Raw genomic sequence first — 72,089 nt, 5'->3', positions numbered from 1 at the left:
GGGAAGTTTATAGCAATACAATCCTACCTTAAGAAACAGGAAACATCTCGAATAAACAACCTAACCTTGCACCTAAAGCAAGTAGAGAAGGAAGAACAAAAAAACCCCAAAGTTAGCAGAAGGAAAGAAATCATAAAAATCTGATCAGAAATTAATGAAAAAATTGAAGGAGACGATAGCAAAGATCAATAAAACTAAAAGCTGGTTCTTTGAGAAGATAAACAAAATTGATAAACCATTAGCCAGACTCATCAAGAAAAAAAGGGAGAAGACTTAAATCAATAGAATTAGAAATGAAAAAAGAGAAGTAACAACTGACACTGCAGAAATACAAATGATCATGAGAGATTACTACAAGCAACTCTATGCCAATAAAATGGACAACCTGGAAGAAATGGACAACTTCTTAGAAATGCAAAACCTGCTAAGACTGAATCAGGAAGAAATAGAAAATATGAACAGACCAATCACAAGCACTGAAATTGAAACTGTGATTAAAAATCTTCCAACAAACAAAAGCCCAGGACCAGATGGCTTCACAGGCGAATTCTATCAAACATTTAGAGAAGAGCTAACACCTGTCCTTCTCAAACTCTTCCAAAATATAGCAGAGGGAGGAACACTCCCAAACTCATTCTATGAGACCACCATCACCTTGATACCAAAACCAGACAAGGATGTCACAAAGAAAGAAAACTACAGGCCAATATGACTGATGAACATAGATGCAAAAATCCTCAACAAAATACTAGCAAGGAGAATCCAACAGCACATAAAATGTATCATACATTCTGATCAAGTGGGGTTTATTCCAGGAATGCAAGGATTCTTCAGTATACTCAAATCAATCAACGTGATACACCATATTAACAAATTGAAGGAGAAAAACCATATGATCATCTCAACAGACGCAGAGAAATGTGCATTTTAATACACTTCCTCTGGGCTTCCGAAACAGCAGGGCCTCAGACTGCACTTTCAGCATGGCAGAGATTAAGGGTAGGTTTTCTGGGACTCCAACAGCTCTGTCACTTTTTGCTAGACCTTTTCATGGCCCCCACCTCTCTCGTGCTCTGGCCCCTCTCACTCCTGATGGCCCTTCAGGCTTTCCTTTTATATGATGTGAGCTGTACTCATGGCTCCCACTCCTCTCTTTTATCCTTGCCCCTCTCACACGAACCGATATTTTCCTGTTAGATGATCCCGTTTGAAATGCATATGCTAAATCAGGTAATCGCCTTTTCTCTCATTCACATGGTTTTTAGACCTCACTTTAAAAAATATTCTTTAAAACTATGCAGAGGAAGATTCTATGAAGCTCATAGGAGCTTCATGTCACAACAAGTCAGATCAATCAGCCAGTAAAAAAAGATGTTGCTTGGCTGGGGAAGAAGGTGTTTCTTCATGTGAGGTAAATAAGGCTGACCCAAAGAAAGCCTTGACCAGAATCGTTTCTAAGCAAGAGGCCTGCCATAAGTCTCAGTCAGTCCTCCACCATCCTCAGGGATGAGAGAGCAGTAGGATCAATAATTAGGATCTTTTCACTTCATATGTAAAATGCTACTTGTCAAGACAGAAGCAATAGCACCTCAAGTTGTCTAGAGCTTAAATAGGAAACAAAAACGAAACATCACTGCTTCTGGCATTGAAATAGATCCTGGAGATGAACATCACTCGTACGTACATCAGACTTTGGGTCTACATGTAGAACCCAAAGTTCCGCATGACTATAAAATGCAACCTAATAAACTACTGAAAATTATCTAGAGTTTTCCATTCAAGATATATTTATTGAGCAAATATAGTACCCTAGGCACATTAGTTTCTGGGTCATTGGTGCACATAATTAAATTCACCAGTGAAGATGTCAAAAATATAATACAGATATTCTGACCTTGGTCCTGAAGCTCTGATTCAGTAGGTTTGAGGTGAGACTGTAGGCATTGCTGAGGAGGGACCATGTTGAAAATCATGACTGTAGAGAAAGGGCTCCTAAACATTTTTCTCAATGTCAAAACCACAGTGCAGGGACTTCCCTGGTGGCGCAGTGGTTAAGAATCCGTCTGCCAATGCTGGGGACACGGGTTCGAGCCCTGGTCCAGGAATATCCCACATGCCACGGAGGAACTAGGCCCGTGCACCACAACTACTGAGCCTGTGCTCTAGAGCCCATGAGCCACAACTACTGAAGCCCACGTGCCTAGAGCCCGTGCTCCACAACAAAAGAAGCCACTGCAATGAGAAGCCCGTGCACAGCAACGAAGAGTGGCCCCTGCTTGCCGCAACTAGAGAAAGCCCGTGCACAGCAATGAAGACCCAACGCAGCCATAAATAAATAAATAGTCCTTTTTAAAAAAAAAAAAAAGAAACCACAGTGCAGAAATGCTGGTTGCTATTCACAGTTAATACTAAGCTCACCCTTGCTTAATAACCTAGGATGTCATTTTTTACTCCTTTTTCTCCAAGCCCCCTGTTACGGCATGACCACTAATCTTACTGCCTGGAAGTAGTTGTTTTATGATTGGAATTCAGTATTCTGACAAATATGAGGCCTCAGAGACCCCCTGTAGGTTATGTTGTTTTGGGCTGGTTGTTTTTGGTTATGTTGTTTTGGCTACTCTCAATGCAAAACTGAGAGTACCTGTGTGTTTCAAAAAGGTGATGCAGATGCCTTGTATGGTGGACACAATTCTGAGATGGCTCCTGTTATGGGCTAAATTGTGTTCCCCAAATTCATATGTTGAAGTTCCAATGTCTACTACCTCAGAATGTAACAGTATTTGGGGATAAGTTCTTTACAGTGGTAATTAAGTTAAAATCAGGACATTAGGTTGGGGCCCTAATCCAATATGACTGGGTGTCCTTCTAAAAAGAGGAAGAGACACCAGGGATGGGTGCACACAGATTAAATTCTATATGAAGAGCAACCAAGAGGTCAGCCATCTGCAAGCCTGAGACAGGTCTCAGAGGAAACCAAACCTATTAACACCTTCATCTTGGACTTACAGCCTCCAGAACTGTGAGAAAATAAATTTATGTTGTTTAAGACACCCAATCTATGGTATTTTGTTATGGCAGCCCTAGCAAACTAATATAGCTCTCAAGATTTTTATCCTCTGGTATAAAACACTTCCCAATTATTCATCAAACACAAACCTAGGTGCTGCTGTGATTTTGCTGATGCAATTAAAATCCCAAATCAGTTATCTTTAAGAAAGAGAGATTATTCTCAGTGAGCCTGACCTAATCAGGTGACCCCTTAAAAGGGACTGGGCTCTTCCTAGCAAAAGTGATTTCAAGTGTAAGAGGAATTCAACTTGATGGAGATTCTCTACCGCTGGAGCAAGTTATGTGGCCAGGAATGTGGGTGGCCTGTAGTAGTTAAGAACAGACTCCAGCTGACAGCCAGCAAAGAAATGGGGACCTCAGTCCTACAACCATAAGGAACCAAGTTCTGGTACAATCACACAAACTTGGAAGAGGAATCTGAGCTCCACATGAGAAAGCAGCCTAGCTAACACCTTGATTTTGGCCTTGGGATACCTTGAGCAGAGAACCCAATCACATTGTGCCTGGACTTCTGATCTACAGAAGTGTGAGCTAATAAATGGATATTATTTTAAGCTGTTCAGTTTGTAGTAATTTGTTATACAGCAATAGAAAATGAATTCACATTTTTCTGGACAAATCTTCTTAGGTAGTGTTTCTCAAACTCAAGTATTCATGAGAATCCACCTGGAAGGTGATGTTCTTGGGCTCCACCCCAAAGAGTTTGATACAGTATGTCTGGGATGAATCTCATGAATCAGTCTATTTAACAAATTATTCAGGTAATATTGATACTGTTGGGTTGTGAACTATGATGTGAGAAACAGACTGATCCTTTGGTATCCTCATACTACTAAGATGTCTCATGGACTCCTTAGAAGTAGGAGAGATTGGGGGGGGGTGAATAGAATACTAGAGCAGAGTTACTGGGTTCACATTCTAAGTTCAATCAGAAAATTCCTTTCCCTTACTTTATTTTTTAGAAATTAGTATCTACCTTTTTTCCCTGCCCCCTTCCATTTATTTGATATATTAGGCTTTCATGCAAGATTTTCTTTGAAGAAAAGGTTTCACTATTTAGGAAAAAATTGGGAAAAATTTCTAAGTAAATTATTTCATTTATTTGCCAAGAGCTCTCTTTGTGTGAGGCACTGTGTTGGGTGTAAACTGTTGAGGAGACACACAGATATGGAAGATGCCTCTTATCTTTCTTGCTTACCATTATATCCCCAGTACCTAGCACAGAGTTTGGCTCAATAAATGTTTGTTGAACAAATGAGTGAACAAATGAATGAATAACACTAATTATACTGTATTGTAATTATTTATTTACCTGTTTGATTTCCCCATTAGACTGTGCTTATCTACAGCAGGAACCATGTTTTATTCATTGCTGCATCAGTGGCACCTCCCACATGACCTGATGTATTGTAGGCACTTAATATTTGTTGAATGAATGAATACATAGCAGGTGTAAATCCTTGGCCATGGCAACAGAAGTTAGTGGATCCTGAAACAGAACTGACAATTACTGTTTTCTGATCTCATACATACTGTACCAAGTCATAAGGTCCTTGTAAGAAGAATAAGACATTTTGGGACTGGCCAGAGTGGTGAGTGGCAGAAACCACCTTCAGACAATACTACTGTGATCTCATCTTTACCTGTCTTGCCTCTTTGGCAAGTTTGATTGCCAGGGCTGCAGAAGAATGTGCTAGGCTGCTGTTTCCTACCCAGCAAGCACTCAGATGAGCTGGCTTATAGCTGGAATCTGAAAGGGATACTGGAAGGCCCTATGCCTTCTCTCCAGATGCAAGTATCACTGGAAGGGTGAAGTCTCAAATCGCCATTTCTCCACTCATAGTGAGTAACCTAACTTAGATAGTCAGGTATCTTTCAGCTGCTACATGGTTTTAACTTCCTCTCATTGGAGATCTGAGCTTGAGTAAGAGGACATTGTGAATTGCCACTTGCTGCAGAGGTAGTTGGGCAAACAGGGGACAATGGGCAACATGAGCAGAGAGGGGGTCCAGAGGCAGTGGCTTTAGGAGGGGTTAGTATGAAAGGTGCCAGTTCTGAATCCAAGCTTCTCTTAGTTCACATTTTACCAAGAGTCTACTTGGACTCAACATGCCACCATGCCAACTTTGTCATCCAAGCTTTGACTGCCGATGTTTGGAGCTACCATGATATAAGGCATGACTCTACTAATCCTACACTTTCTCATCATTTTAACCTACAGAAGATTCTCGCACTTTTCCCAGGTTTGTATGAACCTTTGTATAGCTCAGGAATCAAAGGGCTAAGGATTGTACATAGCTGGTCCTGCTAACTTTATGCTGATTATTTGACACTAGACATTAGACATTAGAGTTGAACACTTGTCTTAAGTATAATGGGGACAGGAAAGCAGTACAATTAGGAAAAAGCACAAGATTGGAAAACAGAAATCTCAGCTCTGCCATTTATTAGCCTCAGGAAAAATAACCCCTTTTGGCTTCAGTTTTGTCATCTGTTTAAAGGGCATAAACACCCATTGTACCCACCTTATAAAATTGTTTTAAATGTTAATAGAGATAATGGATGACAAAGTGTACTGAAAATTGTTATGAGCTATAAAAATGCAAGGTATTTCTCTTTAAGGTAATGGACTTGATAGAATGACCATAGAATTTACTCTGTAAATCAAATAAATTTGGAAGTGAAATAATTAACTGTTATTAGTCTACAACAGGCATGAAATGGGACTCTCCTAGGCATGTCCAGAATATGGTCACCCTTACATTGACTTTTATTTCATTCTGTCCATCTTTCCCACCTCTTCACTTGGCTCCTCTCCCACCTCTTCATTCTAAAATGCTGGTTTATCTTCTAGTGTAGGCATCCTGTTCAGGGAGAGCAAGAAAATGTATATGTATGATTGTGTGTGTGTTCTTTGAAATATCTGACCTAGAAAAAAGTTGGGCCATGAATAAACATGTTGCTATTACAACCTAAAGATTCCCATATAATTAGCTGCAGTGCTTAGCTTCAGCTGATGATTGCTTACTCAAATGGGTTCCAGTTTTCCCCTGGAATCTTTTTGTTTCCTCCTCTCTAATACTACAGACGTTTTGCCTCTAACATGTTGCTAAGTATAGTGCAAAGCAGAACTACCAGGATTGGTATGGACAGACTCCCCAGCTGAGCAGCCAGAGACAGTGGCCTGGGGCACATCTTGGCTGGGTACTCAGTGGAGAAGCTAAGTGGCCCACTTTGGTTCTTGCAACAGAATAAGCAGGTGGCCAGCTTTACTCAGGCTCTTGGCTTATGGGGTGGCCTTGTCCTTTCCTGATGGGGTTTACCTCAAAATTTCTATCCAGGACAAAGGAAGGTGCTCACCTCCCTTTCAGGGATTGGAAAAAGCTACTCTCAAACAGAAATGGGTGAGAAATGATAAAGTCAAAGGCCAAGTGGCTGGCCGAGTTTCTCCACTTTCCCTTTTTCATCATAATGAGCACCATATCCAGAAGGCTGAGTTGAGCATACATGAACAATATTCATTGGTTAAAGTGAAATAAAATTTATAGCATAATTAATCTGATACATATTTAATGGTAAATGGTTATTATGCTGCTGACACCATTCACAGAAATGAACATAATTGGAATTGCTTTTAGACAGTAATACAAGTATTTCTGAGGTCAGCTATGTACATCTGTCCCTTATTTTCCTTTTTTTTTTTTTAACTCAGAACTTTTTGATTTGGTCCCATACTGTGGCAGCCTAGACTAGTATAACAACCACTTAGCTGGTCTCTTTGCCTCAATTGTCCCCATCTTCTATGGTACCTAAATCATAATGTTCTTTTACTCAAAGACTGTGAATGGCTTCACTGTGCCTTCTAAAATCTGACCCCACCTGATACTTCCTTCCTGATCTCTTACTGACACCCTTTCCTCTAGCTACATAAACAGATTATTATTTTATGAGCATATTTAAATTTTATGCCAAATTTTGCATAGTGTATCTGTGCCTCCAAGTGCAGATCCAAAATCCTAGCTAAAAAGTGGAAAGAGTTCTGGGCCAGGAGATAGTAGGTCTGGATATTGGTTGTGGCTCTGCCATTAACTTGCCATGTGACTGTAAGCCAATTCACTTCTCTGAACCTCACTTTCTAGGTCTCTAAGGTTCTTTCCAATTTGAAGCGTAAAAAAAAAATCACTGGGTAACAAATATAATCATGCCTGTTTTCAAGGTCTAGTTCAAATATTATCCCAACCCAAAGCTCATGACTTACAATTGGTTCTCCCTATTCAGGGCTTCCGTGATTACAAGATGGCTGTTTAGCTCTAGTCTCACCTGCCCTGGGAAAGGAAGAAAAGGGTAATCTTCATCTCAGCATTCCCAGTAAGTCCTGAGATTTGCTCTGATTTGCCAACCACTGAATCAATAACTGTGGTCAGGGGAATATGAGGCACTGCTTGGCTTCAGCCCGCATCGCATGTTCCACCCTCTAAGGCTAAGTGTGAGCTGAAGTTGAGAAGGGGAATATTAAGACTATTGCCAGAAGAAGGGCAAATGGATCCTGTAGAGGCAAATGTCCACAACTCTGTCCCATTATATTTGTTCCATACTGCAATGTATACAGTGGTTACTTGTATGTGTGCCTTATCATCTCATTCATTAATTCAACACATATTTTTGAGCAACTATTTTATGCCAGGCATAGCACTGTTAGGGATTCTATGGTGAACAAGACTCAGTGCCTACCCTCATGGTATTTGCATTATAGTGGATAAAACAAACAATTGTCAGTTGTAATAAGTTTTCTGAAGAAAACAAACATGATGCTGAGAAAAAGAATAAGGGGAGGATTACTTTAGGTAGGAGGCTCAGGGAGGGTCTTTCTGAACTGATGATCATGAAAAGGAGCCATCTAGGGAAAGATTGGAGCTAACGGCATTCCAGGCAAAGGGAAGAGAAAATGCAAAGGCACTAAGGAAAGAACAAGCTTGGTGTGTTGAATAAATAGAAAGAAGATGGGAGTGCATGGTGCACAGTGACAAGACTGGTCCAAAATGAGTTGGGAGAGGCAGTCCAGGTAATGTAAAGCCTTAGGGACCATGGGAAGTCTACTTGTCTGCCAACTTCTTGAGGGCAAGATAATGTCTTATTTATTTCTGTAACTCACAGCCCCCTTTTCAGTGCTTGGTATGTACCAGTGTTTCTTAAATTCTTATTGCAAAATGGAGTGAATGTTGTCTGGGACTTTCTTCTGTGTATGTTTTGAAGTAGGGGTATTTATTTCTTATTGTAACATCCTCAAGCAAGAAACACTTTCAGTTATTTATCTTGGCCATTGCCTGGAAGGAACTTACTTTTCAGTCTACTTCTCTATCATGGCCTCCATGCTCTTGGCTTTTCCAACGAAATCTCCAGTCAAGATACTCTGTCTCTTGGGGATTCTGTTTTGCTCTTGGGCTGAAGGTAAGGTTTTAATTATAAAAGTCTTTGATAAAGACAAAGTATCATTGGCCTTTTGGTGTTAAGAAGTAGCCAATGATACAATCAGATAAGAAATAATGTGATAATTTAAAAAATATCAAGGGAAACATTTAAGGCAAAACATAAACTAGTGAATAGGTTAGGGGGGCTTGGGAAAACAGGCTTGAGCAAATTCCCATTAGCTTGAGTAACGAGGGTGGCATAAGTTCCTTCGCGCCAGTCCCTCAGAAAAGTGCAGTAAGTGCAGGTAAGGTTCCACAAATTATTCATAAAAGGTACAGTTGCTCTCAGGGAAGTTCAACTCTGGTTAGGACACCTGGAAACAGCATGGTAGCATGGTTTTAATTGGTGCCTACATGGAATTAGGAAATTGAATTCCACAATTCAATTTCAATTCAAGTTTCTCAGGCACAGCCTAACCTATATTGGCTTCTGTATTATTGCAGCTTTAACTCTCTTTTGCTTCTCTGGCTAGGGGTGTTTTCTAATCCCTGTTTGGTGGAAAACACTGGATTTTCCCTTAACCTGGAAATCAGATGCTGACCCATTTCTCCACGTTGTCATTTGCACATAGGTAGTTCTAAAAAGAAGCTCTTGTTTTAAAATTCAGGAGTTCCTCCAACTTACAAAGGCCTTCCCTTGAATTGCAATCTGTTAGCTGTGCTCCCAAATTAGGAATTCAAAAATGTGGTATTTGTGGTTTGTGATTTTGGGGGTATGTGGGTGTATGGGGAAGGAAGAAAGAAAGGTGGTAAGAAGGAGTTCATAGAAGAAGCAGATCCATTTGCTAGCCCCTTCTATCACCTACACGTTCCTGAGAAGAAACTATACAACAAATGAGGAGGTGGTGGTAGAGGCTCCTTCTGAACATTTCATCAAATCATCAAAATGTTCGTTGAGTGCCTACTATGTGGTCTTCATCTGAAAAGACAGAGGGGATTTTTATCAGTAGAGAAAAACATTTACCTACTGAGAGAAAAATGTTGATGTCAAGCTGTTAATTTAGCTAAATAAAAAAATGACACCCAATTTGATTCTACTTGGAAGGTTCCTGTTTGTGACGTATGCTTGACAAAGCATATTCTCAGCAGGTCAGTCTGGAGCTACTGTTAGCCATATCCCCACATTTATCATTCATCCAGCCAGCTAGATGTGGGGAATATACTGTAATATTTCAGAAAGATTGCCAGTATAAATTAGGCCTCCATACCAAGCTCAACTCTAAGGTATTCCACCAGCTGTGCATGTAATAATCATGGATTGATAGTTACTAAAGGCCCAGATGAAGTCAAAGGAATAAGACTCTACCCAAAGCTCTGGAGATAGAGCTCTCCCAAGGTTTGCAGTGTATCTGTGGAGATAGGAGTGGTGACTGCAGAAGAAATGGGCATGGCCCTACACAGCCGCAGGAAGGTTGCAGCTGAACTACCTTGTTTCATTCATTCTTTCCACATTCATTGATCACCTGTTATATGCCAATCACTGGGCTAGGTGCTAGGGATGCAGAGATGAACAAGGCATGCTACCCTTGCAGAACTTGCAGATGCACTTCAGATAAATGCTCACTTAAACACAGTATTGCAATGTGATATATCAAAAGTTCAAAGTACAGTGACAATAGGAGTAGGAGAAAAGGCACGAAGATGAGACACGAGGATAATTGACCAAATACAGTGGTGATTTGGCTCTGTGAGGAAAGAATAGAGTCCAGTTCTGTTTTATTCACCATTGAACCTCTACAATTTTTCAGGAATGATGATGGATTCCTCTGTAATTCATTCATCCAACCATCTGGCCTATTCTGTGCCAAACACTACACAAGGTACCAGTGATTTAAAGATAAATATAGTATCTCCCTTTGAAGAGTTCACAATATAATGAGAAAGAAAAACTAGTGAACAAATATTTAGACAGATCATTGAGATAGTACTGTGGATAATGGACTGTAGGAATACCTCTGGAGATGATTGCAATAGATGAAGGATGCTAATATCCTAAACTGAGGCAGTAATATTAAGAATGAGTATAAGGCAAAGATAAAGATACTTATAACATATAAGTGATGTGATGTAATAAATGATTGGAGTGGTTTTAGGGGATGGTGAGAAGGAAAAATGAAAATTGAGGTTGAATGAATTCTAGGTTTCTAGCTTGGGTGATTGGGTACTGTCATTAATATATTAGAGAGATAATTCAAAAGGGAAAACGGATCTGGGGCAAGAGTTAGGAGAGGATATTAAGAGTTCAATGACAGAGCTGTTGAGTTTTATGTTTTTGTGGGATATAAAGGTGCAGATGCCCACTAAGCTTTTTAGATATTTGAGTGGGTTTTTTTTTGTATTTTATTTATTTAGGCTGTATGGGTCTTTGTTGCTGCATGCAGGCCTTCTCTAGTTGTGGTGAGTGGGGGCCACTCTTCATTGCGGTGCATGGGCTTCTCATTGCGGTGGCTTCTCTTGTTGCGGAGCACAGGCTCTAGGCACGTGGGCTTCAGCGGTTGCAGCACACGGGCTTAGTAGTTGTGAATTGTAGGCTCTAGAGCGCAGGCTCAGTAGTTGTGGCACACGGGCTCAGTTGCTCCACGGCATGTGGGATCTTCCTGGACCAGGGCTCAAACCTGTGTCTCCTGCATTGGCAGGCGGACTATCAACCACTGCGCCACCAGGGAAGCCCTAGATATTTGAGTCTTATGCTGAGGAAATACATCTGAGTTAGGGATAAAGATGTAGAAGTCTTTAGCCTACTTGTAATAGTTAAAGCTGTTGGAGTGAGTAAGGTCACCCAAGAAGATTATGTAGCATGGGAAGAAAATCTGAGGAGATAGCAGTACATAAAATGTTGAGGAAAAGGGAGAAGCAGTGGAGGACACTAAGAAAATCTCCATATTCAATATTCTCTATAAAATTCTCTTTCACTCTGGAAAAAGAGATAGGGTAGTAGCTAGTAGGAGCCAGTGATTCTCTGCATAACTTGGGATTCAGTGCTGCTGTTAATGTTCAGTTCATCGCTCAGTGTATACCCCAGTGCTTCAGTCCTCTCTCATAGGTCTGCCATGATTGACTCTGATTCCTAGCATGTGTGAATATTGTGGGGAAACAGGTTGAACCCAGAGGCCAACCCTGAGAATTTTTCTGATTGAAGGGTTTTGTTTTTTTTTTTTTTGCTACAAATGTTTTCCCCTGGAAAATAAATCTCAAAAGTGAGATTGGGGCTTCCCTGGTGGTGCAGTGGTTGAGAGTCCGCCTGCCGATGCAGGGGATACGGGTTCGTGCCCCAGTCCGGGAAGATCCCACATGCCGTGGAGCGGCTGGGCCTGTGAGCCATGGCCGCTGAGCCTGCATGTCTGGAGCCTGTGCTCCGCAATGGGAGAGGCCACAACAGTGAGAGGCCCGCGTACCGCAAAAAAAAAAAAAAAAAAAACAAAAGTGAGATGATAGGAGGAAGAAACTATGACTCCAGTGGAAGAGGGATGGGGATGGGTGAAAGGTGGGAGCCATCTGGATGTCTGAAGAAAAAGAACACTTCAATCATTCAAAGGCTGGATTACACAGGTTTTAGTTGCAAAACCTCTATTGAACATGTAAACAATCAGATATGATATGATTCATGCATTACTATCTTCTCTCTGAATAATTGATATCTCTTTAGCAAACTTGGGCCTTCCTCAAGTGAAATTTTTCCATTGGAATTTCAGTAGAACATGATTATGTTCACACCGTGTTCTTCACCTGAAGGTACTATTGGTTAAGACAAATCATTTGAATGTAATTATTTTAACTTATGGAGGTATAAAGTGTACACAATAAAATTCACGATCCTTAGGTGTCAGTTCAATGAGTTTTGACAGTTGTGTATACCCAGCTCAGATCAAGTTTATCACCCGCTCCCTTTTCCCCTAGGTATATTTGCACAGGGCTCCCAGGACCATTCTCCACTGATTAAGGGCTTCTCACTGGCTCGAGTCTTTGACTCAGCTCTCCAAACTGCAGAGGTCAGGGTGTGCCTGATAACTTGACCCATTCTCTTCTAGTGTGCATGCCTGGATTACTTAATCTTGATGGGCTCAGTGGTCAGTCTTGCCTCACTACAGCCTTTTCATTCTGCCTACAGCAACCAAAATGCTTTTTAAAAAATTATATATGTGGCTTGCACACTATTTCTGTCATCATGCTACTATATAAAATAGGTAGACCCTCCTTTTTCTCTTTCATAGCACCCTGGCTCTTTTCTTCATAGCATTTAACACCACCTATAATGATACTGTTCATCTTTGTATCTCTAACACCTAGCACAGTGGCTATCACACAGGAGTCTTTAAATAATTATTTGTTGACTGAACACATTAATTCAATAATTATTAAGAAGTTGGTCTGTCTATATTGACTCTTGCCCTCCTCCTATCCAGTTTCAACTCTGCAGACTGATCTTTGAAAAATGTATAGTTTATCCTGTTACTCATCCTGTCAAAAACCCTTCAATAGTTTTATGTTTGAACAAACTTCAAATATGTTAACGTTACTGCTTTACTCAGGATAGACTTTTGCACTATGGTAACAAATTAATCCCAAACTCTCAACAGTGACCTATTTATTAATCACTATATGTTTCTGATGTAGGTGTGGGAAAGGAGAAGGGGGCCTACATCACACCACACAGTCATTCAGGGAGCTAGGAAGCTGCAAGCATCATCTTGTAGCTGAACCATCTAGAGTATAAATATATTTCAGATACTTCGTCTGTTCTTCACAAATTGTTTCTCTACTACTAGGCTTTAGTAACCCTGAGAGAACTAAGCCCTAATGCTGCAAAGCAACGGTTGAGTGTATAATCCATAAACTTCTATGCATCTGTATTCGTTATGTACCATCTTTGGGAGAATTGAAAAAATAGTCATGCAAATCTGTGGTTCAGATGAGGAACACTGGCTAAGAAAGGCTGCAAGTTTAAGACTGTTCTTGGCACATAGTAGGTTGTGGATCTATATCTCTGCCTTTTTAAAATAAGGGTACCTGTAAATTTTGATCTAGCAGAGATCTTGTAGATCATATAATCTAGTGGTTCTTAACCCTGGCTATGCATCAGAATCGCTTGAAGAACTTCTTAAAATTTTTTTAAATTTTTATTTATTTTTGACTTCATTGCTGCGTGCAGGCTTTCTCTAGTTGTGGCGAGCGGGGGCTACTCTTCATTGCAGTGCACAGGCCTCTCATCGTGGTGGCTTCTCTTTGCTGTGAAGCACAGGCTCTTGGCACACAGGCTTCAGTAGTTGTAGCACGCGGGCTCAGTATTTGTGGCCCACGGGCTCTAGAGCACAGGCTCAGCAGCTGTAGTGCACGGGCTTAGTTGCTCCATGGCATGTGGGATCTTTCCCAACCAGGGCTCGAACCCATGTCCCCTGATTGGCAGGCGGACCCTCAACCACTGAGCCACCAGGGAAGCCCCAAATTTTAGATTCTTAAACTCCATTTCTAGAGATTCTGATTCAAGACATCTGACGAGGAGTGGGGGGTGGGGAAAATATGTAGTTTTAAACAACACGCTCCGGTGATTTTGATACAGCCATTTACTTACTGCTTTGGCTGATGGGCAGGCATTTGAGTGTTACATTTCATTTTCACATGGAGTAGGCTTTGTCCCTTAAATGCAGAAAATAATTCAGAGGAAGAAGTTAGTGGTTTGTTTCGTTTTTTTCCTTGAAGTGCAAACACTCTTACCCCTTTGTTTTAAAAACAATTCCTGAGGACCTTCAAGATGGTGGAGGAGTAAGATGTGGAGATCACCTCCCTCCCCACAAATACATCAAAAACACATCTACATGTGGAACAACTCCTAAGAACACCTACTGAACACTGGCAGAAGACCTCAGACTTCCCAAAAGGCAAGAAACTCCCCATGTACCTGGCCGTGTGGTTGACAGGGTCTTGGTGCTCCGGCCAGGTGTCGGGCCTGAGCCTCTGAGTGGGAAGTCCAAGTTCAGGACATTGGACCACGAGAGACCTCCTGGTCTCATGTAATATCAATCAGTGAGAGCTCTCGTAGAGATCTCCGTCTCAACGCTAAGGTCCAGCTCCACTCAACAATCAGCAAGCTCCAGTGCTGGACACCCCATGCCAAACAACTAGCAATACAGGGAACACAACCCCACCCACTAACAGAGAGGCTGCCTAAAATCATATTAAGTTCACAGACACCCCAAAACACACCACCAGACATGGTCCTACCCACCAGAAAGACAAGATCCAGCCTCATCCACCAGAACATGGGAACCAGTCTCCTCCACCAGGAAGCCTACACAACCCACTGAAACAAACTTAACCACTGGGGGCAGACACCAAAAACAATGGGAACTACAAACCTGCAGCCTGCAAAAAGGAGACCCAAACCACAGTAGTTTAAACAAAATGAGAAGACAGAGAAAGACACAGCAGATGAAGGAGCAAGGTAAAAACCCACCAGAACAAACAAATGAAGAGGACATAAGCAGTCTACCTGAAAAAGAATTCAGAGTAATGATAGTAAAGATGATCCAAAATCTTGGAAATAGAATGGAGAAAATACAAGAAATGTTTAACAAGGATCTAGAAGAACTAAAGAGCAAACAAACAATGATGAACAGCACAATAAATGAAATTTAAAATTCTCTAGAAGAAAATCAATAGGAGAATAACTGAGGCAGAAGAACAGATAAGTGACCTGGAAGATAAAATGGTGGAAATAACTACCGCAGAGCAGAATAAAGAAAAAAGAATGAAAAGAATTGAGGACCATCTAGAGACTTCTGGGACAACATTAAATGCACCGACATTCAGATTATAGGGGTCCCAGGGGAAGAAGAGAAAAAGAAAGGGACTGAGAAAATATTTGGAGATTACAGTTGAAAACGTCCCTAATATGGGAAAGGAAATAGTCAATCAAGTCCAGGAAGCACAGAGAGTCCTATACAGGATAAATCCAAGGAGAAACATGCCAAGACACATATTAATCAAACTATCAAAAATTAAATACAAAGGAAAAATATTAAGAGCAGCAAGGGAAAAGCAACAACTAACATACAAGGGAATCCCCATAAGGTTAACAGCTGATCTTTCAGCAGAAATTCTGCAAGCCAGAAGAGAGTGGCAGGACGTATTTGAAGTGATGAAAGGGAAAAAACCTACAACCAAGATTACTCTACCCGGCAAGGATCTCATTCAGATTCAACAGAGAAATCAAAAGCTTTACAAACAAGCAAAAGCTAAGAGAATTCAGAACCACCAAACCAGCTCTACAACAAATGCTAAAGGAATTTCTCTAGGCAAGAAACACAAGACAAGGAAAAGACCTACAATAACAAACCCAAAACAATTAAGAAAATGGTAGGGCTTCCCTGGTGGCACAGTGGTTGAGAGTCTGCCTGCCGATGCAGGGGACGTGGGTTCATGCCCCGGTCTGGGAAGATTCCACATGCCGTGGAGCAACTAGGCCCATGAGCCATGGCCGCTGAGCCTGTGCGTCCGGAGCCTGTGCTCCGCAACAGGAGAGGCCACAACAGTGAGAGGCCCATGTACCGCAAAAAAAAAAAAAAGAAAGAAAGAAAATGGTAATAGGAACATACAGATCGATAATTACCTTAAATGTAAATGGATTAAATGCTCCAAACAAAAGACATCGACCAGCTGAATGGATACAAAAACAAGACCCTTATATATGCTGTCTACAAGAGACCCACTTCAGACCTAGGGACACATACAGACTGAAAGTGAGGGGATGGAAAAAGATATTCTATGCAAATGGAAATCAAAAGAAAGCTGGAGTAGCAACTCTCATATCAGACAAAATAGGCTTTAAAGACTATTAGACGAGACAAAGAAGGAAACTACATAATGATCAAGGGATCAATCCAAGAAGAAGACATAACAATTGTAAATATTAATGCACCCAACATAGGAGCACCACAATACATAAGGCAAATGCTAACAGTCATAAAAGGGGAAATCGACAGTAAAACAATCATAGTAGGGGACTTTAACACCCCACTTTCATTAATGGACAGATCATCCAAACAGAAAATAAATAAGGAAACACAAGCTTTAAATGATACATGAAACAAGACGGACTTAATTCATATTTATAAGACATTCCATCCAAAAACAATAGAATACACTTTCTTCTCTAGTGCTGATGGAACATTCTCCAGAATAGATTATATCTTGGGTCACAAATCAAGACTTGGTAAATTTAAGAAAATTGAAATTATATCAAGTATCTTTTCCAACCACAACACTATGAGACTAGATATCAATTACAGGAAAAAAAATTGTAAAAAATACAAACACATGGAGGATAAACAATATGCTACTACATAACCAAGAGATCACTGAAGAAATCAAAGAGGAAAGGAAAAAATACCTAAAACAAATGACAATGAAAACACAACGGCCCAACACCTATGGGATGCAGCAAAAGCAGTTCTAAGAAGGAAGGTTATAGGAATACAATCCTGCCTCAAAGAAATAAGAAATATCTCAAATAAGCAACCTAACCTTAAACCTAAAGCAATTAGAGAAAGTAGCAAAAATAACACAAAGTTAGCAGAAGAAAAGACATCATAAAGATCAGATCAGAAATAAATGAAGAAGAAATGAAGGAAACGATAGCAAAGATCAATAAAACTAAAAGATGGTTCTATGAGAAGATAAACAAAATTGATAAACCATTAGCCAGACTCATCAAGAAAAAAAGGGAGAAGACTCAAATCAATAGAATTAGAAACGAAAAAGAAAAGTAACAACTGACACTGCAGAAATACAAAGGATCATGGGAGATTACTACAAGTAATTATATGCCAATAAAATGGACAACCTGGAGGAAATGGACAAATTCTTAGAAATGCACAACCTTCCGAGAGTGAACCAGGAAGAAATAGAAAATATAAACAGACCAATTACAAGCACTGAAATTGAAGCCATGATTAAAAATCTTCCAACAAACAAAAGCCCAGGACCAGATGGCTTCACAGGTGATTTCTATTAAACATTTAGAGACGAGTCAACACGTATCCTTCTCAAACTCTTCTAAAATATAGCAGAGGGAGGAACACTCCCAAACTCATTCTACGAGGCCACCATCACCCTGATACCAAAACCAGACAAAGATGTCATAAAAAAGAAAACTACAGGCCAATATCACTGATGAGCATAGATGCAAAAATCCTCAACAAAATACTAGCAAACATAATCCAGAAGCACATTAAAAGGATCATACATCATGAACAAGCGGGGTTTATTCCAGAGATACAAGGATTCTTCAGTATATGCAAATCAATCAATGTGATACACCATATTAACAAATTGAAGGATAAAAACCATATGATAATCTCAATAGATGCAGAAAAAGCTTTCGACAAAATTCAACACACAGTTATGGTAAAAATCCTCCAGAAAGTAGGCATAGAGGGAACTTACCTCAACATAATAAAGGCCATATATGACAAACTCACAGCCAACATCATTCTCAATGGTGAAAAACTGAAACCATTTCCTCTAAGATCAGGAACAAGACAAGGTTGCCCACTGTCACCACTGTTATTCAACATAGGTTTGGAAGTTTTAGCCATGACAATCAGATAAGAAAAAGAAATAAATGGAATCCAAATCGGAAAAGATGAAGTAAAACTGTCACTGTTTGCAGATGACATGATACTATACACAGAGAATTCTAAAGATGCTACCAGAAAACTACTAGAGCTAATCAATGAATTTGGGAAAGTTGCAGGATACAAAATTAATGCACAGAAATATCTTGCATTCCTATACACTGTTGATGAAAAATCTGAAAGAGAAATTAAGGAAACACTCCCATTTACCATTGCAACAAAAAGAATAAAATACCTAAGAATAAACCTACCTAGGGAGACAAAAGACCTGTATGTAGAAAAGTATAAGACACTGATGAAGGAAATTAAAGATGATACAAACAGATGGAGAGGGCTTCCCTGGTGGCGCAGTGGTTGAGAGTCTGCCTGCTGATGCAGGGGACACGAGTTCATGCCCCGGTCCGTGAGGATCACACATGCCGTTGAGCGGCTGGTCCCATGAGCCACGGCCGCTGAGCCTGCATGTCCGGAGCCCTGTGCTCCATAATGGGAGAGGCCACAACAGTGGGAGGCCTGTGTACCACAAAAAAAAACCCAAAACAGATGGAGAGATATACCATGTTCTTGGATTGGAAGAATAAACAATATGAAAATGACTCTACTACACAAAGCAATGTACAGATTCAGTGCAATCCCTATCAAACTACCACTGGCATTTTTCACAGAACTAGGACAAAAAATTTCACAATTTGTATGGAAACACAAAAGACCCCAAATAGCCAAAGCAATCTTGAGAAAGAAAAATGGAGCTGGAGGAATCAGGCTCCCAGACTTCAGACTATACTACAAAGCTACAGTAATCAAGGCAGTATGGTACTGGCACAAAAACAGAAATATAGATCAATGGAACAGGATAGAAAGCCCAGAGATAAACCCATGCACATATGACCACCTTATTTTTGATGAAGGATGCAAGAATGTACAATGGGGAAAAGACAGCCTCTTCAATAAATGGTGCTGGGAAAACTGGACAGCTACATGTAAAAGAATGAAATTAGAACATTCCCTAACACCATACACAAAAATAAACTCAAAATGGATTAAAGACCTAAATGTGAAACTAGGCACTTTAAAACTCTTAGAGGAAAAGATAGGCAGAACACTCTATGACATAAATTACAGCAAGATCCTTTGTGACCCACCTCTTAGAGAAATGAAAATAAAAACAAAAACAAATGGGACCTAATGAAACTTAAAAGCTTTTGCACAGCAAAGGAAACCATAAACAAGATGAAAAGACAACCCTCAGAATGGGAGAAAATATTTGCAAATGAAGCAACTGACAAAGGATTAATCTCTAAAATATACAAGCAGCTCATGCAGCTCAATATCAAGAAAACAAACAACCCAATCCAAAAATGGGCAGAAGACCTAAATAGACATTTCTCCAAAGAAGATATACAGACTGCCAACAAATACATGAAAGAATGCTCAACATCACTAATTATTAGAGAAATGCAAATCGAAACTACAATGAGGTATAACCTCACACCGGTCATAATGGCCATCATCAAAAATCTACAAACAGTAAATGCTGGAGAGGGTGTGGAGAAAAGGGAACCCTTTTGCCCTGTTGGTGGGAATGTAAATTGATACAGTCACTACGGAGAACAGTATGGAGGTTCCTCAAAAAACTAAAAATAGAACTACCATACCACCCAGCAATCCCACTACTGGCATATACCCTGAGAAAACCATAATTCAAAAAGAGTCATGTACCACAGGGTTCATTGCAGCACTATTTACAATAGCCAGGACAGGGAGGCAACCTAAGTGTCCATGACAGATGAATGGATAAAGAAGATGTGGCACATATATACCATGGAATATTACTCAGCCATAAAAATAAATGAAATTGAGTTATATGTATTGAGTTGGATGGACCTAGAGACTGTCATACAGAGTGAAGGAAGTCAGAAAGTGAAAACCAAATACCGTATGCTAACCCATATATATCGAATCTACAAAAAAAAAAATTGTCATGAGGAACCGAGGGGCAAGACAGGAATAAAGACACAGACCTACTAGAGAATGGACTTGAGGACGCAGGGAGGGGGAAGTGTAATCTGAGACAAAGTGAGAGAGTGGCATTGACACATATACACTACAAATGTAAGATAGCTAGCTAGTGGGAAGCAGCGCATAGCACAGGGAGACCAGCTCCGTGCTTTGTGACCACCTAGAGGGGTGTGATAGGGAGGGTGGGAGGGAGACACAAGAGGGAGGGGATATGGCGATATATCTATACGTATAGCTGATTCACTTTGTTATACAGCAGCAACTAACACAACAATGTAAAGCAATTATACTCCAATAAAGATGTTAAAATAAATAAATAAATAAAAACAATTCATACTGGGATTAAATTTAGTCATAATGAGGCTAGCTGTTTTGCAACGTCTTCGGCTCTAATATTCTGGGAGATTGTACTTTTCAACCAGAGCTTTACTTCCAAGTAAAGGAAGGCAATTGGGGCAATTGCTCTTAGGAATTATACCATCTTTTCAAAAAAATGAGAGTAAGAGCAGGTATAAAGCTGGCTGCTTTGGAAAACACTGTATTATTATGTTTGTTTCCAATCTGAGATGACCCAAGAATCCTGGAAAATACACAGAGGCCCTTCAGAAGTCTACCAAGACAGCTTATGCCTATGCTGGTCTTTTCAACCTGAGAAAATCAACTGTAAAATTCTAGGGTTTTAAGGCTACATTCCTTGGCCTGACACTGGTCTCTTATTTATGGTTATGTCTTTCAAAACGCATCAAGTCCAGAACTTTAGCTGCGCTCTGAAGCTTCCTGGGCTATTTGGCTGAATAATGAAGCATAACCTGTAATTGTTTAGGGGTTGCACACAGGGCTTAGAAAGCATGCTGGGATAGATAGGTGCCAGCTCAATGGAGAGATTGTTTGGCTCACTTTCCCAAACTTCATTCCACTCCATTGCACCAGTAGTCAGGGGAGAAAGTCTTTTTCTTGTTATTGGAAAACATGCGTTTCCAACACAGCGGCAATGTGCAATTCCTTCCACCAGTACCAGCACACCACAGCCTAGACAAGTTCTACATGTGTTTGGTGCAGTCTTTTTCCTTTGTGGTTTCCAGGACTTAAGACATATGTATTAATATAAGTTTACAAAGCACATTTTATATAGTTCATAGTCTAACAGTTCCCAAACTATATTTTGATGTACACTAGTCCCTCAAGATGCTCAGAGAAAAATGGACTCCATCAAAAAATAAATTTGGTAAGGCTGAATATTTTAAATCTTATCTTATATATTTACTTTGCATATTATCTTACTAAAGGCCCTGAGAAGTCCTACAGTTATGAAACCTGTTTATCTTTGTTAAACCCATCATACCCTTATCATATAAGCATGGCATCTTTTCTTAGAGGAACGTCTTATGATACACTGCAGATCACCATTTGAAAAATGTTTTCAAAGACTGAGAGACGTCAATGTAGGAACTCTGGAAGTCATCCAATGCACCACCAAACCTACATTTAGGACTTATTTGTATTGTATACTTGTAACCATTTCTGCCATTCCCTCAGTCAGTAAGGAAAAACAAACCTTTCATTATTGAAAGGGCCAATACAGTTGTACAGGAATGAACATTGACATTTTTGTAACACTTTCTTTTCAAGTTTTTTCTGAAGTAGCATGGAATGATTTTTTTAAAAGGTAGTGGACTAGGAGACCAAAGATCTAGCTTCTCTACCAACTCTGCCACTAACTAGCTATGTGCCTTTATATCAGCTGGTTAACTTCCCCAGGTATCACTTTCTTCATCAATACAGTAGGAATGACAGTGCTTGTCTTAACCACCTCAGAAGGTTGTTATGAGGATCAAATAACCAAATACATTGGATAATTATTTCCTAGCATTGTGGAAGGAAACAAATGACAGTGGGGCAAGGCAACTAGGATGAGAGGTAGGAGCAAGAGAGAACTAGCATTGTATCAGGGTCTGTGACGATGTGCATAAAGCACAGTGCCATCATTGCTCCAGAAAGAATGGAAGTCAAAAAGAAGGGTGAGGAAATGCATCATTTCAAGCTCAAGTTTTTAAAATCCCTTTCACCTTCCCCCTATTTTGGTAGATCAGACATGTCAGGACTGATGGTAGCTGGAGTACTGGTAATGGAAGCACATGGATGATATCTTAGCTCTGACTTTCATCCTGTCTCATGTGGCCCCTGTCCCAGAAAACAATGAAGCAGACTCAGTGGCTATTTGCACATGGCTCTTCTCTCCTCTCACCATCCTGCTCAGATTAATATTTCCCCTCCACCTTCAGTTGATTTCCTCTTCAATTCACACAGCACATTTCAGAAGCTGCAAATGTGGCAGGAGCCTACTATTTTCCCCTTCCCATCCAAGTCTTCATTGTTCTAAGGAAGACTTGAAAAAGAGGTCACAGAGGAGATTTCTGCCCCACCAGGTCTCTGGTAAAGATAGATGCCTGGGCTGACTAGACCATGAGAGTGACCCAGGGTGTCAATTCTTTTGGGCTTCTAGCCTCTGGCCCTTAGTTGAAACTTCCTTCTCTGAGTCCTTGATTCTGCTTCTATTATGTGTCATTGGTAACAATAGGACAAGGGGCTTTTCTAGTATATTATTTCTCAAATAATTCCCTCCCCTGCTGCCTTGTAATAATCAGTACTGTGATCTGAAATTTGCTGCCACTTATATTCTCAAAACGTTATAGAGCCCACTTCATCTTTCCCTTTTGATGCATGAGCTCAGAGGCTGCTTTCCCTGCTGTATTAGCTATTCATTGCTGACTAACAAATGACCCCAAACGTTATCAGATTACAACATCACACAATTATTACCTCGCAGTATCTGTGGTTCAGGAATCTGTGGATGACTTAGCTTGGTTCTCTGGCTCAGAGTATCTTACAAGTCAGCAAACGAGGTGATGGCCAAAGCCAAAGTCACCTCTAAGTTCTACTGGAACAGGATGCACTTGATAGCTTACTCAGTGATTGTTGGAAGGAGTCAGCTCTTTGAGGGCCATTGGACTGAAGGCTTCAGTTCCTCACTAGCTGTTGACCAGTGGACACTCTCTCCTCCTGGTCACATGGGTATCTCCAAAGACCAGCTCACAGTATGGAAGCTGGCTTCATCAATGTGAGCAAATGAAAGAGAGCAAGAGAGAAGGAGTGTGTAAACACAATGGAAGTCACAGTCTTTTATGAGCTAATCTCTGAAGTGACATCCCTCTTTTTGGTTGTTTTCTATTAGTTAGAAGCAAATCACTAGATCCAGTCCACAAACTAGGGGAATGGACTATACAAAGGAAGGAGATTCCACAAGAGTATGAATACCAGAAAGCAGGTATCCTTGGAGAGGGTAGAGCATCTTACAACCACAACTGTCCTGTGTTGGGTACGTGGAAAATTCTGGGATTTGGGCTCCTCTTCCTAGAACATCCCAATCCCGGGTAGTTTCTGCTCATTGTCTCTTAAAACTTCTATTTCTTTCAACCAGCAATTTCTTCGTTAGGTCAATAATACAAAAACTCAATTCATCCCATCCCCAGATGTCCTAGGTTCCTAAATCTGGTAGGATTTCTTATCCTTCTCTCCACAACTTCTATTTTCTGAGCTCTAATTCCCTTGAAGGATTTTCTTTTGATCAGTTGCTCTCTGAGAATGTCCTACTCCCTTTAGTTTTCTTCCCACCTTTTAGTACTTCATCCCTGTATGGCCTCTGACTGTTTTTTGAAATAAGCCACATTTCTCTTATTATTGTTTAACAATCAAAGAACGTTGGATCTAAAGTTTCCTTCATAACTTCTAATCCGTTTTCCTTGATTAAAGAGAAAACACAAACCATCAGTCATCTCACTGAGGAGCTTTATGGTATTTATTCCAATTTCCTGCAAGGAAAGGTAGATACACTTTCTATTCTTTAATCATAACAGACTTGCTGTTCCACCAGCAGCGAAACACAGTCTCCAAAGGGAAACATGCAAATTTGGCATGAGATGGGCCTAGCTTTGTATTTAATGAAGCCAAATGAAATTTGTTTCTATAGGAGAGGGACCATCTCCAGCTTTCTGTAGGATTGGTTTTCTAGTCACCATAAAGCAGGCAATGAACAAATATTTATTAAGTGTCTATAATGGGCCCAACTCTATTTTAGGTGCTTAGAGTATCCAGAAGGGAAACATAAGACTTGGTGATTGCCATAAATGACCTGATGTCTGTGGTTGCCCCAAGGTAGGTCTCATTTGGATTGAGACCAGACACATGACATGAATTTCAACAATATTGTGGAAATCTGTGGAACTGTGCCTTAGAAGATGGATAGGATTTCATAGGCAGAGGGAAGAAGGGAAAATAGCATGAAAGCATATGCAGAACCATGCAAGGGGTGAGATGATAGTTTCCTTTTCATTGTGTTTATCATCATGAATGTTTTCCCATTAAAAAAACAAAATCTTCTCATTGGCAGGCCACAGGAGAGGCTTGAGTTTTCGTGTGATTCTTACTGGTAGGGCAAGACCACTTTCAGCTCATATGCAGGCCAAAGCTGCAGTTTGCCCATTTTTTTTTTGCTCTTTTATTTCTATTTGTTCTAGTGTACAGCTGCTTTTGTCTGCTTTCGGCTCAACAGCTGATACTTGGTCCAGATTTGAAAGTTGTCCTGCAACCCCTCTTCTGCTGCTCATCTTTCTGTATTCTACCGGTACTTTTATTTTTATAAGAATTTATAAAGTGCTTACTGTAAACCAGGCCTTGTGCTAAGTGCTCTAAGTAAATAACAGAAATGAATAAGACATGGGTCCTAGCCTCCAGGAGTTCATAGTCCAGTGGAATATGGGGACAGCTAAGATGACACCAATGACTCTCAATCAAGACAAATTGGCCAGTGCCATTGGAAATGCTAGAGCACTTTACTATGAGTAATGTGAATTCTGACTTCCTCAGTTGGGCATATGGTATTTGTTTTCACCTATGTATTTTGTAGACCTCAATTATGCCACATATTTTGAAATACGAAGTGTGTGTGTGTGTGTCCTGGATGGCTATTGCATGGTCTCTGTTGTCTCCTACCAGCAGCCAACTCATCTCTGGAATGGCTGGAATGTCATTTCATAATAAGCTGAGGCTATGCACTCTGGTTCATTCTCCTTCAAAGGGCTTTCATGGTGATGGAGACAGGAGAGGAGGAGAGGAAGCAAAGACGAAGCTGTTCTTCTTGGCCAAGAAGCATCCCTTTGACACTACACTTGGAATTGGTGGAAAGAAATAGCAAACAAAAAGAGTCATTGGCACCAGCGTTCAGTCAGTCCTTCCCATGAAAAGGAGTCCCTTTCATCCTTACAGAACTGAGGAGAATTAGTCTCATTAGAATAAGTAGTTTCTTAATCCATTGGAAATAGGCTATTCTGTGCTGGTATTGGGGTCATAATGAAAATGTGATAAGACAGTAGGCAGGAGGTAGAGTCTGGCTGTGCTGGTGTCGCTCTGGAAAACAAGACCTGTAAATACAGCCCACATTTGACATGATGGCACTAGGGTAACTTTCAGAATATGTTCCTGTCAGGAAAACTGACACAGCTCTCTACCCAGTCTCCTCAATCTAGGAAACATTATTGCACATTAGTGCCTACTGAGACCTTGGCAATAGCCATGACATTATTGCACATTAGTGCCTACTGAGACCTTGGCAATAGCCAAAATGGCCACAGCAGTGCAGGGGTTATAGAGTTGCTTACTATTTGTACAAATGGTGGGAAGACCCCACAGGACAGGGGTGGAAAGAGGCTGGCTGGGTTGTAGTTAAGAAACCTATTATCTGCTGAATCAGGGTAGAGACAACAGGAGACAACAGGCACATTTTATAATGCCCTATCTTTCAGTTCTATTTGCAGTTTGAAACTCTGTGCTAGTGGTTCCCAATATGAGGGTGAAGGGGATTAGAATAGGCCACCCCCAAATATTCCACTTTGGCATAAGGAATATTTTGAGCTGAGGACAATTAAGAAGCAGCAAACACAGGAAGAGCTCTTTGCCCTCCCCCATCTGCCTAAAAGAAGGAAATCAATTTCCCTTTATGAAGGTGTTCCTCCTCCCTCTTCCATACTAAGAGAACAACCCTTATCACCAGAGACAGAAAGTCAGAACCGAGATGGGTCTGCACAAAAGAAGTTACTAAAAAATCTCTTATCTTCCATTAGTTTCTTCCATGTATATACATTCCCACAATTCCCCATGCCTGGATGCCCAACTCTTTGTCCTTTGTCTTATCACTTCTTCACAATTTGTAGGCCCCAGGTACAGAATCTGACAGAGTAGCAGAAAAGGTTTTCCACTCCCCAACGGGGACAGGGAAGTGGTATTGGAGATACCGCAGATGCTTTTTGAAAAAGTTATTCACCTCTGACTTTCCACCCATTGACAGAACCATTGCTCTAGGAAGAAACAGAACTTGGGGCCAATTTAACGAGTTCTGGTTGAATGACTGAAGTCATTTGCCTCTGCCTCCTGATTTACCCTGCTTCTGCCCGAGTGCTAGTGAATCAGGCACTTTGTTTTTTCTCTTTGACCAGTCCTCCATTTCATACCCCTGTTTCAATAACTGGGTCCTTCTCCAGTTTCCCTGACATAAGCTCTTGGAAAGACTTCCCAGAACCTACATTTCTCTAAAGGACTGGTCCTCTTATTTTAGAGTACATTGGAATTTTGTCTGCCAGACAAAATACAGGATGCCCAGTTAAATTCAAATTTCAGATAAACAACAAGTAACTTTTAGTATAAGTATGTTGTATGCAATAGTTGGGACATAGTTGTAATAAAAATGATTTGTTGTTTGATCTGAACTTCAAATTTAATTGGACTTCCTGTATTTTTATTTTCTAAATCTGGTAATATAACCTGGGAACTTTGTTAAAATGTGAATTTCTGGTTCCTAGTCCCAGAATTCTAATTTGACATGTCTGTGGTAGGGAATTTTTAACAGGTACATTGAAAAAGGTAGCTAAAGAATACACTTTATGAAACCCTAACCTATACTACAGATCTGCTTGCAGCCCCTGTTCCCTGGTAATTCTGGAACCTGGAGTCTTTCCCCAGGACCTTATTCCTGTACCTGGGTTCTGTTCCCATTCCAGATAGCACAGATGCCCAGCATTAGTACGTTTATGCAAGGAAGCAAATCATTACAGAAACATTTCTCAAGGCCCATGGCTCTGGGGAGTAGAGAGGAAGGTGAGAATGATTCAAAATGCTCTCAATCAAAAATGATAATTATAAAAATAACAACAAAAATATCTATCACTTATATAGCACCTACTATGTGCCAGACACTGTTTTAAGTGCTTTTACATAAGTTAACTCCTTTAATCCTCACAACAACCCAATAAGATAAGTACAGTTATTAACCCCATATTAAGATGAAGAAACTGAAATACAGAGATTTCAAGTGATGTGCACAAGATCACACAGCAAGTAAGTGGCAGAGCCAGGCAGTTTGATCTATTTGCAGTCACCTTAAATCAAATTTTTGGAGAGCAGGGTCCAGTAATGGCCCTAAACAAAATTGTAAAGTGGGCAGTCTGCTTTCCTTACCCCTCACCTCTCTTCTGGCCACCTTCTTTCCAGTCCCTAATCATTTTTCTACATTCTCTAATTTCCTCTTCATACCCAGAAATGTAACTCAGCTCTGTTTCCCAAAGCATCACTAAAAAAACTCATGACATTGTTACTAATAAGGCCCTTTTTGCTTTGAAAACTACTGCAACAATAACATCTTCCTGAACAAGAGATCAGGAGGGAGGGAAGGAGAGAGGGAGGGGTCTGTGTTCAGGGTAGGGTAAGATGTAGTACTCAAATAAAACTTTCTAGGTAGATGTAGGCAGCTCTAATGAAAAGTGATGGTCAGCTATTACTTTCAGAGTGAAGTACATCTGACAATTCTTGTAAATGGAGTAAACAGGAGGCTTGTTCCCCTTAAAAAAATTGGAGGTAAAATTGCCTATTGACTATAGAATCAAGCCTGATGCTATTACACTGAACTATACGTAGCTCTTCTCTTGTCCCTGGAAAGAGTCTCTGACTCAGAGGAAACCTGCCCTGTTAGCTGCAGATCTCTGAATGGAATATATCCTGTCTGTGTCCTAATTAATACCTCAGTTCTGCAGAGTGTAATTGGCCTAGAATGTAGAGCTGTGTTCAGTGTCCCTTGGGCCAGTTGCACAATAAGAGTTGAACTGAAGCTACAGAAGAACTTGTCAGCAGCAAGCTGAGAGCCTAAGGAATGAAGCTATTCATGAAGGGTGGGAGAGCAGTAGAGTCCTTTTGGAGGAGACAGAGCAACAGAAAAATTAATTTGGTGAAGTTGGCAGGGTTTTTTTTTTTTTGTCTCTTTCCACAAGGGGAGAGTGTTGGAAAATATTCCTTTATTTATTAATCCATTTATTCATTCAGCCATTCATTCAACAAATATTTAATATGGGTCTACTATGTGTCAACCACCATTTAAGGAACTAGTGATACAAACATGAAAAGGAAAAATTTCTAGCTTTTATGGTGCTTATATTCTAGTGAGGAAAGATCTACTGCAGAATCCTGTGGTTTGGATTCAGTAACATGGATCAAGACCATGGCTTATTGACTCACTGAGGTCACCACAGGCAGTGAGCCTAGGATCTCTAGTGGCTGAAGATCAAAACTAGGAAGCTAAGCTATGATCATTTGGATGTCCTTCTTCCTCATTACTTCTGGGTCAAAACCTACTTGTCCCTCAACATCTCCTTCTATTCCACTGCCTCCGTAAAGCCTTCTGTAATGACAACAGCCCCCAATAAAGTCTCCTTCCCCTGCTTTCAAAGTCTGCACTCTTGCACTTGATTATGCAAGGTCTCATTTCCTAGCCATTTTTGTGTTCGTTCTTACCTTGTTGGTGGTAGGAGTAGGTTGAGGGAGTTGTAGCTGATAAAAGGAAGACGAAGTCTGATTCTTCAGAGGAATCCAAGATCCCTCAAGATCTTCCTCTGTCAGCTTCCCTGCAGATGCTAGCCCCATCCTGAACCTCAAATATGACAGTGCGCCAGTATCAAGGGAGTCATGAAGACAATTCACTTTTCCAAAGGATCCAAGGATTCCTTATCCAATCTTGTTTCCTTAATGTCCTAATGGGAGATGCCGATCTATGTAGTCCTGGGAGCTGGAGTAGAGGGGAGGAAGAGATGCATATCAGTCAGGGTTCTTAGTTGTAAAGAACTAAAATCTAAATCTGACTAGTTTAGGCAGAAAACAAATTATTTGAGGCTTGTTAGAAGCTTATACAATCCCGGAGAAAGCCAGAGAACCAACTTGGAGTCAAGAGAGTCAAAAATAACACTCAAAATCACAAGGCAAAAGTGGAGATTCCCCCTGACACTGCTGCTGGGCACAAATACCACAGCTTGAACTGTGAGAAAGAAAAAGGCAGACCCTGACACGAGTGAGCTGACCTGATGCTATCACCCACGCCTTGGTGTTGCTAGGAGCTAGTCTGGCACTCACAGCTAGGTCTTGGTGTTCTCCTGTTAAATATCAAAAATTTCACAGGACAGCAACATCAGACAGAGTCACCCTGTGATGGTGATGGATCAAGACATAAATGTAAACATTGTCCAATCACAAAAATGATAAGACATTCCCCTACCCTGGCTAATGGGGAATGACTGCTGCTTCTTTACCAATTATAGCTTTAGCTTTGGGTTAGCAGTCCCTCCTCCTAGGTAAGATTTATTAAGATACCCAGTCATGGAATTACCACTGCTTCCTAACAGCATCCAATCCAGAACAAAGCCCCTCTTCCTCACCCCCCCAAATCACATAACACAAGTCCAAATCCTATAATAAGTGCTCTCTAATATCCTCCCTGTGGTATGCATTTTCCCTTACATCAATGAGTGATAAACCCAACTTGTTAAACTACAAGATGTGCTACTGGTAGTCTTTGTCTGGAAGGCATTGACAACTGCCAATATCATTCAATGTGGGCACCAGACACTACTCCTGGAACCTTTGCAAATGCTGCCTCTTAAAAATGCAATGGAACTGCCCCTATCTTGGCCAGAATGCAGTCCATATTATATCTGCTCCTCTGCGTCACTAGCTTCCAATTCCAGGTCTGAGTAGGTACACGTGACTGAAAGAGCGTAGGTCACATGCCTGTACTCACGCAGTAGGGAGGCTTGGGAAACAAACGTCTGGTTTCTTTGAGGAGTCTGGGACTTCTAAGGTGAGGAATTCTTAAAACATAGGAAGGGTGTTCACAAGTGCTGAGTAGTTGTAGCAGACATTGTAAATGCTCCATCCAGATCCCCAGGGATTCTTTTTGGTGGTCTGGTGCGCCCATCCCCCAGCTGCTGTAATTGCTGCTGCTAAAAGCTCACATCTATAACCTTCTCTGTAGGACTGCCCTTGAGCAGCTGAAACTACCTCACCTAGGAGTTCTGTCTCCCAAGGCTGACCATAGCCAATGACAGAGTGGGGCAGTAGTACAAAATCCCCATCCCTTTCGTCTCAAGGTAGGATGGACCCTTTTGAGCCATTTACATATACCCAGAGCTACCTGTGGGATCAGGGTGATGCTAGATTTCATGCGAAATAACATCCTTGCTTAGCTTCTTCCCTTGCCCTCCCTTGTTTCCCTCACAGTTTTCATTCTCCAAAAAAATCACTTGCATAGGAATCCTTTCTGAGGAACCAATCCTAAGACAATGTCCACACCTTTGGCTGACCAATATCAACATATATCCTTTTGCATACATAAACTTTCACAACAACAATAGTCTCCATGTGATATAATGCAACTATTTCTGATATAAATGCAAACATGTCAAAGAGTGGAATCTCAAATTCTGATTAGTTACTAAATATATTCAGACCTCAATCCAGGGTCTTTGGATGCTGTGCATTTAGCCTCTGGTTCCATCACAATTGCATCTTGATATTCTATAAACTAGAGACTCTATGTAAAGTTAACCACTATGTATGAAATAGTATAATGGGAGGGGGAAATGAAATATGTCACAGCAAGGAAGAAACTCTGGGTAGATATTATAGTCTTCTTTCTGAAACTTTTCCTATACCACTCTGTCTATATTTCTTTTGCCTTCCTTAGTCCGTATCTAAGCTGCTAAAAGTTCTTTACCTCAGGCATGACCTAAAACTGCATTCCTGAGCTTTTCGGTGGGCCTGCCTGTATGTGGTTGTCCAAGTCTCCCTTTTTAACTTTACCACTGGAATGGTAGTGGAAGGAAGTGCCTTGAAGGATCCTCTGTGTCCCAGACAAACTCCTCCCCACCTTCACTCTACAGTAGCAGCCCTATGTCATACCATCTAGCTCTGAAAACTCCCATCTTGGGTGTTATTCTGGTGGCACAAACAGTCCAAAATAGCCAGATGGCTGTCTCCTCTTTTAGGTAACAGACATGCTGTTGTGTGTCTGTCCAGAAGAAGCATGTCTTCCTCAAGTACTGAAACCTCTCAACCAGCAGAACCATACAATTTTGTGAGTAGGCTAGTAAATGTAATAGTGGGAAGAGCCACTCCAACTTCCAGCCCTTGGTTCCTAGAATACTTGCTCTAACAGCAGCACTATCTATTGACCACTAGTTCAGAGCATATGCCACATCCTATAGGATAACATCTCCAGTGTTCAGATCTTGAGCCCCAGAGACTCTGTAATTGAGTTTTAATAGACCATTGCATTGCTCTACCAGGATAACTGCTCCTGGTTTATGATGTCTGTGGTAAGATCAGTGAGTCTTGTATTAGTCCATCAGCTTCATTCTTTCTCTGTAAAATGAGTTTCTTGTGAGGGATACAATGGCAGTGAAAAGGACATTCATTAAGTCTATGAGTGGTGGTGCTGGCAGAAGCATTGCTGGCTGGAAAAGCAAATCCATGTCAGAGTTAGTATCATTTCCAGACAGGACAAATGGCCTTCTCTTCCATAATGGAGGGCATCCAAAGTAATTGACCTGCTACCAGGTCTCTCTGCAGAATGGGGCCCAACTGGGGGCTTAGCCTGGGCCTCCACTGTTGGCAGTTTGGGTACTTGGCAGATACAGTAGCCAAGTCAGCCTTGGTGAGGGGGAATCCATGTAAATGATGCCATGCATAACCTCTATTTCTGCCCTCATGAAGCTCGCCACTTCATGTGTGAGCTCATTAAGTAAGCACTGGGGGGACGGGGAAAAGAGGCTGGTTGACATCCATGATTGTTACGTTTTGTTCACTTGATTATTAAGAGATTTCTCCAGAATGGTGGCTTTTTGGTGAGCCATCATAGAGGATATAAATATTCTCATGAATTCGAACTAATTCGAACTAATCCTGTAAAGTTGAGATGATGCTGGGGGTCAGGAAATACAAAACGAAACAGTACAGGAACAACCTCCAAGTCAGTTTTAAAGTATGGTTCAGATATCTATACTCAGCCCCTTGAGAATGACTAAGCCAGGAAGCATTTGAGTGGCGAGTCAGCTCTGACACCTGACTGATGAGGTTAGACTTCTGAAGAGAGGAAAGTTCTGAGAGGAGTTTCATTGACAGAGAGGTAGAAGGAGCCTAGGGCTTAGAATCTGAAAACCTGAATTTGACTTTCAGCTCTGTCATTTAAGCTATATGACCATAGGAAACATGCTTTGCCTCTCTCGGTTTAACCTTCCTTGTCTATAAAACAGGGTTAATAATAGTTTCTTTGCCAACCTCATGGAATTTTAAGGTCTAAAATGTGATAATGCGTTTGGAAGCCATACAAATATAAAATGAATTTTTGCCATAAAGGAAGGGCTTCCATGAACTCTGTTGAACTTGGAGGAGAAAGGAAAAGGAGCAGGTCAGACACTGTGACTTCCTCGGAGCATGGGCCAGGCTGATGGACAGGTCCATAATTTCTAATCTCATTGGCTCTCTGCTTTAGACCAAGAGTACTGTGGAGCTGGCAGAAGTACCATAATGTGGAAGAGCCCATCTGAGAGAAGGCTTAAAGTCTATTTCCAATTGTGCCTTTTGAATCTGTCTCAGTAAACAGAGAAACAAACATGTTCTAGATTAATAACTCCCTTGACGGTTGATTCTGAAAACCATGGGAGCAGGTAATGAGGAAGCCACAGAGAGTTTTTGTTGGCTCAGGAGCCAAAGGATTTATATTTTGAAAAAAAATGTGATGTTCTGAAACAAACTCCCTTTCTTCCCAACCTAAATCTTGGAATATTTCTCCTGAGTACAGAGTGAGATGGGTAACTGGTGAGTCTGCATCCTTGGGTTCATGTAGATGATCAGTTTAAATAACCCACAAAAATAGTCCACTTTGGGGCTGTGTGTGTGTGTGTGTGTGTGTATGTGTGTAAGTAATCCATACTCTGTGTGCATAGCCCTCCTGAAAACAGAAAACACATTGCTGTACCCTTGTTGTGCAACGTTGTTAGATGAGAAAGCAGAAGGCTCCAGGGAACAGTGGAAGTGGATGATCCTGCAGAAGAAGGGAGGCTTGATCAGAGATGCATAGACTATGGATGGACATAAGGGACAAAAATAACTTTGGCTAAGACTACAGGATTTCTGTTATGTTGGTAGCTTATAGGTAATCTTCCTAATAATGCAATGTTGAATTCTACACAACTACAAAATGTGAGGGAAAAACACTTGTTTTGGCACTTTACTGAGTGCCCTTGACATGCCTTTCTCAAGGTCTTGGTTCCCCAGCAGCTTACAGTGAGAGCAGCAGGTGACATTGTCACACATCTCAGGTAACCGGGGGCCAAAGCAATAGGGGCTACTGAGCCTAAGCCCTCTATGTTCCTAATGTCAGCATCTGTTTTCTGATTCTTTGCTCCTTCTTTCCAAAAGAAATGCCACATAATTATCAAGTGGCAGAGCCAGGATTCACACGCAAGGCTGTCTAGTTCCAGAACTTGAATTTAGATGATGACACACTCTCTCCCTGCTGGGATTGGTGACACTGTGTGGATTGGCAGCCTCTTCCATTTTGCAAACCTCCACCCAGGCTTAGTAAAAAGGTTATTTTTCTGAAATAGATCATCCCCTATTACACACTCCTCCCCACCAACTCCATTCCTCCCCATCCCCTATACCTGAATCCTGAGGTGTTTCCATCATGTTTTTTAAACTCCTGAAATTACATTTCAGGGAACCAGTACCACATACATCCAGCTAAGGGTCATTGGAGTCTAGACCTGCAGGTTTTGTGTGCAGAAGATTGAATTCTCAATTCTCAATTACATTCTTTCTGCTTCTGTGCCCTGAATATTGGAGAATCATGAAGTACAGGCCATGAAGCAAGCCACAGAGCTCCTGGAGATTTGGTCATTAGTTGTCAGGGCTGGAATCTTTTATATGGCTCTCTGTAGAGCAATGGGAGATGATGAAGATGCTAAGTTATTTTAAAAGACACCAAGGATTCTTTCTGACTTTCTGACTAAGGCTAGTGTGCAATTTGTTTTTTGATGTGGACCATTTTTTTAAAAGTCTTTATTGAATTTGTTACAATATTTCTTCTGGTTTATGTTTTGGTTTTTTGACCCCAAGGCATGTGGGATCTTAGCTCCCCAACCAGGGATCGAACCTGCACCCCCTGCGTTGGAAGGCAAAGTCTTAACCACTGGACTGCCAGGGAAGTTCCTGCAATTTCAACACACAAGGATTTGTTCAGCTAGTACCCTGTGCCCAGCAATGTGCTAAATGTTAAGAGAGATTCAAAGCCGAAGAAATAGTTCCGGCTCCTAGGAGCTTTCAATCTAGTTGAGGAGACACGATACACACCTAACAGATCAATACAGAACACTTCATAATTATGTTAAAAATTACATGTAATCTAGTACCAGTATGAAAGGTGTTATGGAAAGTCAGAACAAAGAGAGACAAATAATATAATACTAATAATACCACCTAGTATTTTATTGAGCACTAAATATGTGGCAGATATTTTCTAAGTACCTAAAACAATTAACACTTTTAATCCCCCCCATGATTATATTGAATTTGGTACCAGTTTTATCTCAATTTTAAAGATGAGGAAACTGATGTACAGAGCAGTCAGGGAACTTGCTCATGGTCACACAGCTAGGGAGTGGCAGCACCTGGATTTCAACCCAGGCAGTGTGGAACCACTGTTATCTTGTGCTCTCTATTCTGCCACCATTTCAGTTAGTCTGAGCAGTCTTCATGAATGGCGTGGGGCTGTCTTCAAGGTCTAAAATCTACACTGTAACAAAGCTTGAAGGATGGTGTAGGTTTGGAAGATCATGGAGTATACTGCAGTTTAAAAATAATGCAATCACATGGTTATAACTAGCTATCTTTTCATTGAGCCCCTATTTGACAGTTTTCTATTGCAATGCAGTGGATTGTTCGCATGTTCAGAATCATATGGAGATAGTATGATGTAATAAAAGGAACATGGGCTTTGGAGTCAGACAAACCTGGGTTTGGGTCCTGGATCTGTCTGTACTAGCTGTGTGACTGGGGCTTAGTTTCTTAACCTCTCTGAGTTAAATACAAAATCGCATTGGTTTTAACCAGCTCTCTTTCACTGCACAGTTAATAGGGGCCATGAGCTTTACAAGCATAACCTCATTTAACCCTCATCTAAACCTCATGGCAACTCCATGAGCTAGGAATTACTATCCTGCTTTTACAGTTGAAGAAACCATCCTAGGTCAAATTATTAGTAAGTAGTAGAGTAGAGATTCTAGTCCTGGCTTGTGGTTATGCTCTGTGACTGCCACCACTACAGACTAGACCATGATTTTACCTGGATGGCCTAAGTTAAGACTCAGTTTAAACACGCAGAACATTGAAAAATATTCTTAGCTGGCCCCAGTACTTTGCTGTTTTATTGCAATTTCACACAAATTAAAAGATCAAGAACATTATACTTATTAAAGGTTCTTAAGTATTTAAATATTAAATAGCCTTATTATTTAATTATTAATTTACAAGAATAAACAGGCGATAATGCAATGGCAGGGAGGGGAAGAAGAGCAGTAAGAAACAACCAGATCTACCAGATATTAAAACAGATATTGTAAGGTGACAAGAGTTAAAACGTAAAACGTGGTAGTATGTGAGAGAATAAGCAAACCAACAATTAGAAAAATACATAGCATTCCAATAGGTCCTTGTATAAAAATTACTAGATATATGATCAAAGATGCATGCTGTAGCTATTCAACAACTGTTTATTGAATGAATGAATGAGGCATTGCCAATCAGTGAGGAATGAAGCGCTTATATGAAAACTTGCTTTTCTGTGCTAAGCATCTTTACACATATTATCACCCATAAATTTTACAAAAACTCTGTGAAGTAGGTATCACTTTCATTGTGTAGATGAGGAAGCAGAAGCCAAGAGAGGTTAAGAAAATAGGCCAGGGACTTCCCTGGCTGTCCAATGGTGAAGACTCCATGCTTCCATTGCAGGGGGCACTGGTTCGATCCCTGGTCGGGAACTGGGGAGCTAAGATCCCATATGCCACGTGATGTGGCCAAAACAACCCACAAACATATATATATATATGTGTGTATATATATACACACATATATATATATACACACATGTGTGTGTGTGTGTGTGTGTGTGTGTGTGTGTGTATATATATATATATATATATATGCCAAATTCACACAGCCCATGAATGACAAACCAGGACGTGAACCCAGGTTTATCTGACACCACAGCCCATTTTCCTCCTATTACATCACACTGTTTCAAAATGATTGCAACCATACACACAATCCACTGCACAGCAAAAGCAAGCTTCAGGGAGGACCATAGCAAATAGTAGTAGTGCTTGTGTAAGGGAGGTTGCCTTATGGATTTTAATTTTGGGCTTTTTGCTATTGCCTATGTATATGATTTAAAAACCCTGTTGTATACAAAATAATAATGAACATTAGAAAGAGAGAAAGTAAATGGTATAAAAAGAAAACCAAGGTGACAGAAAGAGAATGCTTTCCATCTATAAGGAAAGTTCTCAAGGACCAGAACCATGCCTCATTAAGATGATATGTTAAACTCGATTATTGGAATCTCAACCTTAGGGTAACAGAACTTGCATTACGCTTAGTTTTTTCAGAAAGAAATCTAGTGAGTGGTTAAGGGAGGCTAACCTTACTTGCTTAGGTCAGTTTGCCCACTGCCCAGGCTAGAGTCTCAGGATTTTACTCAGAGGCTGGAAAGATGACAGTATATACCACAGCTAGCAGCAGGGGTATCTGGGAGTTACTAAATCTCTTATTCAACTATGCCATCAGAGACAGATTTAATAATGCCCCTTGGCCATAATCCCTCAGAAGGGACACTGGGAGATAGTTTGTCCTGCACACACACTCCAAAAAACCAGTCCAAGATTTATATATGCTCATTCTGTATGGTGGAAAGGAAGTCTGGCTGAAATGACTGACTGGTTGATCATTTTCAGTATAAAAGACTAATACAGACCTTCTTCAAAGCAAGTCATCTTAATATTAGCAGCAGCAGGAGCAGCAGGTCCTATACTAATTGATTTACATGTCATTTAAGCCTTACGACAAATCTTGTAAAGTTGATACTATTATTATCATCCTCATTGTACAGAGAAGGAAGTTGAAAGACTAAGGGACTGCCAAGGGCACACAACCTCTTAGTAAGTGTAGAGAAATTCCTTCTTCTACCTTGATCACTGATAAAGATTATTACTTTACTGCATCTGAATTAAACTTGGAAGGAGGATTTCCCTCCTCCTCACCAGTCCAAGCCTGTAGGATTGCATTAGTTGGCAAAGAAATGGTGGCAAAATGCCCAAGGATTTAAGATTTAGGCTATTGAGTATTAGCTGGTCCTTTTGGTCTGGTCCATGTCTGGATTGATAATAACTGCACACTCCCTCCTTGGCTCTTGGAGATGTTTTTCCACAGATGGTTCTCTGCATATATCATGGTCTGTTTCATCTGTTGAAAAGATGAACCATCAATCATGATCGCTGCCCTTGAGATGCCTACCATCTAGACAAATAGTAATGTTGTGTATGGGTAGCATAACTGCTTACATGGTTAAAAAATGTGAAAACAGCACACAGATTCAATCCTAAATCCTTTGCAGTAAAGAAAGAACATTTTGCATAAATTGAAAGCTTTGGGAGAGTGAGTGTGAAAGGGGTTTATCTGTTTGGAAAGTACCCAGGAAGATTTTGCACTAACTTTTGACTGTGTGGAAGTCAATTGTAGGAGCTATTTGAGAAACAGGAAAGAATGGAGTGAACATGGCACATAAAGGTATGAGAGAAAATCTCGATATTGGGAATGTTGAGAGAAGGCTTGAAAGAAGAAATGGAAAGCCTGACTATGGGAGTATTCAGGGGAGAACACATATAGTTCTGAATTTACTGGATAAGTAAGCACTTGTGTTTATGAAAGAGAGAAGGCAGATAGAAAGTGAGAAATAGTTTAAAGAGTTTTCTTACTCAGGCTGGGAGGTAAATATGGATGTTGGATATTTTAGAGTAGAAGGAAACTAATATGGCTCTCTAGACTGAACTGATCAGTTGTAGTATTGCCTCTGAGTTCTTCTTGCAGGTAAAGGCCAGCTTCTCATACTGAAAATAACAAGCATTTATTGTCTACTTTTCATGTGCTGGAATCTGGCTAAGCCCATTACATGTATTATCTCTTATCATCCTCAAAACAACTTCACAAACTACAGTCCCTAACAGATGGGAAATTTAAGGCCTGTGGAGATTAAGTGACAAGTCCAAGTTTATACAGATTGTAAGTGGCTGAGCTCAGGGCTGCTTGACTCCAAAGTCCACATGCTTTCCCAGACTCTCCATCTTGGGCAGGGTACCAATATTTTCTCCTTTACAATATGGGACAGAACTCAAGAAACTAGTGTGGCTGGCAGGCAGACTAGTAGCTCTGTGATGAGTCTTCTTGTAAAGGACATATGCAATCATTTATAATTCCACCTACCTCTATTTTTATTTTATTTTTTATACAGCAGTTTCTTATTAATTATCTATTTTATACATATCAGTGTATATATGTCAATCCCAATCTCCCAGTTCATCCCACCCCCCGCTTTCCCCCCTTGGCATCCATACGTTTGTTTTCTACATCTGTGTCTCTATTTCTGCCTTGCAAACCGGTTCATCTGTACCATTTTTCTAGATTCCATATATATGCGTTAATATACAATATTTTTCTCTGTCTGACTTAACTTCACTCTGTATGACAGTCTCTAGGTCCATCCATGTCTCTACAAATGACCCAATTTTATTCTTTTTTATGGCTGAGTAATATTCCATTGTATATATGTACCACATCTTCCTTATCCATTCATCTGTCAATGGGCATTTAGGTTGCTACCATGACCTGGCTATTGTAAATGGTGCTGCAATGAACATTGGGGTGCATGTGTCTTTTTGAATTATGTTTTTTTCTGGTATATGCCCAGGAGTAGGATTGCTGGGTCACATGGTAATTCTATTTTTAGTTTTTTAAGGAACCTCCATACTGTTCTCCATTGTAGCTGTATCAATTTACATTCCCACCAACAGTGCAAGAGGGTTCCCTTTTGTCCACACCCTGTCCAGCATTTGTTGTTTGTAGATTTTCTGATGATGCCCTTTCTAACCAATGTGAGGTGATACCTCACTGTAATTTTGATTTGCATTTCTCTAAGAATTAGTGATGTTGAGCAGTTTTTCATGTACCTCTTTGCCATCTGTATGTCTTCTTTGGAGAAATGTCTATTTAGGGCTTCTGCCCATTTTTGGATTGAGTTGTTTGTTTTTTTAATATTGAGCTGCATGTCCTGTTTACATATTTTGGAGATTAATCCTTTGTCCATTGATTTGTTGAAAAATATTTTCTCCCGTTCTGAGGGTTGTCTTTTCATTTGGTTTATAGTTTCCTTTGCTGGGCAAAGCTTTTAAGTTTCATTAGGTCCCATTTGGGTTTTTTTGTTTTTATTTCCGTTACTGTAGGAGGTGGGTCAAAAAATATCTTTCTGTAATTTATGTCAAAGAGTTTTCTTCCTGTGTTTTCCTCTAAGAGTTTTATAGTGTCTAGTCTTACATTTAGGTCTTTAATCCATTTTGAGTTTATTTTTGTGTATGGTGTTAGGGAGTGTTCTAATTTCATTCTTTTACATGTAGCTGTCCAGTTTTCCCAGCACCACTTATTGAAGAGACTGTCTTTTCTCCATTGTATATCCTTGCCTCCTTTGTCATAGATTAGTTGACCATAGGTACGTGGGTTTACCTCTGGGGATTCTATCCTGTTCCATTGATCTGTATTGCTGTTTTTGTGCCAGTACCATAATGTCTTGGTTACTGTAGCTTTGTAGTATAGTCTGAAGTCAGGGAGTCTGATTCCTTCAGCTCCATTTTTTTCCCCTCAAGACTGCTTTGGCTATTCGGGGTCTTTTGTGTCTCCATACAAATTTTAAGATTTTTTGTTTTAATTCTGTAAAAAATGTCATTGGTAATTTGATAAGGATTGCATTGAATCTGTAGATTACTTTGGGTAGTATAGTCATTTTCGCAGTATTGATTCTTCCAGTCCAAGAACATGGTATATCTCTCCATCTGTTTGTGTCATCTTTGATTTCTTTCATCAGTGTCTTATCGTTTTCTGAGTACAGTTCTTTTACCACCTTAGGTAGGTTTATTCCGAGGTATTTTATTCTTTTTGTTGCAATGGTGAATGGGATTGTTTCCTTAATTTCTCTTTCTGATTTTTGTTGTTAGTGTACAGGAATGCAAGAGATTTCTGTGCATTAATTCTGTATTCTGAAACTTTACCAATTCACTGCTTAGCTCTAGTATTTTTCTGGTGGCATCTTTAGGATTATCTATGTATAGTATCGTATCATCTGCAAACAGTGACAGTTTTACTTCTTCTTTTCCAATTTGTATTCCTTTTATTTCTTTTTCTTCTCTGATTGCCGTGACTAGGATTCCAAAACTATGTTGAATAATAGTGGAAAGAGTGGACATCCTTGTCTTGTTCCTGATCTTAGAGGAAATGCTTTCAGTTTTTCACCATTGAGAATGATGTTTGCTGTGGATTTGTCATATATGGCCTTTATTATGTTGAGGTAGGTTCCCTCTATGCCCACTTTCTGGAGAGTTTTTTTTTTATCATAAATCGGTCTTGAATTTTGTCAAAAGCTTTTTCTGCATCTACTGAGATGATCATATAGTTTTTATCGTTCAATTTGTTAATATGGTGTATCATATTGATTGATTTGCGTATAGTGAAGAATCCTTGCATCCCTGGGATAAATGCCCCTTGATCACGGTGTATGATCCTTTTAATGTGTTGTTGGATTCTGTTTGCTAGAATTTTGTTGAGGATTTTTGCATCTATATTCATCAGTGATATTGGTCTGTAATTTTCTTTTTTTAGTATCTTTGTCTGGTTTTGGTATCAGGGTGATGGTGGTGATATAGAATGAGTTTGGGAGTATTCCTTCCTCTGCAATTTTTTGGAAGAGTTTGAGAAGGCTGGGTGTTAGCTCTTCTCTAAATGTTTGATAGAATTCACCTGTGAAGCCATCTGGTCCTAGACTTTTGGTTGTTGGAAGCTTTTTAATCACAGTGTCAATTTCATTACTTGTGATTTCTCTGTTCATATTTTCTATTTCTTCCTGGTTTAGTCTTAGAAGGTTATACCTTTCTAAGAATTTGTCCATTTCTTCCAGGTTGTCCATTTTATTGGCATAGAGCTGTTGTAGTATTCTCTTATGATGTTTGTATTTCTGCTGTGTCTGTTGTAACTTCTCCTTTTTCATTTATAATTTTATTGATTTGAATCCTCTCCCTCTTGGTGAGTCTCTCTAAAGGTTTATCAATTTTGTTTATCTTCTCAAAGAACTAGCTTTTAGTTTTATTGATCTTTGCTATTGTTTTCTTTGTTTCTATTTCATTTATTTCTGCTCTGATCTTTATGAATTCTTTCCTTATAGTAACTTTGGTTTTTTTTTGTTCTTCTTTCTCTAGTTCCGGACCGGGACACGAACGCGCGTCTCCTGCATCGTCAGGCAGACTCCCAACCACTGCGCCACCAGGGAAGCCCAGGTAAGATTCTTTACTTGAAATTTCTCTTGTTTCTTGAGGTAGGATTGTATTGCTATAAACTTCCCTCTTAGAACTGCTTTTGCTATATCTCATGGGTTTTGGATCATCATGTTTTCATTGTGATTTGTCTCTAGGTATTTTTTGATTTCTTCAGTGATCTCTTGGTTATTTAGTAATGTATTGTTTAGCCTCCATGTGTTTTTTTTACATTTTTTCCCTGTAATTGATTTCTAATCTCATAGCCTTGTGGTCCAAAAAGGTGCTTGATATGATTTCAGTTTTCTTAAATTTACCAAGGCTTGAATTGTGACCCAAGATGTGATCTATCCTGGAGAATGTTCCATGTGCACTTGAGAAGAAAGTGTAATCTGCTGTTTTTGGATGGAAAGTCCTATAAATATCAATTAAATCTCTCTGGTCTATTGTGTCATTTAAAGCTTGTGTTTCCCTATTAATTTTCTGTCTGGATTATCTGTCCATTGGTGTAAATGAGGTGTTAAAGTCTCCTGCTATTATTGTGTTACTGTCAATTTCCTCTTTTATAGCTGTTGTAATTTGGCTTATGTATTGAGGTGCTCCTATGTTGGGTGCGTATATATTTATAATTGTTATATCTTATTCTTGGATTGATCCCTTGATCATTATGTAGTGTCCTTCCTTGTCTTTTGTAACATTCTTTACTTTAAAGTCTATTTTATCTCATATGATTATTGCTACTCCAGCTTTCTTTTGATTTCCATTTGCATGGAAAATCTTTGCATTGAAAGATTCCCAAATTTGGATGGAAAAACTTTTTCCATCCCCTCACTTTCAGTCTGTATGTGTCCCTAGGTCTGAAGTGGGTTTCTTACAGACAGCATATATATGGGTCTTGTTTTTGTATCAATTCAGTGAGCCTGTATATTTTGCTTGGAGCATTTAATCCATTCACATTTAAGGTAATTATCAATATGTATATTCCTATTACCATTTTATTAATTGTTTTGGATTTGCTTTTTTTTAGGTCCTTTTCTTCTCTTGTGTCTCCCACTTAGAGAAGTTCCTTTAACATTTTTTGTAGAGCTGGTTTGGCGGTGTTGAATTCTCTTAGGTTTTGCTTGTTTGTGAAGCTTTTGATTTCTCCGTTGAATCTGAATAAGATCCTTGCCAGCTAGAGTAATCTTGGTTGTAGGTTCTTCCCTTTCATCACTTTAAATATATTGTGCCACTCCCTTCTGGCTTGTAGAATTTCTGCTGAGAAATCAGTTGTTAACCTTATGGGAGTTCCCTTGTATGTTATTTGTTGTTTTTCCCTTGTTTCTTTTAATAATTTTTCTTTTTCCTTAATTTTTGTCAGTTTGATTACTATGTGTCTTGGCATATTTCTCCTTGGGTTTGTCCTGCCTGGGACTTTCTGTGCTTCCTGGAATTGGGTGGCTATTTCCTTTCCCATGTTAGGGAAGTTGGTGACTATAATCTCTTCAAATATTTTCTTGGGTCCTTTCTCTCTCTCTTCTCCTTCTGAGACCCCTATAATGATAATGTTTTTGCATTTAATATTGTCCCAGAGGTCTCTTAGGCTGTCTTCATTTCTTTTCATTCTTTTTTCTGTTCTGCGGCAGTGAATTCCACCATTCTGCCTTCCAGGTCACTGATCCATTCTTCTGCCTCAGTTATTCTGCTGTTGATTCCTTCTAGTGTAGTTTTCATTTCAGTTATTGTATTGCTCATCACTGTTTGTTTGTTCTTTAATTCTTCTAGTTCTTTGTTAATCATCTCTTGCATCTTCTCGATCTTTGCCTCCATTCTTTTTCCAAGGTCCTGGATCATCTTCACTATCATTACTCTGAAATCTTTTTCTGGAAGGTTGCCTATCTCCACTTCATTTAGTTATTTTTCTGGGGTTTTAGCTTTTTCCTTCATCTGGTACATCAGCTTCTGCCTTTTAATTTTGTCTGACTTTCCATGAATGTCGTTTTCATTCCACAGGCTGCAGGATTGTAGTTTTTCTTGCTTCTGTTGTCTGCCTTCTGGTGCATGAGGCTAAGAGGCTTGTGCAAGTTTCCTGATGGGAGGGACTGGTGGTGTGTAGAGCTGGGTTTTACTCTGTGGGCAGAGCTTAGTAGAACTTTAAGCTGCTTGTCTGCTGATGGGTAGGGCTGAGTTCCCTCCCTATTGGTTGTTTGGCCTGAGGTGACCCAGCACTGGCGCCTTCAGGCTCCCTGGTGTAGCTAATGGTGGACTCCGGGAGGGCTCATGCTAAGGAGTACTTCCCAGAACTCCTGCTGCCAGTGTCCTTGTCCCTGTGGTGAGCCACAGCCACCTCTCTCCTCTGCAGGAGACCCTCCAACACTAGCAGGTAGGTCTGGCTCAGTCTCCTATGGGGTCCCTGCTCCTTCTCCCTGGGTCCTGATGCACACACTACTTTGTGTGTGCCCTCCAAGAGGGGAGTCTCTGTTTCCCCCAGTCCTGTCGAAGTCCTGTAATCAAATCACGCTAGCCTTCAAAGTCTGATTCTCTGGGAATTCCTCCTCCTGTTGCCAGACCCCCTGGTTGGAAAACCTGACATTGGGCTCAGAACCTTCACTCCAGTGGGTGGACTTCTATGGTATAATTTTTCTCCAGTTTGTGAGTCACCCACCCAGTGGTTATGGGATTTGATTTTATTGTGATTGTGCCCCTTCTACCATCTCATTGTGGCTTCTCCTTTGTCTTTGGCTGTGGGGTATCTTTTTTGGTGAGTTCCAGTGTCTTCGTGTCAATGATTGTTCAGCAGTTAGTTGTGATTCCAGTGCTCTTGCAAGATGGAGTGAGCGCATGTCCTTCTACTCTGCCATCTTGAACCCTGGCTCCAATCTTTGCTTCACCTGCCTCTATTATTGAAATCCACACATAATCTGTAGTAATAGCATCAGTCTCCTCTCTCCACTATTAAACTTCTTATCAGGCTGACTCATAAAGAATAATACTGATTGATTTTTGCTCATCATTTCTCTTGGTGGAAGAATATATGTGCAATAAATCAGTTGACAAACAGAAAACAGGAAGAAGGAAGGGAAATAAAAGAGGCCTTCCGGCTATTAAGCTTCCACTAGGCAATTAACACATGAATTCATCCGTGGCTCCCCATTAGCTACAGGAAAATATAAACATAGATCTAGAAAATTTGGGGTACCACCTGGTTCCAGATAACATTAGTAAAATGGGGTGATACAATTGGCTTTTCTTCTAAGAGACTAGGTCAGATGGTTCTTTTTTTAAAAATAAATGTCTATTTTTTAATAGGAGTCTCTAGTAGAGCCAGAATCCCTAGGATTCCACTGCTCAGATCCCATATATATGTTATTTAAATGTGGTGAAAGCACATAATATTTACCATCTTATCCAGTCTCTGAGCAAATTTGAAATTTATAATATAGTTAACCCTTGAATATCACAGGTTTGAACTGTGAGGGTCCACTTATATGTGGATTTTTTCAATAAGTACATAATATGTACAAATGTATTTTCTTTTCCTTAGTGATTTTCTTAATAACATTTTCTTTTTTTACTTTACTGTAAGAATACAATATATAATAAGTATAACATATAAAAAAATTTACTATCTTAACCATGTTAAGTGTACAGTTCTGTAGTGTTAAGTATATTCACATTGTTGTACATCAGATCTCTGGAACTTTTTCATCTTGCAAAATTGTAACTCTATATGCACTAAACAGCAATTCCCTATGTCTCCCTGCCCCCAGACCCTGGTAATCATTATTCTACCTTTTGTCTCTATGTGTTTGACTAGTTAAGATACTTCATATAAGTGGCATCATACAGTTTTTGCCTTTTTGTGACTGGTTTAAGTCACTTAGCATAATATCCTCAACGTTCATTTAGATCCTATTTTAAAACCTCTTGAAGGCCCTCCTTGTATAAGTATGAGTTATGACTTTTTTTCATAGTAGTGAAGTACCTATAATATAAAATTTAACATTAGTGACATTTAGTATATTCACAATGTTGTGAATTATCACCACTATCTACTTCCAGAATATTTCACCACTGCAAAAGAAAACCCCATATCCATTAAGCAGTCAGTCTCCATTCCTCCCTCACCCTAAATCCTCACAACCACTAATCAGCTTTCTGTCTCTATGGATTTACCTATTCAGGATATTTTGTATAAATGAAATCATATATATGTGATCTTTGGGGTCTGGCTTCTTTTACTTAGCATAATGTTTCAGCCGTATCGTAGCATGTGTCAGAATTTCCTTCCTTTTTATAGCAAGTTAATATTCCATTGTATGGATATATCACATTTTGTTTATTCACTTACCAGTTGATGGACATTTGGGTTGTTTCCACCTTTTGTCTATAGTATATAGTGTTGCTGTGAACATTTGTGTACAAGATTTTTTTGAACACCTTTTTTCAATTCTTTATGGTATATATCTGACAGTTATGACATTTTATTAGGGGATATTTTTCCTGACTGCCTTGCTAGGAAGCTGTATAACTTTCTACATCCTTTCACTCTCAGGATAGTTGCTACTATGTCCCCAGTGGGATTCTCCAGCACATGCTTTTAAGAAGGTAATTCTATAAGCCAATTTAGAGTAAAACTATGATAATCATTACCCACTACCTTCTAAATACTATTCTAGTCTTACCAGTTCCATGAATCCTCCTCCCATAGTACTAACATACACCCCACACATTCTTATCCCTAAGCATGGTATATCATATTTTGGTGTATCATATTTTTGTGTATCATATTTTTATTTAAATATATCATATGTGGATGCCTACCTTCTCAAAGCCAATCAATTCCTTCCATGGCCAGAACTAATTTTCTTATCTCTCATATGTCCTCAGATGCACATAGAAAATATCTTACTCAAAATATTGGGTAAGAACATGAGTTTCTGTACCAACTTCATCACTCACCAGCTGTGTGACCTTGAACAAGTTTTTGCTTAACCCATCTGAGTCTTGGTTTCCTCATGCATAAACTGAGGATAATAGTAGCATCTATCTCATTGGAGTTTTGTGAGGACAAATGACTTAACATATATGTAAGTCCTTTAGAATAGTGCCTGGCACATGGTAAGTACTCAGCAAATATTAGGTGGTGGTGGTAGTAGTAGTAGCAGTAGTAGTAGTAGTAGTAGTAGTAGTAGTAGTAGTAGTAGTAGTAGTAGTAGTAGTAGTAGTAGTAGTAGTAGTAGTGGTAATAGTATTTAGGGTCAGGTGGAACTGAGTTCAAATCTCAGCTCTGTCAATGATTAACAATATGTATTGCTCCCACTTGCATGCTCTGTCATTGCAAGCTTTTTGCTTACAGTACACACATGTATACACAGATGCAGGCTCCTGTGTTACATCTCTGTGACAAAGACAGGCTAATTTTTCACCACCAACTGTCATCTGTATTCTCTCCTTTGGTATCCCTTAAGATAGGATTGCAGTTAGCTGGGGCCTTGTGACTACATTCTGGTCAGTGGCATGTGTATGGAAAGGGTGTGCATGATTCCCAGGTCTGGTCCATAAAATCTCGCCTGAAGTCCTCCTCATATTCCTCTCCCTTCATCTCTTGGATGCATGTGGAGTCTATAGTAGAGGACACTAAGCCACTAGAAGATGATGGGAGGAGACTGGGTCTACCTGCCAAACATGTTATTGGATTATGGAGTGAGTGAGAAATAAACCCTTTACTATGTTAAGTCCCTGAGATGTTGAGGTTGTTTCTTACAGCAATTAACCTTTAAGACTGATATAATAATCCTCTAATTTGCATGCTCAGTGCTCAACTAGATTAAAATTATAGAAACCTCAACTGAAATGCACAAATTCAGGTGTAAAGTTCATTTCCAACCTAGGGTCTTTTCTTCAGTTCTGTACAAACTGATCCATCCAATCAGGGCTAGGATGATGATGAAGCAAGTGAGGTGTCTAGGGCTCACACTTTAAGGAGGTGCTTACTCCCAGCATTGTGCAAGTGTGGGGTCAACACCTAAGAATGATGGCTCCTTAAAGTTGGCACCCTAGGTGCCTCATTTGCCTCACCCTAATCTTGATCCTGCATCCCAGTGCCCCTAGTAGTGACGTCACCCTATATGCTGCCCCACTTCCTAACTCTGATTCTAAGCCAGGCATCTTCCTGAAAGCTGATTTAGCACTAATTCACTGTTACTGGAAGCAAGTTAATTGGCTTCTCTGGGCCTCAATTTCCTCTTCTGAAAAGAAGAGTACCTGGTTCATAGTGCACAATAAGTGGCACTATTGTTATTCTCAAAATTGCAGAGGAGAATGAGTGAATTCCTTTGCTCACATCTTCAGTAATTCCCTGCTCCCACGACTGCTTCCCTCCAGCTCTTCTGGTCATTCCTTGGCATCTGTGTGTGCTAGGACACATATGCCCATGAGTTCCTTAAATGGGAGAGCTATGGCTACAAGCCCAAAGAAACTTTATTTGGAAACCCATGCGATTTTCATGGCTAACCCTTACTTGCTAAGCAGACAAAAGGAGCCTGCATGTACTCCATCTCCACCAGCTACTTCCCTTTGCTGAACTGGCTGACCTGTCCCAACCTCTCCATAAAGATGGTCTGCCATGATTCCTTTGGGGAATTAACTTGCCCTTTGCTTTGACTCACTGGCTGTCTCTATCTCAGGGACATCTGTTCAATGGCCAGATTTGGCCTTGGAATGGGCTCCACATCCAGCATTTCGGGGCTGGTGATGAAGCAAACATAGGGAGCTCTACCAGTCTAGCACTCTCCACCCACCACATGGTCCCAACACACCCCTCTGCATACAGTGCTTCATGTGCCTGTTGCCAAAATATAACCCCCCCTCCGAGGATTCCAGTAGAGGTACTTCCTAGACTGTTCTAACTTCCCACATCATATTAGTAATCTAAGGGATTGGGCTCCCATCCATTTTAGTTTTGAATAAGAGAAACTGGGCACTGGGAAGAGGAAAGAAGAGGAAAAATAATGTTAATTATGAGAGAGAAAGACAGAGACAGAGACAGACAGAAAGACAGAGAATGGGAAGGGAAAGGAAGAGAAGAGATACTGTGATGCCAGGGGATAAGAAACCCAAGATAGAAAGGAGTGGGGGGTACTACAATGTATGAGAATGGAAATAGAAAAGAAAAAAGAGAGCAAAAAAGAGAAAAATAAAAAGCAGGAAAGCAAAACTTCAGGACACAAAAAGAAGGGAAAACATAAATAGAGATGTGAGAAGGAAAATTTTTGAGATGTAGCAGTCGGGGAATGAGAAAGTGACAACCCAGGAGGCATTGGGGGCAGTGGGTGGGGGAGTGGTGGCAGGGCTTGTGCCTCAAAGAGCTCAGGCAGGGCCAGATAGTGCCAGAGGAGAAAGGCCAACCCTGCTGTGGCAGGGTTGTAAGCCCACTAGATTGTGAGCCCACTCTAAGGCTACACTGACTCACCTGGGACCATTTCTGGAGTGTTCTCAGATATTTTAAAGGCCCCATCACAAGCTTGCTGCAGGTTTATCTCACTTGATATCTGTTATGGGTGCTGGTTCAAATGAGCAAATAAGAAAAATAATTGTCCCTGGCCACTGCTCTTCCCCATTCTTTGCTTTGGGGTCCTAGATTTTGGCTCTGCTCTCAAGACAATAGTGAATGAAAGAAGGGAACAATGAAGAAAATTAACAGGTATAGAAGGGGTTCTAGGTCAAATTGCCATCCGCTTCAATGTCTCCCTTGTTCCTCCAAGGGGCTCAGATAACTGTGATCATTTAGGACAAAGTAATAGCACGAAGAAGAGGAGAGGAAAGATAGAGCCAGGATACCACAGGGAGCCATGTGAGCCACCCATTCCAGACCTCCTCTTGATGATGCTGGTAGCAAAGAGGAAGCACATGTCAATTTGGAAAGCCTGAGAGACCCACTCCTTCTCCTCTGCCTTGCTCTGGACCTGCAGCCTCCCAATGTTAATGCCAACTCCTCAAGGCACAAGGGCTTCCCCAAAACACAGCCCACCTGAGCCCCTGATAATCCTACTTTTGGGGTGACTGTAGGACAGGTAGGGTCAGTGAAAAGTTGTTGGGGACCAAGGGTGAGTGGGGAGCATTGTAAGGTAAATAACTCCTAAATCTTCCCAATTCTCCAACATTTTCTGTCTCCCTCCTTATCCCTCTCCCTCCTTCTCCCTCTCTTTCCTCTCTCATTTTTTTTTTTACATCTCATACGGTTGGATTATTTATATATTTATATGCTCCTTGGTTCATGATATATTATCATCATTGGCCCACACATGACTTTATATATTTATTTATAAATGTAATATGATAAACCTGTGAAAGTACTGCCCAGTAAGCTGGGGTGTGTGTGGGGGGACTAGAACGTTACTCACACATTTACATCTACTCATGTGCACCTACTCTGTCCTATCCCTTTACCTCTTTCTTGCTACCAAAGGTAAAAACTATCTTGTTTCTCTTTTTAATTTAAAGGATAGTTGATTTACAGTATTGTGTTAGTTTCAGATATACAGCAAAGTGATTCAGTTATATGTACATATATATTTTTTCAGATTATTATCCATTATAGGTTATTACAGTAAATCCTTGTTGCTTATCTACTTTCTGTATAGTAGTTTGTATCTGTTGATCCCATATTCCTACTTTATCCCTCCTCTCCACCCTTTCCCCTTTGGTAACATAAGTTTGTTTTCTATGTCTGTGAGTCTGATTCTGTATTATTTTTTAGATTCTACACATAAGTGGTATCATACAATATTTTTTTCTCTGACTTACTTCACTTAGTATGATATTCTCTAGGTCCATTCATGTTGCTGCAATTGGCAATATTTCATTCGTTTTTATGGCTGAGTAATATTTCATTGTATATACATACCATGTTTTCTTAAGCCAATCATCTCTTGATGGGCACTTCAGCTGTTTCCATCTCCTGGCTATTGTAAATAGTGCTGCTATGAGCATTGGGGTGCATATATCCTTTTGAATTAGAGTTTTCATCTTTTCCAGATATATGCCCAGGAGTGGGATTGCTGGATTATATGGTAGTTCTGTTTTTAGTTTTTTAAGGAACCTCCATACTGTTTTCCATAGTGGCTACACCAATTTACTTTCCCACCAACAGTGTAGGAGGGTTCCCTTTTCTCCATACCCTTTCCAGCATTTATTATTTATAGACCTTTTGATGATGGCCATTCTGACTGGTGTCAGGTGATAACTCATTGTGATCTTGATTTGCATTTCTCTAATAATTAGTGATGTTGAGCACCTTTTCATGTGCCTGTTGGCCATCTGTATGTAGTCTCTGGAGAAATGTCAATTTAGGTTTTCTGTGTTTTTTTTTTTTTTTTTTTTTTTTTTTTTTTTTTTTTTGCGGTACACAGGCCTCTCACTGTTGTGGCCTCTCCCGTCGCGGAGCACAGGCTCTGGACACGCAGGCTCGGCGGCCATGGCTCACGGGCCCAGCTGCTCCACGGCACGTGGGATCTTCCCAGACTGGAGCACGAACCTGCGTCCCCTGCATTGGCAGGCGGACTCTCAACCACTGCGCCACTAGGGAAGCCCTTCTGTGCATATTTTAATTGGGTTTTTACTTTTGATATTGAGTTGTATGAGCTGTTTATATATTTTGGTTATTAACCCCTTGTCAGTCACATCCTTTGCAAATATTTTGTCCCATTCTGTAGGTTATCTTTTTGTTTTGTTGATGGTTTCCTTTGCTGTGCAAAATCTTGTAAGTTTGATTAGGTCCCATTTGTTTAGTTTTGCTTTTGTTTCTTTTGCCTTGGGAGACTGATCTAGGAAAATATTGCTATGATTATGTCTGAGAACGTTTTGCCTATGTTTTTCTCTTCTAGGAGTTTTATGATGTCATGTCTTATAACTATGTAATTATCTTGTATTCTGTGTTTATTGTTTCCATGATTTTCATTTTCATATATATATGAAAGGCACAAGGGCCTCCCCAAAACATAAAGCCCACCTGAGCCCCTGATAATCCTACTTTTGGGGTGATTGTGTAGGACAGGTAGGGTTGGTGAAGAGTTGTTGGGGACCAAGCGTGAGTGGGGAGCATTGTAAGGAGTGTGTATATATATATATATATATATATATATATATATATATATATATATATATATATGGAGAGAGAGAGAGAGAGAATTGCACGAGTGAGCTGTGTGACCTAAGGCAAGTTTCTCAATGTCTTTAGGTTTCAGTTTCCTCTTCCATAAAATGACAATAATGATAATACCTAACTCAGAGGGTTGTGAGAGTTCAGTGCCTTAATGCTAGAAAGCCTCTAGAGAAGCACTTGGCATATGATTATGGGTAGTGGTGGTAGTAGTAGTAGTAGCAGTAGCAGCAGTAGTAATAGTAATACTTTTTATTCCTTTGCTAGCTCATGTGCCACTCCCCCCAGGAAGACTAACCTGATTTCCTCAGTTGAAACAAATTATTTTCTGTACATTCCCATGGTACCTATTCACACCTTCATTCTGGCCCATGTTTTGTACTAGTACTATTAATAAGTCTGTTTCCCTTTAAAGCAGTAGTTGTTAATATTATCAGCACATTAAAACCATCTGGGAACTTTTAAAAGAGTCCTGATCTAAGGCCTGTGCCAGACCAACTGAATGAGAATTTCTGAGAGTGAGACACAGATGTAAGCATTTTTTAAAGGTCTCCAGGTGATTCTAATGTGTATCCAAGGTTAAGTTCCATGCCTTAGGGCATGAGTTGGCAAACTCTGGCCCATAGGTCAAATCCAGATCACTGCCTGTTTCTGTAAATAAATTATATTGGTCTATTTGTTTATGTATTATCTATGGTTAATTTCACACTACAATAGGAGAGTTGAGTAGCTGTAACAGAGGCCCTCAAAGCCTGAATCATTTACTATCTGGATCATTGCAGAAAAAGTTTGTTGATTCCTGCCTTAGAAAATAATCTCACTGAGTATAGGGACCATGTCTTATTTGTCTCTCCTTTGTCTACATATGCCCAGCACAATGCCTTGCCCATAATCACTTAGTAAATGATTGTCCAAGGAACAGATAGAAATAAGGCGGAAGGTCCTGTCTGACAAATTCAAGACTGAGTTTTATTTTTCTAGTAGCACGGACACCAGCCTCTGCAGTTGTCCCTTAGTATCTGCAGGGGATTCGTTCCAGGAACCTCTGGATATACCAAAATCCATAGATGCTCAAGTCCCATAGTCGGCCTTTCATATCCATGGTTCCACATCCACAGATTCAACGAACTGCACATGGTGTAATACTGGATGTATTTATTGAAGAAAATCCACATATAAGTGGACCTCTGTTGTTCAAAGGTCAACTGTATTTTGAAGTATGTGAATTCCAGTCTCCTTTGTTGGTTGGGAGATGACGACCTGGAGAGAGCACTAGAAACAGGAAGTTAGGGGATCTAGCTTGCCTTGCTGCCTGCATGGATTCTCAGAGCACAGCGCTGGCCTCCTTGTCCTAAGCCTTCTTCATTTTTAGGATCTCTAATTGGCTTCCATTTCTCCCAAGTCTTTCCAGTTTGAGAAATACTTGAATTGACTGACTTTTGAAGATCTCTTCCAAATATGTCTTATGGGCTGTCTTGTGGTTTAATTATTTATGTCACAGTGGTTAAAAGTTGAGGCTTTAGAGTCAGGCAAACCCGGGTGTGAATCTTGGCTGTGTGACTCTGGTCTCACCATTTAGTGGCTCTGAGCCTCTGTGTCTGCAGCTATAAAATGGGCACAGCAGTACATACCTCACAGGGTTCTTGGAATAAATGAGTTAATGACTGTAAAACACTAAGCACAGTACTGGGCAAATAGTAAGCACACAGTTAAAGTTAGCTATTACCATTTTCATCATAGCTATCATCACCAAACATAGGTCTCATAGACCCTGCCACGTTATAAGCCCCTTATAGGCAGGGACCATATCGTAGCCAATTCTGCATTCCTGCCACACCTGTACATACACAGTGGGCTCTCAATGTGCATCAGTTGTTTGAATTGTATTCTGTCACCCCAAATAAAGCTTATGGCAATGATGCAGATGTCAATCTCTACCTTACCTCAAACTCTCCACTGCCTGCATCCCTAGGCATCTGCGTGTTAATCAAGGCCAGTGAGAGATTGCTGTGGGGCAGTGTCAAAACTCTTGTCAGTTCAACAGCAAAAAGCACAAGATATGGGGTCCTCATTAAATGTCAAGCCTCTGGGTATTCAAGGCCAACAGCAAAACCCACAGGGGAAGAGGGGAGTTTACTTTTCCTAGCTCCTGCTTCCTCTTTCTGTGCCCTTTGCCTGACTACCACCACAGTCCCACAGTGGGTGGTACATTTCTTTACACTCATCTTAAATTAATGGCAAATTTTAATGTGGACCCTTCCCAAGGGGTTTTGCATTTATATAGAGGTCATTGGACTCAAAATAAAAGAATGACATGCTAGTAGTAAATAAACCTAAAGAGATGCATTTTAAGACACATCTTAGTCAAACTTCTGAAAACTAAAGACAGAAGAAAATATTGAAAGCAATGAGACAAGTAATATCTTGCCTAGAGTAGAAAAACATAATTCAACTTACAGTGGATTTTTTATCAGAAACCATGGGGGCCAGATGGAAGAGGCACAAGATTGTTACAGTATCAAAAAACAGAACTGTAAACCATGAGTCCCAAATCCAGCAAAAATATCCTCCAGGAATTAAAGGGCAATCAAGACATTTTTCCCCCATGAGTGAGTTCTTTTATTTATTTATTTATTTTTATTTTTAATTTAATTATTTTTATTATTTATTTCTATTTTTAATTTAAACACATTTAAAATTTTTATTTTATTGAAGAATAGTTGATTTACAATGTTGTATTAGTTTCTGGTTATAGCAAAGTGATTCAATGATTATATATATATATATATATACACACACACACACATATATACATATATATATTCTTTTTCATATTCTTTTCCATTATGGTTTATTACAGGATATTGAATATAGTTCTCTGTGCTATAGAGTAGGACCTTGTTGTTTATCCATTCTATATATAAAAATTTACATCTGCTAACTCCAAACTCCCACTCCATTCCTCCTCAACCCCTTCCCCCATGACAACAGCCAGTCTGTTCTCCATGTCCGTGAGTCTGTTTCTGTTCAATAGATAGGAGCATTTGTGTTATATTTTAGATTCCACATATAAGTGATACCATATTTTATTTGTCTTTCCCTTTGTGACTTATTTCACTTAGTAAGATAATCTCTAGGTCCATCCATGTTGCTGCAAATGGCATTATTTCATTCTTTTTTTAAAAATCTTTATTGGAATATAATTGCTTTACAATGGTGTGTTAGTTTCTGCCTTATACCAAAGTGAATCAGCTATACATATACATATATCCCCATATCTCTTCCCTCTTGTATCTCCCTCCCATGCTCCCTATCCCACCCCTCTAGGTGGTCACAAAGCACTGAGCTGATCTCCCTGTGCTATGCAATTCCTTCCAACTAGCTATCTATTTTACATTTGGTAATGTATATATGTCTGTGCCACTCTCTTACTTCGTCCCAGCTTACCCTTCCCCCTCCCCTTGTCCTCAAGTCCATTCTCTACATCTGCATCTTTATTAATGTCCTGCCCCTTGGTTCTTCAGAACCTTTTTTTTTTTTTTTAGATTCCATATATATGTGTTAGCATACTGTGTTTGTTTTTCTCTTTCTGACTTACTTCACTCTGTATGACAGACTCTAGGTCCAACACCTCACTACAAATAACTCAATTTCATTTCTCTTTATGGCTGAGTACTATTCCATTGTGTATATGTGCCATATCTTCTTTATCCATTCATCTGTCATAGGACACTTAGGTTGCTTCCATGTCCTGGCTATTGTAAATAGTGCTGTAATGAACACTGTGATACATGACTCTTTTTGAATTATGGTTTTCTCAGGGTAAATGCCCAGCAGTGGGATTGCTGAGTCATATGGTAGTTCTATTTTTAGTTTCTTAAGGAACCTCCATATTGTTCTCCATAGTGGCTGTATCAATTTACATTCCTACCAACAGTACAAGAGAGTAGCCTTTTCTCCACACCCTCTCCAGCATTTATTCTTTGTAGATTTTTTGATGATGGCCATTCTGACTGGTATGAGGTGATACCTCATTGTAGTTTTGATTTGCATTTCTCTAATGATTAGTGATGTGAGTATCCTTTCATGTGTTTGTTGGCAATCTGTGTATCTTCTTTTGAGAAATGTCTATTTAGTTCTTCTGCCCATTTTTGGATTGGGTTGTTTGTTTTTTTGATATTGAGCTGCTTGAAATTTTTGGAGATTAATCCTTTGTCAGTTGATTCATTTGCAATTATTTTCTCCCATTCTGAGGGTTGTCTTTTCATCTTGTTTATACTTTCTTTTCCTGTACAAAGGCTTTTAAGTTTCATTAGATCCCATTTGTTTATTTTTGTTTTTTTTCCATTTCTCTAGGAGGGGGGCATCAGAAAGGATCTTGCTGTGATTTATGTTATAGAGTGCTCTGCCTATGTTTTCCTCTAAGAGTTTGATAGTTTCTGGCCTCACATTTAGGTCTTTAATGAACTTTGAGTTTAGTTTTGTTTATGGTGTTAGGGAGTGTTCTAATTTTATTCTTTTACATGTAGCTGTCCAGTTTCCCATCACCACTTATTGAAGAGGCTGTCTTTTCTCCATTGTATATTCTTGCCTCCTTTATCAAAAATAAGGTGACCATATGTACATGGGTTTATCTCTGGACTTTCGATCCTGTTCCATTGATCTATATTTCTGTTTCTGTGCCAGTACCGTACTGTCTTGATTACTGTAGCTTTGTAGTATAGTCTGAAGTCTGGGAGCCTGATTCCTCCAGCTCCATTTTTCTTTCTCAAGATTGCTTTGGCTATTTGGGGTCTTTTGTGTTTCCATACAAATTGTGAAATGTTTTGTCCTAGTTCTGTGAAAAATGCCACTGGTATTTTGATAGGGATTGCATTGAATCTATAGATTGCTTTGGGTAGTATAGTCATTTTCACATTGTTGATTCTTCCCATCCAAGAACACAGTATATCTCTCCATCTGTTTGTATCATCTTTAATTTCTTTCATCAGTGTCTTATAGTTTTCTGCATACAGGTCTTTTGTCTCCTTAGGTAGGTCTATTCCTAGGTATTTTATTCTTTTTGTTGCAATGGTAAATAGGAGTGTTTCCTGAATTTCTCTTACAGATTCTTCATCATTAGTGTATAGGAATGCAAGAGATTTCTGTGCATTAATTTTGAATCCTGCTACTTTACCAAATTCATTGATTAGCTCTAGTAGTTTTCTGGTAGCATCTTTAGGATTCTCTATGTATAGTATTATGTCATCTGCAAATAGTGACAGCTTTATTTCTTCTTTTCTGATTTGGATTTCTTTTACTTCTTTTTCTTCTCTGATTGCTGTGGCTAAAACTTCCAAAAGTATGTTAAATAATAGTGGTGAGAGTGGACAACCTTTTCTTGTTCTTGCTCTTAGAAGAAATGGTTTCAGTTTTTTACCATTGAGAATGATGTTGGCTGTGGATTTGTCATATATGGCCTTTATTATGTTGAGGAAAGTTCCCTCTATGCCTACTTTCTGCAGGGTTTTTATCATAAATGGGTGTTGAATTTTGTCAAAAGCTTTCTCTGCATCTATTGAGATGATCATATGGTATTTCTCCTTCAATTTGTTACTATGGTTTATCACATTGATTGATTTGCCTATATTGAAGAATCCTTGCATTCCTGGGAAAACCCCACTTGATCATTGTGTATGATCCTTTAATGTGTGGCTGGATTCTGTTTGCTAGTATTTTGTTGAGGATTTTTACATATATGTACATTAGTGATATTGGCCTGTAGTTTTCTTTCTTTGTGACATCTTTGTCTCGTTTTCATATCAGGGTGATGGTGGCCTCATAGAATGAGTTTGGGAGTGTTCCTCCCTCTGTTATATTTTGGAAGTTTGAGAAGGATAGGTGTTGACTCTTCTCTAAATGTTTGATAGAATTCACCTGTGAAGCCATCTGTCCTGGGCTTTTGTTTGTTGGAAAATTTTTAATCACAGTCTCATTTTCAGTCCTTGTGATTGGTCATTTATATTTTCTATTTCTTCCTGGTTCAGTCTTGGAAGGTTGTGCTTTTCTAAGAATTTGTCCATTTCTTCCAGGTTGTCCATTTTATTGGCATATAGCTGCTTGTAGTAATCTCTCATGATCCTTTGTATTTCTGAAGTGTCAGTTGTTACTCCTCCTTTTTCATTTCTAAGTCTATTGATTTGAGTCTTCTCCCTTTTTTTCTTGATGAGTATGGCTCATGGTTTATCAATTTTGTTTATCTTCTCAACGCACCAGCTTTTAGTTTTATTGATCTTTGCTATTGTTTTCTTCATTTCTTTTTCATTTCTTTCTGATCTGATGTTTATGATTCCTTTCCTTCTGCTAACTTTGGGGGTTCTTTGTTTTCCTTTCCCTAATTGCTTTAGGTTTAAGGTTAGGGTTTTTATTTGAGATGTTTCTTGTTTCTTGAGATAGGATTGTATTGCTGTAAACTTCCCTCTTAGAACTGCTTATGCTGCATCCCATAGGTTGTGGGTCATCGTGTTTTCATTGTCATTTGTTTCTAGGTGTTTTTAAATTTCCTCTTTGATTTCTTCAGGGATCTCTTGGTTATTTAGTAGTGTATTGTTTAGTCTCCATGTGTTTGTATGTTTTTTAAAGATTTTTTTTCCTGTACTTGATATCTAGTCTCATAGCGTTGTGGTTGGAAGAGATGCTTGATATGATTTCAGTTTTCTTAAATTTACCAAGGCTTGTTTTGTGAACTATGATATGATATAACCTGGAGAATGTTCCATGAGTACTTGTGAAGAAAGTGTGTTCTGTTGTTTTTGGATGGAATGTCCTATAAATATCAATTAAATCCATCTTGTTTAATATATCACTTAAAGCTTGTGTTTCCTTATTTATTTTTCATTTTAGATGATCCATTGGTGAAAATGAGTGGTTAAAGTCCCCTACTATTATTGTGTTACTGTTGATTTCCCCTTTTATGGCCATTAGCATTTGCCTTATATATTGAGGTGCTCCTATGTTGGGGCATAAATATTTACAATTGTTATATCTTCCTTTTGGATTGATCCCTTGATTATTATGTAGTGTCCTTCTTTGTCTCTTGTAGTAGTCTTTATTTTAAAGTCTATTTTGTCTGATATGAGAATTGCTACTCCAGCTTTCTTTTGATTTCCATTTGCATAGAATATCTTTTTCCATCCCCTCACTTTAGTCTGTATGTGCCCCTAGGTCTGAAGTGGGTCTCTTGTGGACAGCATATATATGGCTCTTGTGTTTGTATCCATTCAGCCAGTCTATGCCTTTTGGTTGGAGCATTTAATCCATTTACATTTAAGGTAATTATCGATATGTATGTTCCTATTACCATTTTCTTATTTTTTTTAGGTTTGTTATTGTAGGTCTTTTCCTTCTCTTGGGTTTCCTGCCTAGAGAAGTTCCTTTAGCATTTATTGTAAAGCTGGTTTGGTGGTTCTGAATTCTCTTAGCTTTTTCTTGTCTGTATAGTTTTTAATTTCTCCATTGAATCTGAATGTGTTCCTTGCTGGGTAGAGTAATCTTGGTTTTAGGTTTTTCCCATTCATCACTTTAAATATATCCTGCCACTCCCTTCTGGCTTATAGTGTTTCTGCTGAAAAATCAGCTGTTAACCTTATGGGGATTTTCTTGTATGTTATTTGTTGCTTTTCCCTTCTGCTTTTAATATTTTTCCTTTGTATTTAATTTTTGGTAGTTTGAGTGATATGTGCCTTGGCGTGTTTCTCCTTGGATTTATCCTGTATGGGACTCTCTGTGCTTCCTGGACTTGATTAACTATTTCCTTTCCCATATTAGGGAAGTTTTCAACTATAATCTCTCCAAATATTTTCTCAGTCCCTTTCTTTTTCTCTTCTTCTTCTGGGACCCCTATAATTCAAATGTTGCTGTGTTTAATGTTTTCCCAGATGTCTCTGAGACTGTCCTCAATTCTTTTCATTCTTTTTTCTTTATTCTGCTCTGTGGTAGTTATTTCCACTATTTTATTTTCCAGGTCACTTATCCATTCTTCTGCCTCAGTTATTCTGCTATTGATTCCTTCTAGAGAATTTTTAATTTCATTTTTGTGCTGTTCATTATTGTTTGTTTGCTCATTAGTTCTTCTTGGTGCTTGTTAATCGTTTCTTGTATTTTTTCAATTCTATTTCCAAGATTTTGGATCATCTTTGCTATCATTACTCTGAATTCTTTTTCAGGTAGACTGCCTATTTCCTCTTCATTTGTTAGGTCTGGTGGGTTTTTGCCTTCTCCTTCATCTGCTGTGTGTTTCTCTGTCTTCGTATTTTGCTTAACTTATTGTGTTTGGGGTCTCTTTTTCACTGGCTGCCAGTTCACAGTTCCTGTTGTTTTTGGTGGCTGCCCCCAGTGGCTAAGGTTCGTTCAGTGGGCTGTGTAGGCTTCCTGGTGGAGAGGACTGGTGCCTGTTTTCTGGTGGATGAGGCTGCATCTTGTCTTTCTGGTGGGCAGGACTGTGTCCGGTGTTGTGTTTTGGGGTGTCTGTGACCTTATTAAGATTGTAGGCAGTCTCTGTGCTAATGGATGGGTTTGTGTTCCTGTCTTGCTAGTTTTTTGGCATAGGGTGTCCGGCACTGTAGCTTGCTGGTCGTTTAGGGGAGCTGGGTCTTAGCGTTGAGATGAAGATCTCTGGGGGAGCCTTCGCCGTTTGATATTATGTGGAGCTGGGAGGTCTTTGGTGGACCAGTGTCCTGAACTCGGCTCTCCCACATCACAGGCACAGGCCTGACACCCAGCCAGAGCACAAAGACCCTATCAGCCACAAAGTTCAGAAGAAAATGGAGAAGGAAAGAAAGAAGAAAAGCAAGCAAGAAAGCAAGCGAGAAAGAAAGAGTGAAAGAAAAAGAATAAGTTATTAAAATAAAAAATAAAAATATTATTAAAAATCAAAAAAATTAAAAAGTAGGAAAGAAAGGAAAAAAAAAGAAAGAAGAGAGCAACCAAACCTAAAAAGAAATCCACCAATGACAACAAGCGCTAAAATCTATACTAAAAGAAAAATGGACAGATAGAACCCCAGGACAAATGGTAAAAGCAAAGCTATACAGACAAAGTCACACAAAGAATCATACACATACACACTCACAGAAAGAGAAAAACAAAAAAATATATATCTTTTGGGAAGTCTGAGGTCTTCTGCCAGTGTTCAGTAGGTGTTCTGTAGGAGTTGTTCCACATGTAGATGTATTTCTGATGTATTTGTGTGGAGTAAGGTGATCTCCACGTCTTAGTTTTCGCCACCTTGAAGGTGTCTCTCATTCTTTTTTATGGCTGAGTAGTATTACATTTTACATAAGTACCACATCTTTATCCATTCATCTGTTGATGGACATTTAGGTTGTTTCCATGTCTTGGCTATCATAAATAGTGCTGCTATGAACATAGGGTGCATGTACCTTTTGGAGTTAGTGTTTTGTCCAGATATATGCCCAGGGGTGGGATTGCTGTGTCATATGACAGTGAATCAAAACATTCTTCATTGGGCTTCCCTGGTGGCACAGTGGTTGAGAGTCCACCTGCCAATGCAGGGGACACGGGTTCATGCCCCGGTCCGGGAAGATCCCACATGCCGCGGAGTGGCTGGGCCCTTGAGCCATGACCCCTGAGCCTGCATGTCCAGAGCCTGTGCTCCGCAATGGGAGAGGCCACAACAGTGAGAGGCCCGTGTACTGCAAAAAAAACAAACAACAACAACAACAACAACAAAAAAACATTCTTCATTGAAGGCAAACTGAGAACAGTCATTGCCAGCAGACCTACCTTAAAAGAAAGCTAAAGAAGTTCTTGGAGGAGAAAGGAAATGATAAAATAAAGAATCTTGAAATATCAGGAAGAAGGAAATTTCATATTACATTTGACACTAAAAAAATCACTGAGTTTATAGTGAAAGGGGAGGGGGAGAGGGGAGAGAAGGAAAGCCTGGAGGTTCTTCTTTTTTTTTTTTTCCCCAGTACGCAGGCCTCTCACTGTTGTGGCCTCTCCTGTTGTGGAGCATAGGCTCGGACATGCAGGCTCAGCGGCCATGGCTCATGGGCCTAGCCACTCTGTGGCATGTGGGATCTTCCCGGACTGGGGCACGAACCCATGTCCCCTGCATCGGCAGGTGGACTCTCAACCACTGCGCCACCAGGGAAGCCCTGGAGGTTCTTCTTTATAGAAGAATGCTAGCTAATAAATGCATTATTTAACCCCCTCCAGTGTAATAAGGAGTGCAAGCATAGATTATTATTGGAGGCTAGAACCATTGGGTGAAAAGGTTTTGGGAGCTGATAGTCAAAAGGTCTCAGGATATCACTGTACAGTTAATTCTAAATATAAAGGAAAAAAGGTACACTTACAGTGTGGAGAGCTGATAGACCCTAATGTAACCATAGGATCAAACCCAGCATTATCAGTATAGGCACAAACTAACATGCCTGCTGATGATGCATTGGGAAGTCTGCAACATCACCTATACGTTGGTCTTTTTCAAAATGTTTAACCTGAATATAATCTTGAACAAACTATTAGAAAACTCTAGAATGTGGAACACTCTACATGATAGACATGACCTGGACTCTTTGAAAATATCAATGTCATAAAAAAAAAAACACTGGCAACAAAAATAGCAAGGAACTATTCAAGATTAAAAGAAACTAAAGAGATGTTACAACCCAAATGTAATAGGGGACGTTGATTGAATTCTCAGTCATAAATAAAGCTATAAAAGACAATTTTAGGAGAAATGGAAGAATTAAATTTGGACTAGATAATATATGATACTATTGAATTCATGTTAAATTTTCTAATTGTCATGTAGAATAATTTTTTATTCTTAAGAGATGTCTGCTGAAGTATTTAGAGCTAAGTGCTATGCTTTTTGCAATTTACACAGAAAGGGAGAGGGAAAGGGAGAGAGAGAATGACAGAGAGAAAGGGAGAGAATGACAGTTGGCAAAATGTTAAAAATTGGTGAATCTAGTTAAAGGGTTGTAGTTGTTTGAATGGTTCACCCTTCAAAAATATGTCCAAGTCCTAACTCCTGATACTTGTGAATGTGACCTTATTTTGAAAAAAGAGTCTTCACAGATATACTTAGGTCAAGGATCTCAAGATGATATCATACTAGGTTTAGTGTGGGCCCTAAACCCAATGTCTCATGCCCTTGTAAGAGAATGGAGAGGTCATAGTGGGTACAAAGTATACTGTCCTACAAAGATGGAGGCAGAGATTGGAGTTACCTCAAGCTAAAGATCACCAGGAGCCACCAGAAGCTGAAAGTGGCAAAGAAATATTCTTCTACAGAGGGTGCTTGGCCTGGCTGGCACCTTGATTTCAGATTTTTAGCCTTCAGAACTATGAGAGAATAAACTTCTGTTGTTTTAAGACACCGAGTTTGTGATAATTTGTTGCAGCAGCCCCAGGAAATTAATACAAGGGTATACCAGTTTTGCACCATACTTTCTTTCAGGTTTTCTGTAGGTTTTAAATTTTTCCAAAAAAAAAAAAAATTAAAAATACCATCATGACAGAGAGACTGCACAAGAAACAAAAAGTGTTATAGTTTAGTACCTTTAATGGCACTTTTCTGCATTTTAAACCAGAGGCTTCACATCTTCATTTTGCACTCTTCGCCACAGATTATATAGCAAACTCTGCTATTGAATAAACTGTGGCATTAAAATAGACCTCTTTAAACCTCTCCTCTTGCTGGTGGTCAGTATTCACTAATGCAGGCCTGAATATGTGAGGGCAAGGGAAACCAGCAGGAGGAGGGCCAAGGGCTGCAGTGCCTGGGAAGTAGGCAAGGCCTGACAAGGGACCTTGACAGACTTGAAAGTTTAGAACCAAGTCAGCTATCCTCTTGCATTGTTTACTTCGTTTCCTACTTATCTCCTCAACAACATTTTAAGATATTTAAGTGCTAAAACCTTGTCTCCTGCTCCTTGGAATCACTTGACACCTTATGGCATTGTGCTAGGCACAGAGTTAAGTCTTCAATGATTACTTGAATTGAGATTTGTTGTAGGCTAGAGGGAGTTTAGGGAATGTGGGAGACAGCAGAAGAAAATTGAGAATCTTTAACCGAGTCTTTCCTAGGTTACTAAAATGAAACAAAAGCACATCTCTGAAATTGACCTGTGTCATTTTGGGGATTAGGTAAAGGGAGAGAAGCATAAATGCTTCCCTGGTTGGAAAGGGAGACTGTAGGTTGAGTTCACTATTGACTTCTGTCCATATGTAGCTTTCAGGCAAGACCAATTCTGCAACTGTCCCAATGGATTAAAAAAAGAATTCATGATATGGGTTTGGGAGTAGGATAGGATAGAATAACCTATCCTATGTATCATATTTAAGATTTAAATATCCTTTCTCATCCAAAGGTATCTTTGTTGTTTCCATCATGAATTATATTGGTTTGGGACCATGTGTATTTTGACAGACCCTCTGCAAGTATCTTTCAAATGTTTGTAGTATTTGTATGCTATTTATTCATTTTGTTTGTTTGTTTAACAAACACTTGTATAGTGGTTACTGTGTACCAGGTACTACTTTAAGTTTTTTATATAAACGTTAATTTAGTCTTCATAATACTATACAGAGTAGGAAATTGAGGCACAGAGAGGTTAAGGAAACTGAAAAGGTCATCTAGGTAGTGAGAGGTAGAGCCCAGCATTTGAAGCCAGGCAGAGTTCCCCACTCTTAATCCACTATACTTTGCTGTCTTGCTTTGTACTTGGCAAAGGTGAAGGTGTTGAAGATGGGAAAAGAAGTTCTAGGCCACAACCTGTCCCCCAAACCTTAAGTAGCCATCTCACATTTGTTTACTAAGTAATGGCAGGACTTTGGGGCAGAAGCTTGTATTCCTTTTGGAAGGTGATGGGTTTACACAGGATCAGTCTGTATCTGCCCAGTAGGACAAACAAAACTCATGAATCCAGAAGACTCTACAAAGCTTCTGGCAGAAAAGCTGGGAATTTCTGTATTTATTAGAGGGTTAAACTTGGAACAGAATACATAAATCTGTTTTTCTTTGCCCAATACCACCACTACAATGTAGGAATATTTTTTTTCTTTTTCTCTTTCTTTCTTTCTTTCTTTTTCTTTTTTTTTTTTTTTTTTTTTTTTGCTGTTACTAGGCATTGACTCCTCAAGCTGATATAAGAGATTGAGCTAAAAATAGTGTAGTTTCAGTAGGGAAAGTCATTGTATCAGGACTCTTTGCACCTCTATAAAAGGATTTTATTAGCTTCAAGGCTAAACATCTTCAGGCATAGCAGGATTCAGTGATTCAAAAACTATTATCAGCTACATGCACCCCAGTGTTCATAGCAGCATTATTTACAATAGCCGAGATATGGAAGCAACCTAAGTGTCCATGAACAGGTGAATGGATAAAGATGTGGTATATATCTATAATGGAATATTAGCCATAAAAAAGAATGAAATGTTTTGCCATTTGCAACAACATGGATGGACCTGGAGGGTATTAGTGAAAAAAGTCAGAGGAAGACAAACACTATATGTTATCACTTATATGTGGAATCTAAAAAATAAAACACATGAATGAATATAACAAAACAGAAACAGACTGACAGATATAGAGAACAAACTAGTGGTTACCAGTGGGGAGAGGAAAGGGAGGAGGGGCAAGATAGGGGTAGAGGATTAACAGGTACCAACTACTATGTATAAAATAAATAAACTAGAAGGATGTGAAGTACAGTACAGGGAAATATACCTATTATTTTCTAATAACTTTAAGTATAATATAACCTATAAAAATATTGAATCACTATGTCATACACTTGAAACTAATATAATGTTGTAAATCAACTATATTTCAATAAAAAATTTATACTTAAAAATATCATCACAGGGCTTCCCTGGTGGCGCAGTGGTTGAGAGTCCGCCTGCCAATGCAGGGGACACGAGTTTGTGCCCCGTTCCGGGAAGATCCCACATTCCGCGGAGCGGCTGGGCCCGTGAGCCATGGCCGCTTAGCCTGCGCGTCCGGAGCCTGTGCTCCACAACCGGAGAGGCCACAACAGGGAGATGCCCGCGTACCGCAAAAAAAAAAAAAAAAAAGAAAGTATAATGCTTACTGGGGAGGCAAACAGCAAATGTCCCCTACAACCACACCTGGACAATCCATTAGGGTTGTTTGATGCAGAAAGCATGCATTCAATAAAGAACCACCAATGAAATTTATATGGACTACCAAAACATCCTATTCAAGCCTCTACAAAAATCCCATTGTTTCATCATATGGATGGGACTAATTTAGAGGCAAGAAACAAAAAATAGGGATAAATGGGCCATTTGAAAGGAGAAATATAAACAATGAGATGTCCATGGGCTGGTCTGATTTAATACTTTAATATGTTTTAGATCCGGGGTCAGGAAACTTTTTCTGTAAAGGAACAGATAGTTAATGTTTTTGGCTTTGTAGCCCATACATGTCTTAGCATGAAAGCACCCGAAAACATGTAAATGAATGGGTATGACTGAGTTCCAATAAAATTTTATTTTTAAAAACAGGCAGTAGGTTGGATTTGGCCCACAGGTGGTAGTTTGTTGAATCTGGTTGTAGATGGATAGTAAGGTACTATGTAGGAGTATGGACTCTTGCTGTTAGAAGTATCTAGATTTGAGTCTTGCTGTTTACTTACTAGCTCTATGCATAATTTCCTTCACTACTCTAAGCCTCAATTTCCTCACCTGCCTAATAGGGATAATAATAACAGATGTCTAAGAGTGTTGTTTTAAGAATTAAAAGAAAATACACATAAAGCACAATGCCTGGCATGTAGTAAGTGGTCAGTACATGGTAGCTATTATTATTATTATTAAAGCCAATGGGGAAAAACTATAAGAAAAACTTATGAAAGGGAAGAAAGATGAGCTTCAGTGTTAAGGATATCTATTTATTAAAACATTCCAACTACATTTTTAGGGTAGTGGGATTTGTGTCATCAATTACATCTCAGGAAAGAGAATAGTAGGCTTCAGGGAAAGGTCTACAATGACTCTTTCCTCAAGATGCTGATGAAACCCAAAAAGGCCAAAAAATTACTGGATATTATTTTTAAAAGCTTTAGTAACAAAAGAGACGACGTTATCTTGTTCAAATTTGTTTTGTGTCCACACCTGGAATTCTGGGTAAGTTTGGAATAATTATTTTCGCTAAAGACAGAGTAGGGATGGAGAAGATTTGGAAAGGGTGTGCTGAAGAGACTACTGGCCTATATGTGTGAGGGCCCACATAAAAGATTAAGACTTTTCAGTCTAGGACATCAATCTGGGAAGGGCAGGTAGGATAGTAGTCAAGAACATGGCCTTTTCTGTCAGATAGATAGACCTGGAGATGAATCCTGGCTACGTGACTTATTAGCTTGAGTCCTTAGATAAATTACTTAAACCTTATGAGTTTACTTGTTTTCACCTGTAAAATGCAAATACTAGTAGTGTTACTGTGAGGATTATGCCCATGAATCGGAGAGTCTTGTGCTCGGCACACAGTAAGCACTCAGTGACTATTATTATTATTTGAAGCCTCTAAAATCATGTGTGAAGTGATCAGCGACAAGACAGACTCTTTCATATCCTGGAACAATTTAATGGGGAGGGGAATGTCTTTAAATTATACATAGATGAAGCTAATGCAAGTAAGGGGAAGTCTGATGTAAATGGCAGATAGTAAGCCAATGGTATCCATTGCCCCCATGAAGCATTACAGACTGAAAACATATTTAATAAAGGATACATGCATGGTAGACTCATCATGGGTAACTAAGGGAACATGAAGTTTGATAGTTGTTGCTAACCTTATGGTTATTATAAAAAAGAACATGGCTATCTTCCTACAAATGCTCCTTAGAGACAGATTGTTGAACTGGAAATTCCCTGAGGTTGATATAGTGGTGGCAGATCTCAAATTTCAATGACCAACTAACTGTTGTCAGACTAAATCAAATTCTTGTTTTAATCTTGATATTCCTATGACAGTGGCAGGTAACAACCATCAGGAGCCTTCAAAGTCCCTGTTGTCTCTTGGCATTGTGAAAACACTGTAAACATCATTGAGCTATTATTCAAAAAGACCCAATAGCTTTGAATGAAGAGCTACAGAAATATGAGGGCTTTGTGATAGCCAGAAACTTTTGTTAGAATCCTGACTCAACAAGCAAGAGCCTACCCAGTCAGATAAAGCAGACACAGTACATGTTTCGATTTGTCAAGGAATTTTCTACAACTGTTAGAAACACAAATGAAATCTCAAAGTCCTAGAAGGCACTGATTTGCTATGTGCTTCTTTTATAGACTGTTGTCCAGAACATGTATTTCAACCAAGGGCTATGTGAATACCAGTTACTAGAGTGGCCTTTCTCTACTGAGTGGTCTTGGGAGGTGTAATAGGGTCAGTTAGGCTGGTCAGGAGGGGTGTGACTTAGAGTGTTTTCCTCTTCTATCAGAGATCAGCTCTGGCATTAGCAAGAAACTGGTTTCAAATCCTAGCCCTGCCACTTACTTGGTGTGTGAATTTAGGGCAGAGAAGTTAATTGCTCTGAACTTTCATTTCATCCTCTTTAAATTGAATTAATTACACCTGCCCCATAAAGGCGTGGTAAGCATTAAATGTCAGAAATGGATATTCTATCAATATATTTTAGTAGTGTGAAATTAAGTATCATTAACAAAGCATATATGACCCAGCAATCCCACTACTGGATATATACCTTGAGAAAACCATAATTCAAGAAGAGTCATGTACCACAATGTTCACTGCAGTACTATTTACAATAGCCAGGACATAGAAGCAACCTAAGTGTCCATTGACAGATGAATGGATAAAGAAGATGTGGCACAGATATACAATGGAATATTAATCATCCATAAAATGAAACAAAACTGAGTTATTTGTAGTGAGGTGGATGGACCTGGAGTCTGTCATACAGAATGAAGTAAGTCAGAAAGAGAAAAACAAATACCGTATGCTAACACATATATACGGAATCAAAAAAAAAATGGTTCTGAAGAACCTAGTGGCAGGACAGGAATAAAGACGCATATGTAGAGAATGGACTTGAGGACACGGGGAGGGGGAAGGGTAAGCTGAGACAAAGTGAGAGAGTGGCATGGACATATATACACTACAAATGTAAAACAGGTAGCTAGTGGGAAGCAGCTGCATAGCAGAGGGAGACCAGCTCGGTGCTTTGTGACCACCTAGAGAGGTGGGATAGGGAGGGTGGAGGGAGATGCAATAGGGAGGGGATATGGGGCTATATGTATACATATAGCTGATTCACTTTGTTATACAGCAGCGACTAATACAACAATGTAAAGCAATTATACTCCAATAAAGATGTTTAAAAAAAACAAAGCACTGAGCACAGTGCCTGGCATAAACCAACTATTAGTTCCCTTTCTCTAGATGCACACAAAGCCAGATTTTATGTCCAAAGGGATGAGTCTTCTATGCATAGGGAAAACTGAAATCCTACAGGGTTCTCCATGTAAAAGTAGATGAAGTGGGTGGAATACAGTCAGAATTGGCTTATCACTGAGCTGGATGGATAAGAGTACCAGTGCCATGTAAGGTATGTACTAGAAGTCAATGAGCAGGAAACAGGTTCAAATAGACTGCAGAATCAAAGCCAATACCAGGAAGTAATACCAATAATTTAGTGCATGAATGCTCAAAGTTATAGTGGAAATCAATGACTGGAAAGTGTGGTTCAAATACCAAGATAGTTCTACTGATTCTACTAAATGGTGTAACTCACTTCCAGGACTTTTGTTTGTAAAGCGTGGGCAGTGACGCCTGCATGAAGGTGACATTGAAGATTCATGACACTATATTCCCTTGAATGTTTTTCCATTTTCCTGGCCAAGTGAGACCTGAAGCTTCATAGGGAGGCAATAAAGCATGGCCACCAGTGTATCAATAAAAGGCTTTATATATGTAACCCAAGCTTCCAGAGCTCTCCCAAGGGCATGAGGTTTTACATTTTGCCCAGAGGCTGGTATACCTTAAATTTTCTGTTTTGTTTCAGAGATGACTATTATCATAGGCAAGATGGTGCTGGGTGGAGAAGATCTTCCAGAGTCCAAAAAAAGGGTGATATGTTTTAACCATCATGGATAGAAGTGAAGGCTCTATGGGTCTGATTGAATAATGAGAGTCACATGGGTCCCATGTGCTGCCATCTGGACAGAATGGAGGTAGTGAGAATTAGGTCAATCATACACTCTTCTCTCTCTAAAGGTGCTTGTCAGGGGCTCATGTCTACAGTCATGTGTTATGTCTTCATCCACGGCAGTATATTCTGATGGTTAGACTGAACTATGTGGTATTGTAAGAAGCAATTACTTATGCCAGGTACCATGGTGCTGGGTGTGAGTAGAAGTAAACGTAGGAAGTGCAAACCATAGGTATTTAGGAATGTTATTATAGCTGTAGACAAATGAGAGCGATAAAGAGGGATACTGACTGACTGTTGAGGCAAGGCTCCCAGGGAGGACAGTCTTCAGTGGATTCACTATGGTTCACACTGTGATGCTGACTTTGCATGGTGAGAATCTTATTTTGTTTCCAGTGTGCTCAGAGGTGATTAGGGTCTGGAGAACGGATGCTATTAAAACCACAAAATTGATGTATAAGCCAAACACCAATTTATTCACTTATAATGAGAATTAACTGCCAAGTAGGCTAGAACACTTCATGTCAGCTGGTTAGCAAATTTTCTTCCCATAACAAAGTTTATATGGGAGGGTAATTAAAATCAGATTATTTCTTAGAGCATGGAGTCAGAGCAAGGGGAGTTAGGTGACAATCTTAATGGCTAATGACACAAATTGGGATGGCCTGGTGCCTCTATCCCATTGCAGGTGGACCCTGGCAGGGTCTGCTGATCAAAATCCCCTCTCTGACTCTAGAGAGATTACTGATGCCTTACGGCTCTTTAATTGCCCACTTTTCTAGATTCCATGCAAATCATTCTTTTGTTAACAATTCGTTCTTCAGACTTGTAAAATGATTAAATTCCCTCTTGCTTGGTGGCATCAATCATGTAGCAGATCTGCCTCCCTAAAACTACAACCTTGGTTGTACCTGGGGGTTCCCCAAGCCTTTGCAACTGCAGACTACATCTTTGAGTAGGGTACATCTCATTTGTTCTCTGTAGATTTTAATTAGTTTCACTCTCAGAGAAATTCACTTAGGTGTAAGTTCTGAGGACTCATCCATGTAACTCTCTTTATGCTAAGTAATTAATTCATTCCAATTGAAGTGGATGGTATCACTATAACAATATTTTAAAGTGGTGAACAAAATGGTTGCTAGCTAGTAGGCAGTAAAGCATTATCCCAGCATCCTATTCATATGGTCAGCCTGGCTGTTGGATTGTATCACATAGAGCACAAGAGGCCCTTGATTTGGAATTTCTCAACAAGGAGCTTCTAGAAGTAGGAGGTGAACTGAACTTCATAGCCCAGGATTAATGATCTGTTCTGAGAGGCTATGGAATCTGAAGATTTCTTGGGGAAGAAGGTAATGTTGCTGCAGAGGGAAAGTCCTCTGCAGAAAATAAAGTGACATATCTTTATATGTAAAGAGTACATATGCATAAGGAGTACGCAATGATAAATTGTGGCCCTAAGATAAAGAAAGATTGGTGATTAACCCAACTGAATGCTC

This window comes from Leucopleurus acutus, assembly GCF_964270905.1.
Source record: "Leucopleurus acutus genome assembly, chromosome: X".
Classification (NCBI taxonomy): Eukaryota; Metazoa; Chordata; class Mammalia; order Artiodactyla; family Delphinidae; genus Leucopleurus; species Leucopleurus acutus.
Note: the sequence above shows the minus strand (reverse complement) of the source record.